Genomic DNA, 72,089 nt, shown 5'->3' with positions numbered 1-72,089 from the left:
CGACTGAAGCCTCCACACGAGCCACAAGACGCATTTTCAGAAGGGTCCAACTCTACTGGAATGTACAAAAATGTTTAATTCGGCTCCTTTCGAGTCTATTTGAGTCCATGGGTCTGCATGTGTCTGCGGGTCTCTGCGTGAGATTATGGGCGAATTCCTTTGTATATCCAGCGCTTAATGCAATGTTGTTTGGCTCGGCGTAAGGTACTACCACTAGATGACAAAAAAGCCAAAGTGAATTCTGGCTCAAACATTTATTGAGGCATTGGTGCTCATCTCCCTTTCACAGCACCGCAGAACCTGTGGTAAGAAGTTTCACATTTCTATGGCGGGGGCGAGTCTATCCCACAAAGTGGCACTTATTTGATCGACCCCGCAGGCAAGAATGATGGGCCCGAGTCATCCCGTCCAAGCAGACTTTGAAGTTGCAACCTTCCGAGCCAGCGGCTCCACCACTGAGCCAGCGGCTCCACCACTGAGCCACCCGGCCAGATAAGCGATGATGATGATGACGATAATGACAAGGACAGATCATATCACGAAAGCGACTGCCGACTGCGAATGACTCATAAATGGAACGATGATAAATAATATAATCAAACGCCAATGAATGTCGGCCACCGCCGGTGACGCCGCTGGCGATTTCAAGCAAGGGCTCTGCGCACGGGCGGAGCGTTCTCGCGACGGCCGATCGGTGCTGATGAGTGGCATGCAAGTGAAAGACGCGGGGAGGCAGCTGACGGCGATAGCAATCTCCAGGCGCGGATGTTGGGTGGAGATAATGCACGGAGAAGGAAAACGGCGGTGGAGGCGGCGGCGTGCGGTCGCTCGCCACATCAGGCAGCGAGGGCGAGGGGCACACGAGAGGTGCGAAGCCCAGGGGGCGTCGCTCCTCGGCACGGCCACAAACACTCGCCCGGCCAGCACCGGGATGTCGCACGGGAGGAAGGGGGGGGGAGGGCGAGGGACTGGTACCGTGGGGGGCAGTGGTGAATCCACGGGAAAGGGGGGGGCGATATTCTATTCGTGCGAAAGATAAAAACGCGAGACACGTGTTGCGTGTTTTTTGTCGGGCTCCTTTTCAAACGTTGAAATACCGTGACTACAGCCTCCCCCCCGCCACTGGCAGGTTTCTAGATCTGTCTCTGGTGCAGGTGGGGGGAAATAAAGGGGGACGAGAAGAGGTCGCTGGTCAGATTCCATCTCACGGCGCAGCAGTTGATAAAAAATATATAATTTATCAACCCCCCCTCCCAAATCGTCCAGTCAGAATAATGAGATCAGGCAGTGTATAGTGAACCGGTCCTGGGCATCCCCTAGATCGACTCGGCCTTAAATGGTGTGGTTTATAAACGTCAGCACTTGCGACAACAGTCTGATGAGGCTATAAGGGAGGGATCTTTGTCTTTGCTTTGTATTGTTGTGTGTGTGTGTCGCTGCGTTTGTATCGCTGTTTGTGTAGTGATGTGGGAAGTTTTCTCATATCACGGCTGCACACGCGGAACCCACATCCCCTACGCACACCCGAAACCCTTAGGAAAATTCACCTGGTTCCATCTGCACCGAGTTTCTACAAAGTCTGTTATATAAATGAACACTTAAAGTGCAATCAACGCTAATCAAGGAGAGACTCAACTCAGACTTTTCAGATTGAACATCGATTCCAAAATATAACTCTAAAGAATGCATGCGCGGCGTTGGTGAGCAGTGGCGTAGTGGTTAGCGCGTTGCGCTATGAACACTGCAACCTGTGTTCGATTCCCGGGGACGACTAACAACAACCTGGGTCTATCAGGAATGCGCAGTATGCCGTACTAAAGTTCAATGCGATATCACCAGATCTTGGTACAAATCAATTCCTGCCACCTGACTACAAACGCCAATTGCCGGAAAGGTGCCAATCCGAGTCAGCGCGGGCGCTTTGAACCCATCAATCTGGGTTCGATGCCCGGTCACGGCTGATATCAGTGGCGAAGAATAATCTCTCATTAAAACTTAGGCTTTCGCGACCAACATAATCCATATTAAAGTATTTTTTGGGTTAAATTGCGTAAATATGCAGTGACATCGCTGGATACCACCATGTCGTAGGTGTAGTACCGGGCCTAGAGGGGCATGGTGTGCGCTGGATAATAGCGCTGGATGGCACCAGGCTGTAAGTGCAGTGCCGGCCCTACAGGACAGGGTGTGTGGGTGGCGACCGAAGGGTAAGGTTGTGTGAGGCCATGGCACTCTGGTTGACCTGGGAGGACACGTTGACAGAGGGGCCCCAAGAGGGGGCTAGGGGGGTCACGTGATTGGGACCCAGATCCTTCCCGAGAGTTCTGGAAGGTGGACGTGGCCAAGGACGGAGCCGGCCACGCCACAGAGAATATAGGCCGAGTCCCGAGAGGGAGCAGGGTTGTTCATCCCCGGAAAGAAACCCTTCGTCTACAATCTCCGTTCAACAAGTATTCCAACACGTCAACCGGGGCAGATGTTATTGGTCCTGGGTCTGCAGTAACAGTTACGTAGTAACTAGTGTAGTGAACCAGGTGGTCTCCACCTTAGGTTGTTATTCTGTTAAGGGGAAGTTACTCCGTGTGTTGGAACTAAATAAAATGCGTTGCCTCCAATATCTACGTCTGTGACTCAGTTGAACCCATTACAACTGGCATCAAAAGTGGCCAAACGTTCTTTTGTCAAGAAGATAGGCCGAGTTAGGTTATGCTTAAGTGACACTGACTACATATCAGGACATTGTCGGACGATGAGGACGACGAAGTTGTTATTCCCCAGACAGCCCCGGGGATGGCGACCCTAGAAAAAGGGAGTGAGACGCCGCTGGCGGAGCAACGTGACGACCATCTTCGCGACAGCTCACCGCCGGCAGGGAGAGAGCACTGTACATTCCGCGCCCGCCTCGCTGAACACCTTAAGACCGTGGCCACAGTGGTCACTGAACTCGACCGGCCGTGGAGAGCCAGCGGTGGAGGAGAGAGCACCAGAGCTGCGCGGGTCGAGTCTTCCGTCGCTGTTTTCCACCACCGGGAAAGCTCCATGGCGCAGCCCACACACGCAGCCACCATTTTGTTCGTGGAGCGGGACGGAGAGCCCGCTAATTCTGAACGTCCGCCGAGTGTGCCTGTCGAGATTCCATCCCTTAGGTGATGTCTACCGTTTGTTAAAGAATTTTCAGCCACGGGAGGCGACTGGGTGGCCTTCAGGTGCCGTTTCCAAACAAACTGTGACTTGGCGGGATGGACAGAGGCAGAGGCGCTGAGAGCGCTACCCGCCGCGCAGGATGACAACGCCTTGGCGGCGGTTTGCACCATCCTGCCGTCAGAAAGGACCACGCATCATCAAGCCGTTGCCTAAATGGTGGCAATTTACGACCCACCATCAAATTTTCACCATAAGTTTGCTGCGCGGAGGAGGGGAGAGGTCGAGACGCCCCTCGCCTTCCGCAGCGCACTGTTCGCGCTAGCAAAGGCTGCCTTCCCAAAGATGGACCATGATGGAGTCAACTCGCTGGTCCATCGAAAGATTTCTGACGCTGGCGAAGGATCTCAAGATCGTCCTGCCAGCCATGGAGGAAGATGATTTATCTTCTCTGAAAGTTGCAAGGTGCATTCAGGCGCACCTGCTTTTGAAATGACATAAGAAGTTGGCAGCGTGTACCACGCCTCTTGAGACGCATGATACACCTGAAGACGCGGAGCCCGTCCTTCGGCCCAAGGCGGAGGCTGGCGGGGGGACAGCATGGTGCGACGGGATGAACAACATCGACGGCGGAAGATCTTTCCTCGTCCTGGGAGCGGGCCCATCGTGTGCTACAACTGCGGCCTGCTGGGACACGTCTCGTCGGGTTGCTACGTGCCGCGATGATGCCTCCCCGGACCACCGCCGTAATCCGCCCGACCGTCCTCAACTCCACTATATCCCAAGGCGAGTCGCGACACACCACACACTCGGCCCTTGAATCCACCTCAATCATCGCGTTCTGATGGTTTTCATTCCAATCGTATGTGGTGGAGCATGAGGGTGCGGATTTTGCTCGGGCTGGCTGGCCACTCCAACCGGGTCAGTGGTCGGAGTTGGCCCATAGAGTCTTTGCTTGCGGCCGCGGTTTCATCCGCTGTTATCGGAATGATAGAGGGGGTTGAAATTAAAATGCTCGTCGAGACCGGTGCGTCCGTGACTAGAATTTCCGAGTTGATTTTTAACATTCTGCCCCGTAAATGTCATACCCTATGTCCCGTCGGGGTTCCGTGCTTTGCCGCAAACGGCGGCTCATTGGGCATCATTGGACAGATAACGGCAGAGGTGTGTATTGGAGATATCAAATTGATGGGACCAGTTCTTGTATCAACGTCCCTTGCTGTTCCTTGCTTGCTCGAGACGGACTTCCTGGGGAAGATGCTCCTGAAAATTGCAATAGACAAAGGTTGTCTCGAGTTGTCATTGAGCCGCCGCATGGCCTTTTTTCTTTCTCCCACTCGATTGCACATGGCCAATGCTACTGTACAAGCGCTTGCGAGTGAGACCGTAAAGATTCCCCCCGGCGCGCAAATATTGGTTCCCTTATGATTGCGGAAGCCGCTTGACCAGGAGGCGACTGCGGGTGGAATCCTTCTAGGACCCTCAAACAAAGTTATTCATAGGTTGACGTTAATGGTGGCCCAGACTCGGGTGTCCAATGACCAGGAACCGTTCATTCAGGTCCTCAATGTAAAGTTGGACATGTCTTTCATACAGCAGGACACCGTGCTAGCCCACGCGTCGCCCACACTCGTTGGTAGGGTGGGGGTCGTGTCGAATACAGAGCCGCAACAGTTTTCCGATGAAAAGTGAATGGATGCGCTTTGTTCTGATGACTGGTCAATGCACCACCTGTGCCCCCTATTGCGCCAATTTCCTGTGCTTTAGCCACCCGGCGCTCCGCTCGTTGTTGTGAGCATCGCTCGTCTGCACTCCGTTGTTGCTGGAAGACGATTGCCTCAAACTGCCCAATAGCAACTTTCACGAGCCTCCCTTAAAGAGGCCGATCTTGACACCGCTGGTACCAGTCATCGGAAAGTCCACTCAGCTCCACATCCTCCTGTACATCACTCCATCTCTTCTCTAGCCCGTGCCATGCCCGTTTAGCCCCCTCTATTCGGCCGAACAAAAGCTCTTTAGGCATGCGGTGGTTGGGCCTGCGGGCTACATGACCCAGCCAAAGCAGCCTTGCCTGCCGGAGGAGTTCACTGATAAATCTTTGTCCAGGCCTGACTGTGGCCGAGAAGACCTGAAGCTTCATGTCGAGCGACAGACCAGGTAGCTTCCACAGTGTTACACAACCGTGTTACGCAACTGTACAACACACATACATGCAGAAGAGACCCAGTTGCCCATCATTGTACGGAGAAGCAACCTCGGCACACACAACAGTGGGCCAGACTCAGTAGACCCAAGTGCTCTTTGTTGGAACATGTAGGCGAAGGAGCAGGTCCTGTGTATGTGAGGGAGCAGCACAATCGAGAGAGCCTTGCAGGTGAGGAGGAGGAGGTGGAGAAGAAGAATCTTGAACTTGACTCGAAACCGGACCAGCAGCCAGTGGAGAAATGCCAGCACAGGGGCCACGCGTCCAAGCGAGAGATTTCTGGCAGGTGCATTCTGCACGCCCCGGAGGCAACTTAACAGCGTAAGGGAGGATCCCAGCAAACAGTAAACTACAAAAGTCAATATGAGAGAACACGAACGCATAGACCAGTTGCTCAGTGTCCGACAGTGAAAGGATGGGGCGCAGCCTAGCTACATATCTAAGATGAAAAAAACTAATCCTTAGTGACGTTGTTAATGTGCACTTCAAAGGTGACCGAGGCATCAATGACAATGCCAAGACTGAGAACAGCTGCAGTAGCAGCACCGATATTGTGGCCATCGATTGTCAGAACGACCGAACCGGTCTGGGAAAGTTGGTGTGGGGACCCAACAAACAACAACTTCGTCTCGTCAACATTCAACTGAAGACAATTGGATTGCATCCAAGGTTGTTTAGCTGGACATGTACCCGATTGCCTTATCGTGAGCATGGACATGCATCTGATCGCCTTATCGTGAGACCTCCTTGTAGATGAGATGGAATGTAAAGTAAAACAGTCGGGGTGACTGATGATCCAGCACTCACTGAGTCACTCCACTCACTCGCCTCCTTGTCACTTATCTATCGCAAGCATTTTTGCCAGTGTTCCCGTGAACTGCACTCATTGTAACCTCCGCCCGTGTTGAGGACTCGGTTCTATTAGACACTGACTGTTTTGTTTCACCCACTCACCACACCGCAGGTCACCTCACCTTTCCCTCTGCTTCTTCCCACGCACTGGTCCACTCTGGAATCCCCTGCTCCCATCATCATCCCGCAACAACCTTGCTGAACTCAACACACGCGTTAACTCCGATATATTACAACTGCGATAGTGCTGACATGATAGTACCATCTGTTGCTGGCCGCTTGACGTTTTGGGCTTTTTGACCTGTGCTCAGCCACTACTTTCAACGAAAGTTACGCAATCTCCACACCTCTCAGCCGTGGCTCGTCGCATTTTCTCCCTGTTTGTTTAATCACGTTCGCTAAACACACCCCAGTGGCCCCAACCATACACCATAACAATCTCATACAGCACTTTGTCAGAGGTCCTCCTCTCGATATACCCGCCACCGCCATAGAAGCTGGCTCAGCAGGGCTGTAAACGAGAGATGAGCAACCGATGCATCGATGCTGATCTGAGCCAAGCAGGAAGTGATCGCTTTGACTTTCGGCTCAGGCGTCCGTAGACCGCAGGCTTGGAATTCCGTGCCAAGATAGGGGGCAAGCAACTTGGAGGTTTAGAAGAGCCAGCCGGGCGGTGAAAGTGCTGGATGCTTAGAGGAGGGTCGAGTTATGTTCCTGGGAATGTCAGCAGCAGCAGCAGGGGCAAAATGTTCAAGAGCTACATGCCAATGTTGAGGTCTGCTGGCTAAGACTTCAGCTGATAGAGAGCTGGTGTCGTTTTGCTGTTCCTCCTCCGTTGAAGGAGCGCAGACCACAGTGGGTTACTGTAAGGTCCATAGTGTGGGGTGCATGGCCACAGTTGCACTCCTGTGGCTTCCGAATTTAATTTATTTCTGGATGTATCTCGAACGGGTCTCTACGTACAGTATCTCCATGAGTCTCTATGAGTCTACATGGGCTTTACGTGCGGTCCATAGTGCGGTGTGCATGGCTACAATCGCACGACTACTCTGGATTGTTTTTGATTAATTTCCCACGTACAAAGGAGCTGTGTCCATCGGCCCGCTGACGTTTTTACGCTGTAGATGGTTACATGACGACCGCTTGTGTTGCGATCGAGACGTCGTAGTTTTTTGTTTTTTATTTTTTGTTATTTTCTTTGAATCCATCTACGTGACTTTACTGAAAGACTCAACGAATACAGCAGTGTCTTCGAGGTGGAAAAAATGTCAAAGCCAGCAGGTGTGCAGTGGATGTTGGGGTCTGAAAGGAGGAGGAAGATGTGTCATTCTGGACGCCCGACTGGGTAGCGAGCGCCGCGTGGCCGTGATGACGCGGCGTTGACCTCGGGGGATGACGTGCGGCGCGCGACCTTTCTCGGCGTAAAGGGGATTCCCGTGTTCCGGGCGTATTGTGAACCGTCAAGGGTGATCGCTCCGTCGCGCAGGGATTGCGCTTTCCGCTTTGCTGTATTCCGTGTGTAAGCGGCGGCGCAGTGATTAATCGCTACCGCGCTACGAATAGGGGCGTGCCGAATTCGATTTGGTCACTCACGGCCAAAATCAGTGGCGAATGTTTGTGCCGGTCCTGGATAAAATCAGCCTAAAACGAGTACCCCTGTGTGGTGTGTAATCAACACCCCTAGCCATGGAGATACAAAGGCGACCGGGCGTGGTTCTGGCCACACCACTCCCTCATAGGTGCTCGCCCCAACAGCCGGTGATGGTTACACAGGAATATGTTTTATTTGTACTGCATATTACTCACAAGCCATCGAAATCCCTCACAATCCTGCAATGTAACGATACAACGCTCCATCTGCATGGTGGAAGTCCGCTGGCAAGTGTATTGGTATCACCGTGTGACCTTGGCGTGCACAGCGAGGTCACCAGCGAAGTATGCTGCTGGCAAGATGCCACTGGGGCGATCGGAAGGCGCGCGTTCGAGACTCCACTTGCAAACGTGAGCAAGTGGCATTGTCCCACAGCAAGAAGGTACCTGGGGTCCCAGATACCTTCGCTGTGTGTGGGGGGGGGGGTTGTATATTCTCACCCTGTTCTGCAGAATGTGACTGCGAGAGTGAGTTTGTGAGAGAGTGCGAGCACTGTGGCAGTGTGGTGGTTAGCGCACTGCACTACTAACTCCGTGACCAGAGTTAAATTCCCGCTCACGACCAACAACGGTGACGATTGTCTGAACCGGACCCGGGCTTCCCCTAGGTCGGCTCAGCCTAACATGAGTATTCGTTGCAATGTGTAAACCTCGCCACGAGCGAGACAAAGGCGGCTGGGCGTAGTGCTGTTCCTGAGTGGGTGGTGAATGAACGAGTGAGTGAGGAAGTGCGCAAATCGATGAGTGGGTGGTGAGTGAGTTGTTTTGACCCGCAGTGTGGTGGTGGTGTTGGTGGTTGAGATGAAACAGTCGGAGTCTGGCAGAGGCCGAGTCCTTGGCACGAGTGGAGGACTCAAGGAGTGAAGATCACGGGAACAGGAACCGTGGCAGCAGTAGTAGCAGCGATAGAAGAGCGATAAGGAAGCAATAATGATGATGCATTTAATAAAAAAAAGCCGAACTAAAAAATAAATAACTCAGCAAAACTAAGCGTCCCCTCTCTCTCCGTGGGAGGGTTCCGCTGACTTCCCCTAAAGGTAAAGTGGTCGCTATACCGCTGCTAGCGACACAAAATTTATGTTGGTGAAACACTTTTTCATCCACGTGGTGTGGGCCGCGCGACTTGGCGGTTGGTTTTCGCAACGTGCTTTGGCTTGGCGCAGGTTTTGTATTTATGCTGCTTCGCCTCAATGTGCGCATCCGGAGTGTGGCAAGCGGGAGCTGCTAATGATGATGACGACGAAGATGATGATTATGATGATGATGCGACATTGAGCGTAACAGTTTCAGGCTGCTGACGATGATGTGCTGATGATGTGCTGATGATGTGCCGACGATGATGAGGATTATAATTAAGCTGATGATGGAATGCATTGACTATAGATGGACGAATGTATAATGATGAAAATTGTCAGGTTGATTGGAAAATAAATCAATATCATGATGATAATGATGAATGTGCAATTAATTGGATGATGGTGACGATGAATTGGATCTATAATGGGTAAATTATTATGTTTTGAGATTCGGAATAGAGCTGAGATTAGGAGTAAGGTTACAGATTGAGTTGGGGTTCGGGTTAGGGTTAGAGTTGGGGTTAGCGTTATGTATATAGTTGGGGTTAGGAGTAGGGTTAGGGGTAAAGTTGGGGTTCGGAGTACGGTTAGGGGTAGAGTTGGGGTGAAGATTGGGATTAAGGCTATAGTTTTTGTTAGGAGTAGGGTTAGGGATAGAGTTGGGGTTTAGGAGTAGGGGTAGAGTTGGGGTTAGGAGTAGGGTTGGGGATAGAGTTGTGGTTAGGAGTGGGGTTAAGGATCGAGTTGGGGTTAGGGATAGAGTTGTGGTTAGGAGTGGGGTTAAGGATAGAGTTGGGGTTAGGAGTGGGGTTAAGGATCGAGTTGGGGTTAAGGATAAAGTTGGGGTTAGGAGTGGGGTTAAGGATAGAGTTGGGGTTAGGAGTGGGGTTAGGGATAGAGTTGGGGTTAGGAGTGGGGTTAGGGATAGAGTTGGAGTTTAGGAGTCGGGTTATTGATAGAGTTGGGGTTAGGGATAGAGTTGGGGTTAGAAGTTTGAGTTCGGGATAGAGTTGGTGCTGGATCTAGGAGGCGGTTGGGAGTAGAGCTGCTATAGGAGGGGTTGAGGTATCGATTCATCACCCTCGCGCGGCACTATAAGTCGGAGCGGCGTTGCCGCGACTCGAATTCTGGAAGCACCGCGGAAGCTCGCACTGCCACCACCAACCACAGCGTGCTGTCCGCGTGCTGTCCGCGGGCTGTCCGCGAGCTGTCCGCGGGGCACACAGTAGTTCCCTCACGCCGTCCATTGTGATATCAGGTAAAGGAGCGGAATCATGCTGTTGCTATGATTCCGCTCCTTTACCCGGGGAAAGATCACCGAGTCTCAAGACTCTTGCGCAAGGAGGGTCCTGCTACAGCTGCTGCTGTGTGATCCAAAATGAGTAATTTTGCAGGTAAACTGTAACTATTGCGATGTTTACATACAGTTCCCCGCACCTCCGATTAGCAAGGCTGGCTACATACGGTGCGAAAGAAGTTCAACATACATAAATGTTAATAATTAATACGTACACACATATACAGCTGGGATACATAATTATTTAAATATTTCTGTATGTTGTGACTTGCATTCCCCACAACGACGCTCACAATTATTTCGTGTTAGGTATTTACTGTGCAGTTTTCCGTAGAACTAGGACCCATGTCTAATAGAGAGTCTCCGTGGCCTGTAAACATGGGGCAGTTCACCAGCATTCGATCAAGCGATCCTGAACTCTGCTCATGAGAAGCCGAATTTCAGAACCGGTCCAGAGTTGGCTTATATTGAACTGATGCTGCTAAGATGCACTCCCGGCATGCCGCACGACTGATGAGATAAGTAGCTGTCATGTGGTATGTGGAGGGACAGATCATGAGGCAGGATGGGCTTCGTGTGGATTCGTCGGTCTGATTGGCGACGCTTCTACCAAAGTTGGTCCTCAAATCATGAGTGGAGAGACGCGAGGTTCCACTCGGTACTTCCGGAGTCCTCACCTGCGCATAAGCGACTGTTGTTATAGCGAACACAAATAATTATTGGACTCGGTGTGGAGGACACAATTAACCTAATAAAATCCGCCTTCTCTTTCCCATATCGGTCCCTTCGTGTAAAACAATAAATAAAAAACGAGTATTTGTTTAACACATCCCATCAGCCGCACGGCGTTCTGCCAGTACATCACTTCAGCAAAATTGGTTGAATGCAAGCACAACTCTGGACCGGTTTCCACATTTGGTGTTTCATCAGCAGAGTCAGACTCGTTTGACCGAATGCTGGCGAAGTGTCTGATGTGTATCGGCAAAGGTCCTCTGTGCTCGATGTGGGTCTTAAGTTCCACGCTAAACTGTGCGACACACGACACGGACTAATCACGAATTAAGTGGCTGTAGTTGACACGATGCTGCCACCCCGTGGTGAGCTATATATATTTATATATTTTATGAAGGCGCTGTGGATTTTTTAATTCAGTCCCATTGTAAAGGAATTTTCCGGCCACTAATTTCCTCCCGCGTGCTGTTGCGTGCTCCGTAAAGCAATGGGCAATCAACTCAGACAAGACCCTCCTGATTCAGGAGTCCTGGGCTTTGTTCGGCACTTCCCGTGTGATAAAATCCTAGCCCAACACCAGCCCTAGCCTTAATCCCAAACCAAACTGATTCGCATCGCTCACTCATAGCCCATATTGTAGGTAGTGTAACCCTATAATACCCCAACGTAGCTCTAAACACTGACGCGAACACAACGATTGCACTAACCCCAGCTCTGAAACCCAAATCAATCCTTATTTTGTTTATGATTCCGCCAGTTTACCGAGGGAAACCTCACAGTCTCAAGACACTTTTCAGGCAGGTCCTGCCGGGTTTTTCACAAGATGGGGCGATGTAGCGCAATGCGCTAACCATTGTGCCACCGCTCCCCAATACAGAACACACACCGAACATGAGTGTAAATGTTTTAAGTAGTTGCTGAGCACAAGGCAAAATGGCCAAAACTTTGTCGGTCAGCAATAAACAGCACTCTTAAAGTTGCAATAGCTATGAGTGAAAACACGTTCCTTGCATGCAGCGATGCGATTTATTCTAAGAGCTTGGGAAAAAGAGACGACGACGATGATGAAGGGAGGAGGGAATTCCAGAGCAGAGCAGGGCGAGAGAAAGTGTGTCAGTGTAAGTGTTAGTGTGAGAGTGGCAGTGTGTGTCAGTGTGAGAGTGTGTGTCAGTGTGAGAGTGGCAGTGTGTGTCAGTGTGAGAGCGTGTGTCAGTGTGGGGAGCAGTAGTGTAGCGGTTAGCACGCTGCGCTATGAACCCAACGACCCGGGTTCGATTCCTGTTCTGGGCCTCCGCTAGGTCGACTTAGCCTTAAATGAGTACCTGGTGCGGTGTGTAAACATTGCCACTGGGGAGACAAAGGCCGTCGGGCGTGGTGCTGACCACCCACCCCCTCGTCTACCGTTGCGGCCTTCATAGGTGCTCGCTAACAGCACTTGCCCCTACAGTTTGTTAAGGCGAAACAGGGGATATTTGTTTGTTGTCAGTGTGAGAGTGTCAGTGTGAGAGTGTCAGTTTGAATGACAGTGTGAGTGTCAGTATGATTGCACTGGTCTACAGCCAAAATGCTTCCGAAATAAATGTAGTCCAACTTTACTAATTCTGGGTCACTGACAATGAAAATTGTGTTTTCAATTGTTGATTGACTCTTAGTTTCCAATATATGCTACTGGGTCAGTATATACGACCCTTGACTTGGGAATGGGGGAGGAAAAGTTAATTATAAAGGGAAGGCATCTTAATTTAAACCAGAAATTATTAAAATACATATTTTACTGGATCTATGAATACATCTATGACTGGGTTTGGACAATACTTGCTTTTTGATCAAAACAATGAATGATGCAATCTGAACCTGGTATTGCATCATATATGATATTAATTGCATCATGTTATTGCTAGAGGTCATGCATGATGCAATTGTAGTGGCGTGGTTGGCCACGATCGCCACTATTCATAGCCGGCAGTACTAGCTCAGGCCAGTAGAGAGCAGAAGGGAGGTCGGACCTACTCAAGAGTGATGATGGGCAGTTGGCCCGAGGCAATCCCTGGGGGGAAACATCGGGACCAACGGTTGGGACCCTAGGCCCCCGGAAGGGGGCTGGGGGATGAGGTCAATCTCCAGGGCCTTCGAGAAGGTTCTGGAAGGGAGGCGTGGCCAGGAGCGGAGTGAGCCGGGACCCTGTCTATAAGCCAGGGTCCTGAACGGCTCAGCTCAGTATCGTCCGGCTGAAGACTGAAGACCAACCTGGAGCCCTGAAGAGAAGAGGCCTGTGGGTCAAGCCGAAGCCCTGGCTAGGGTGAGGCTGGAGCTGTACCAGTGAAGCTCCGAGCTTATAACCAGTGAAGACGTTAGAGAAGACTCAAGCCCCCCGACAGGGTATCCATAGGGATAGCCAAGAGGCGAGCTAGCCGGCTACGTAGCACATCGGGTGAAGGGGCCGTTACCCATTGAATTGCAGTTGCTAAGTTTGTAATAAATGTGCTGCCTCAGAGAAAGCTTCCTCCTGTTTATTACCCACTACACAATCATAACTAGGCTAACATCCCTCTGCTGAACAAATTGCTATTTATCAGCTCTAGAAATCATACAGTGTCATGCTCTCTTATTTGTCAATGTTTGATTTTGCAACGGGACACATTCCTCTTCAGTCAAAGTGAGCAGAGATGCCTCGTACTTATGTGAACAAAGCAGATTACTTATGCTTTTTGTGGTGAAGTGACTTTTGCATCACAAAAGCGCAGTATAACCACTATGGTTAAGAAAGCCCATCCCCTTTATTTTGGCTGCAAAATTGGATATCAGGACAAGATGGGGGCCCCACACATATGCTGCAACATTTGTACAACAAATCTTCACCAGTGGTTGAACAGGAAAAGAAAATCTATGCTTTTTGCAGTGCCAATGATTTGGAGAGAGCCAACAGATCATATAATCAATTGTTACTTCTGCATGGCGCCTCCAGTTGGGAAAGGTGTGTCAAAGAAGAAAAAGTGGACTGTGCATTATCCAAACACTCCAGCAGCTATACGCCCAGTACCCCACGGAGAAGGACTGCCGGTTCCTGAGGCACCAGAATTATTCTCACTCGAGTCAGACGAGGAAGAGGATGGAACTTCTAGTCCTGAACCATCAAGGTCACATGACCCATATTTTCTCCCATTCTCCTCCTCTTAACCACACCCCATAACACAAGGTGAACTGAAACACCTTGTCAGGGATTTGGAACTACTTAAGAGTAAGGCAGAGCTATTGGGCTCTAGACTGCAGCAGTATAATCTTCTGGCAGGTGATGTTAGGGTTTCCATATTCCGTGACCATCAAAAGGATCTTGTCCCATTCTTCTTCATGGAAGGTGATATTGTAGCCTGCAACAACATCGATGGTGTGATGGCAGCCCTCAACATCGTTCATGATACAGATGAGTGGAGACTGTTCATTGATTAATCGAAGATGAGTCTTAAGCTGTTTTGCTGCATAATGGAAATGTTTTGCCATCAATTCCAGTTGGCCATGCAGTCCATATGAAGAAAACCTATGACAACATGCAACAACTTTTGAGGTGCATAAACTATGACCAACATCATTGACAGGTTTGTGGCGATTTTAAGGTTGTTGCTCTCTTGTTTGGTCTGCAGACTGGATACACAAAGTACTGCTGCTTTCTCTGCGAATGAGATAGTCATGCGAGAGATTCCCCCTACATCAATACCGATTGGCCACTCCGACGGTCATTGGAGCCTGGGAAGAAACGTCTTCAGCATCCACCACTTGTTGAATCAAGAAATATTTTGTTCTCACCCTTACACATCAAGCTGGGTCTGATGAAGAACTTTGTCAAAGCCATGGACAAAACACAAGCAGCTTTCCGTGGAAAATGTCCAAGGTTAAGTGAAGCTAAGATCACTGGCGGAGCCAGTGGGGGGGGGGAGGGGGGCGCGTGCCCCCCAATTCGGCATTTTGCGACCCTTACTGCCACTGTGTAGCATATTATTATGTGCCAGGGACTCTATGAGATGATAGGACAATAGCCTGCGTCCATAATTGGCAATAAGTAACGGCAAAGTAGTTATAAGTTACTCACATAATCGTGCGCAGTTGCGTATACAGTACACGACTTCCCTGAATGCATTCACCTTCAGTGAGCGCGATGCCGATCACACAACGTGGTTCAAATTTGACCCTCAATCGATGGCTACGCCATCGCCGCACTCGCGTCGAAAAAAAAGCAAGGGACAAGTCCTCACTCACTAACAACTCCTCTATCATTTTTCATTGCTCCGCCATTGGCTAAGATAAAGGGAGGTGTCTTTGTTGGTCCTCAGATTCGTAAACTTCTTCGAGATGATGCATTTGACAGTGCACTGCGTGGCAAGGAAAATACGGCATGGAACACCTTCCAGGTAGTGGCAACACATTTTATCGGAGACAACAAGGCAGACAACTACAGGGAGTTGGTGGAAAACCTCCTCAAGGCAACATGTTACTAAAGATACATTTTTTGCACTCTCATCTAGATTTTGTCCCCCCAAACTGCGGAGCAGTGAGCGATGAGCATGGCGAGCGATATCACCAGGACATTGCAACAATGGAGAAACGCTATCAGGGCAAATGGAGCCCATCAATACTTGCTGACTATTGCTGGACAGTGACAAGAGATGCTCCATTTAATGCATAGAAGAGACATGCCAAGAAGCGCCGAGTAGACACTGAATAAGGACTAAGCTATGTACTTATATATACATAACTATGGCGCCCCCCAACAACATAGGCCACATACGCAGCCTGCAGCGCCCCCCAACAACCACAGCCTGCAGCGCACCCCAACAACCACAGCGTGCGGCGGCCCCAAACAACCACAGCGTCCGGCGCCCCACAACAACAGCGTATGGCGGCCCCCAACAACCACAGCTTGCGGCGCCCCACAACAACAACAGCGTGCGGCGGCCCCCAACAGACTGGTCAAGTAAATCCTTAGGATTGTGCGTGGGCCTTTATCCAGCAGTGGATTTAAGCACAAAAAAACTCCAGTACTAATGTAATGGACAGAGCACGGCTCTCCCTCAGACCAGCAGTGGAAAGAGTGCGTCTGGCTCCCTCAGGGCAGCAGTGGAGATAGCGCGGCTATTTCTCAGGGCAGCAGTGGACAGAGCACGGCTCTCCCTCAGGGCAGCAGTAGATGGAGCACGGCTCTGCCTCACTGTCACTCACCCGTCTCCCTCAGGGCAGCAGCTGACCGAGCACGGCTCTGCCTCAGGGCAGCAGTGGAGAGAGCGCGTCTGGCTCCCTCACGGCAGCAGTGGAGATAGTGTGGCTCTCCCTCAGGGCAGCATTGGACAGAGCACAGCTCTCCCTCAGGGCAGCAGTAGATAGAGCACGGCTCTGCCTCAGGGCAGCAGTAGACAGAGCACGGCTCTGCCTCAGGGCAGCAGTAGACAGAGCTTGGCTCTGCCTCAGGGCAGCAGTGGACAGAGCACAGCTCTGCCTCACTCTCACTCAGCCGTCTCCTACGTCTCACTCACCCGGCTGCTTGCTCGAGGTCACGTGACGCACTTCAACTAATCCGAGGCCGTACATGTTTGGGAGGGGTGCAGTTCTGGTTGGCTGCTTGGTCCCGGTCACGTGACGCACTTCAACCAATCCATGCCACGTTAATCACACAATGACAGAGTCACAGATCTGGGCTATTATATGGAGTTATAGTTTTTTGCCTTTTGTTTTGTAATAAATTGTATTTATATAACCCTTATTCTGTTTTTTGAAGCGTTACATTAACAGGACAGGTGACATGATATCATGTAAAGCAACCATAGCCACATGAAAAACCTAGGTTTCCAATTTATGAGTAAAACTCTAGTATCTACACAATATACATACACGTTAAATGTAACAAAAACCTAAATATTTTGAGAACAGTAGTCAATCAGTTGTTTTAATTGTCATACTGGAATTCAGCCCATTAAATCCATAATAAACAGCACATTTCATCTCTGAAGCAGACGACGTCTAAAAATGTCGACCAGTGTTGCCAGTGTGTGAGTGTGTGCGTGGATGTGTCTGTGTGTTCGTGTGTGTCTTTATTTTGTGCGTGTCAAGTCTCAACAAGGCGTCTCATAGACGCTGGAGGACAAACGACTCCCTCTCTCTCCTCCTCACCTCAGCGTTTATATTTCATACAAATGAACGTTCCAATAAACCAATTAGCCAGTTAACAGGTGTGGTTCTTAATTACGAAGAGACGTTAATTAGGGCCCATTCAGTCACCCTGTGATAACCAACTGGTTATATCCCAGACGTGGCCGCGAGATGGCGGGACCACCTTACAGCCTGATCTAACGTCGTTACAGGGCCGCATTTAAACCTTCCCTCAATGCTTTTCCACTCAGTCAACCCCCAGCTGTTCTGTGTGAGACGTGGGTCCCAGTTGCACATAAGACTCGACACAGAACGAGAGTCGTGGTGAAGATGATCAGCAAATTCGCCTCCTGCTGTCCCTCAACATAAAACAAAGACTGATCGCGTATTGTTTTACACATCCCGTCATCCACACGGCCTTCCTTCTGGGAGCGCATCTTACACGTCGCATTTATTCGACGTAAGCAGGACTCCGGACCGGCTTTGGCATTCGGTGTCTCATGGGCAGAGTCAGGGTCGCTTGAGCCAGAGCTGCCAGACGTCCATAGGCAAGGCCCTCTCTGGTTGATAGGGGTCCTCGTGAGGACGAGACAAACCGTCTGGCTCGTCCCTGATACAAGTGATTCCGTGGCCACAAGTGGTTTATCATTTGAGGTAAAAGTGGGAATTGTATTGCCACGTGAAAGTAATTGTCACAGTAAGTGTGCACTTTAACACGAAGACTTTCGGGGCCGATATCATCCATAATAGAGTTTTTGGGTTATATATAAATGTTTCGTTAAAATCCGCCACCACCCGACACAGCCAACGAGTAAGGGTTGTCACGTAAACAGAACGTGGCCAATTCGTCACTAGTACAGCACACCGGTGTGTTGGAGAGCCAAGCCACAACATTTGCAATCTGAGTACGACGTTTCGCCAATAATTACAATTAGCTCAATCAGGTGACAGCCAGATTTGTGGAGAAGTCTATCTGTTTCGTTTCTTATATAGAGGCATAGATGTGGTGACCACGCTTCTGCGCTCTTGTGCCACTGGGGGGGAGGGGGATTACTAAGGAAACGTACATTATGCATGTGCATTAAGCAATGGTTATTAAACTGACTGAGCGCACTGATAGTCTATAATATAGACTTATTCTGGATCTTTCAGTAATACAAATAAAATAAGAATAAAAATTAAATAACCAGGCTACAGTCTACATTATAGACTGACAGTACGCTCACCGACGAATTGGCACGTTCTGTTTACGTGACAACCCTTACTCGTTGGCTGTGTCGGGTGGTGGCGGGTTTTAACGACACATTTATATATTTACGCGATCTAACCCCAAAAACCTCTATTATGGAAGTGTGCACTTGCTGTACATGCCAAATTCACGCTAATTGCTGCCACAACCTGTGCTAATCGGGAGGTAATCTACGCCGCCTGTCGGCTGTCGCATGGCTGACCGCTAATTGCACAGCGTGCACTGAAGGCACAGCAGCAGCAAGCAGGACGCCTCGTGCTTACCGCAGCTCCATTCTCAAGCACGATGACAGCGGCGGCAACGTACAGGAGCTCAACGCCCATGTCGAGGTTTGCTGCTGGCTACGACGAGAAGAGAGCGCTTCAGGAGAGAGAGTCCGTGTCGTTTTACTGCGCAGCGCATTCCAAGATTGTCGCCGTGACCGTGCATCGTGAGGGCGCGGCGTGGCAAGTGCTGGGTGTGGATGCACCACACGCTGCCGAACTGGTGAAGCGTCAATCCCCGTTGTGTTCAGAGCAATCTGCTGCTGCTCAAATCGGCATCAGGGCATCAGAGCTCAACCTCCTCCTGTTGGCAGCCCTGCGGAGCCAGTGGTGGGAATTTTGTCTTCCTATCGTGGGGCCAGATAGGAACGACCTCTTGACTCGGCAGTTGGGAAAGGTTATTTTACTTGTAATTATACCTGTGGTGGAGTAGAGTGCGTGTACGGCCACCGCTTCCAAGACGTCTGGAAGAGTAGACCAAATGGATATTCTCGAGGGTCTCTTTGAAGTGGAGGCGCTTGCGCCAGCGGTGAAGAAGCAATCGCCTTGACACACAACCTCGACCTTGATATCACACACAACTTTGACCTTGATATCACACACAACCTTGATATTACACACAACCTCGACCTTGCTATTACACACAGCCTCGACCCTGACACTACACACAGCCTTGATATTACACACAACCTCGACTTTGATATCACACACAACTTTGACCTTGATATCACACACAACATTGATATTACACACAACCTCGACCTTGCTATTACACACAGCCTCGACCCTGATACTACACACAGCCTTGATATTACACACAACCTCGACCTTGATATCACACACAACTTTGACCTTGATATCACACAACCTTGACCTTGATATCACACACAGCCTTGACCTTGATATCACACACAACCTCGACCTTGTTATTACCCACAACCTCGACCTTGATACTACACACAAACTTGATAATACACACAGCCTAGACTCAGCACATCTGAGGGCTTGTAGAGGCCTTAATTGGCTGAGGACGACTGTATACCGAAGGTGCATATACGTACACGTATCGAAGATATGTCGTGCAGCATACGTAGCCTGTTGGAGCAAGTGCCGTCAGCGGGCATCTATTAAGGTTAAACCAGCACACGAGGGGGTGGATTGGCCAGTACCACGCCCGACCGCCTTTATCTCCCCATTAGTGATGCTTATTACACACCGCACAATACACTCGTTTAAGACTGAGTCTACCTAGTGGAGGCCCAGGACCTATTGCAATATGTATCGCTGATGTTGGCCGTGAGCGGGAATCGATCTCGGGTCCTCGTGCTCCTAGCGCAGTGCGCTAATCACTGTGCCACCACTCTTCAAATGCGGTACATACCGTCACGCGCGTAACACGCACGCATATGCATATACATACATCCAAACGTGCAGAAACACACACAACACATTCCTGGTGACAATAACACACTGCACTGGGTACGCACTCAATTGAGGCTGAGTCGACCTCGGGGCGGGGAAGTTTGGCTGGTTTAGGGCCGACCAGTTCAGATATCACGCGGCACCACTGATGTTATCCGTGACTTGGACTCAAACTCACGCCCCCAGCACGCACTCGCATAGCCTCGCCCAGGAGCAGATGCCACGTGTTTAACAGCAGCCAGGGGGTAAGTCGTTCTCATCATCAACTCACCTTTACAATTCGTGCAATTAACCACCCACCGGCTAATTAACACGCGCGCGCGACTCTTGCTTGATGTCTGGGTAAAGGTATTTTACGCCGCTGACGGGGAGCCCTGGGCGGGGGGGGGGTCTCGGTTACCCGTGGGGTGTCGAGCGGACTCGCCACGCGCCGCTGGGACTTTGGGGGCTTCCCAGCAGCCGCCTTAATCGACAGCCATGTGTTGAGATGTAAATGTGGTCGACGTTAAAGAAAACAAGAGCTTATTTTCATCTGAAAAATGTTAGGGCCAAATCGGTCAATCCACTGCTGGATGAAGGCCTCCCCCAAGCCTCCGCAACCATTACGTCCCTCTTCTCGCGATGTTGCGATGTCGCAGTCCGCCTGGGACTTGTACTCTCATTACGCGCAGGGTATTTGACCATACTTCACCACGCTGGTCGATGCTCTTTTCTCAAAATGGGGTTAGCAGTTGTAGGGGGGGGGCGTCTAGAACCGGCTCAGATGTCCCCAGTTCGCCACTGATGTTAGCCGTGGCATGGAAATCGAACGCAGGCTCGCTAGGTCCGTGGCGGAGTGCGATAACCACTGCGCCACCGCCCAAACGACAGTCCAAGCCGTACTGAGAAAGAACCCCAGGTGATCGTCGGTGAGGAGTGTGGGGTCGTGGCGATGGTGATGATGATGTAAATTACATCTTTAAATAATATTCCGTGGTGTAAACTGCATGCAGAGGAAAAGCTCTCAGCCTTATCCAGACCATCAGCTCACAAGAACTGCACGCGTGGCCGTTTTGTCATTTAGTCCACCAAACGCAAAGAGATGACACAATGTGACCGTCCCGTGCAGTTCTCTCGAACTGGTGGTCTGGACAAGGCTGACGGCTCCTGTACGTGCGATGATGCTGCACACCCGTGTGTGTGTTGGTGGGCGCACGTGGTGACATCTGAACTATCTCGCCTGCTATACAAGAGGTCGTGGGTTCGATCCCGACACTGATGCCTGCTGCTGTATATTTAGAGTTTGCGTGTCTCTCTCCCCATGGCCGCTGAGGTTTTTCTCCGGGTTCTCCGCATTTTCCCTCCACATTTAGAAACATGCGTTTGAGTATTTGGCTGCTACTATAAATTCTCACGTGACAAGCCACTTCGTTGAGTTATCATGTGTGGCCAGGTCGCTTATGAAAAGACCTGTACAGTTCAATGGGCCGTACCTGGTAAAATAAACAAAAAGTGTTTGTTTGTTTGTCTAGAATTTGCTTCAAGGCTGCACTCACGTTTATACTGTGATGAGTCTTCTCGTCATGTACAGATGTTGAACAAATACAAAATAGCCCAACACATTCGCCCATAACAGCGATACTGACGGGCGTGTCGAGTATTCGTTTCGTCTGCGCTTGTTTGTTGAACTTCTTCCGTACCGTACGTAACCAACCGTGCTAATCGGAGGTGCACCGGTGCCTACGCAGATGTAGCAGCATCACCACCAGATAGAATTCGTTCACATTTCGATGCACGTGTCGTTGTCGGACCAAGGACACACGACGATTGTGTCTGCTCGAGATGTCGCTCCGGGTTTGTCGTCGCGATCTCCCCGGGAGCGCTGCTCGGCGGAGTGCCTCGCAGCAGTGGGAACAGAGAGGCGGGCAGGGCGCAGCGCTCTAGCAAGGCTGTGCCTGACAATGAACATCGCCATTCCGATGATCCTCAAGGAGGAGGAAGCTGTTTTAATCAGTGCGCACTTTTGCCCGCCGTGGCACGCGGGTGGGAAGCGTGGATATTGTTAAAGAACGTGTAACGAAAGCCGAGAATTGCGCATAGAAGCGTGGGGAGAGAGGCCGAGCCTTTGAATTACGCCGAGAGGCACAGAGAAGCAGGCGGATGAGAAAACGCGCGCCGGTTGGAGTCATCGCATTGACCGTGAAGGGGAGTGAGTGGAGGAATCGACAGCAGGACGCGGCACGGAGAGGCAGCCGAGAGGGAGTCCACCGTGGAGACGGACCGATGACATCGGCTCGCGTGTAGGAGCAAGATGGATTGTGGAATCGCACGGCCGTGAGGGGAATGGGGATGCCTTCATCCAGCAGTTGATTGACCACGGCTCATGTTGATGATGATGTTTGCGTTAACCCAATGCCAACGCGAACAGAGCGAAGTAGGCATTGGAGAACCTGTTTATACACTTACCATGATAATCATTTATTAAGCACACGTTCATGTATATACGCTTAATAGTTAATATTCACTGACAAATAATCATCGCGTGCGCCAACAATTTATTGTAAGAACGTTGGAAAATCGTCCTCGCCCGAGAAATACTAAATGTTGATGTAGTCCATCGGCCGAGCGGCCTTCGATATCAATACGATCCAGTTCGCCGGTTTAAGCACAACAACTGTGGGCCGGTTTCGATCCTCTGGGTCTCATCAGCAGTTAGTCAGCCTTGTTGAACAGATGCTGCTCAATTCCCAGATGTTATTGGTAAGAGCGCTTCGTATAAACCATGGGGCCCCATTCGACCTCGCAGCAAATTATTAAAGCTTTCCAAACGGCACATCGCTGCCCGACCAGTTTCCGAGATTTCCGAGGAGATCCGATGAGATCAGGTGAATTAGATTTTGTTGTTGTCATCGGCTAAACCATTGAAACTTTCGCGAAATTCATCATCGGCGTCGCAGCAGCCCCGTTCCGCTATTTCCACCGCGCTGCACAACGTGCCATAATTGTGTTATCATTTGCCACATACGCCTCATTCTGTTCCTTCCTCACAGACCCCCCCACCCCCCACAGATCCTCACGCTCGATAGCCGGGCCGGGCCTGACGCGCGCGCAAACAGCCCTGACGATAACGCCAGCCGCACTCCTCTGTGTGTGTGTGCGCGGGCACGTCACTGCTACTCACCATCATTATTCCTGTTCCACAATATAATTCATAATGTAAGAGGCAGGGCTTGGCAGCTCAGCGCCGTGGTGTCAGAAGAACAATTCTTATGCAATGAAAGCTCGTGATTTGATCTGCGCTGAAAGCGAGAATAATTGTCGCGGTAAGAGCTCGTACGGTACATCACGTGAGAGTGATTTGTTTGGCCTGACAACATAACTTGGAATGACAACATAACTTCGGCGAGATTCTTACGAGGCCTCACCTAAAAATCAATGATGAATCATAGTTCAAAAGTGTTATTTGGGGACGTTTCCGTGATGTTTGAGACATTGATTGTTGTGGCGTAAGGCGCTTTGAGTTTGTCGATGTTTTTCAAGTGCCGCATCAATACACAAATTCTGATGACTATCAATAATACTCATCAATACCAAAACAAATATTCATGAACGTCACCATTCCTTCCCGTGCAGATCGCTTAATCCAATCAGCCCTCGCTCACTTCGCCAAGCGCTCACTCTGGGTAGAGGACGTCTGAAGGGGGTTGATTGATCGCGATGAGATGGAGCCAGAACATTTGTGAAGCTTCTACTGGGCTAGGTGGCTTGTGAAGGACGGGAGAGAGCACAGCAAGTAGGTTGCGAATGGTGTCCTCAAAAGCTTTTGAGTGGGCTAAGTTTTCCGGGTTCCCCTCCACATATAAACCGTCTTTGCTCAAACAGCTGGGGCAAACCCCTCTTTAAATTGAGGTCTTGAGACTCAATAATAGTGTTACTGTCAACCGCACGCACAAATCCCACTCAGGAAACAGATAAACAAATAAACAAACAAATATGCTGTAAATAAAATGTTTCCCAGCAGAATTGGCTTAAGCAGAAAACTCTGGGCAGGTTTTATTTTTTTCTGAGCATCATCAGCGGGCGTGCGGCAAGTCGAATACACGCCTCTGTGCTGGCTGATGTTACAGGGCAACTGAACTTGCCCAACGTTTCGCGCAGCACCCTCTTGAAAATAAGCCTTGAAACTGGCCACGGCACTCGTTGCTACTGCTCCTGCCACAGTAACGCGCACATGCCCTTGGCGCTCATCCCACAGAGCATCATGCCCTTTAACCCCCTGAGTGGCAGCTGCTCAACAGCGGTATGCAGGAGGCAAGGGGAAGATGCAGCGGAGGATGTGGTGGTTGAGTTGATTGGTGCTGATGGCAGTCGAGGTGATTGGTGCTGGTGGTGTTGTTGTTGTTGTGAGTGGTGTTGGTGGTTGAGATGTTGGTTGAGATCGTAATATTGGTGATTGAGGTGGTGCTGATGGTGTTGGCTCACCATCCCACCTCTGTGTGCTCACCACGCAGACGATGTCCACCGACACCGAGTCTCTATCCTACTACTATGGCTTCATCACTCGCAAGGAGGCCGAGCGCTTCCTCAAGCGGGGCCGCCGGGACGGCTGCTACCTCCTCAGGGCCAGCCGCAGCCACCTGGGCGGCTTCGTGCTGAGCGTGCGCTACCGGAGGGGCCAGTGCAAGCACTACCCCGTGGTGCGCACGGGAGGAGGCCGCTTCGCCATCGCGGGCGAGGCGGCCACCACGCTGGAGGAGGACGGCGTGGGCGCCGAGCACGCGAGCCCCTCCGATTTGTGCTCCTACCACTGCCTCGTGGCCGACCGCCTCTGCTGCGTGCTCACGGACGCCGTGCAGAGGCCGCCCGAATTCAAGCCCGGCTCCCCGCTTTTCGACGTCGTCAAGGAGAAGACGCTCCGCGCCTACGTGCGCGACAACTTAGGCCTGCAGGTGAGCGCTGTGGGGTGAGCGCTGTGGTGGGGCTGCTGTGGTGGGGCTGCTGTGGTGGGGGTGTTGTGGGGTGAGTGTTTTGGGGTGAGTGTTTTGTGGCGAGTGTTTTGAGGTGAGTGCTTTGGGGTGAGTGTTTTGGGGTGAGTGTTTTGGGGTGAGTGTTTTGGGGTGAATGCTGTGGTGAGTGTTTTGGGGTGAGTGTTTTGGGGTGAGTGTTTTGGGGTGAGTGTTTTGGGGTGAATGCTGTGGTGGGGGTGCTGTGGGGTGAGTGTTTTGGGGTGAGTGTTTTGGGGTGAATGCTGTGGTGAGTGTTTTGGGGTGAGTGTTTTGGGGTGAATGTTTTGGGGTGAGTGTTTTGGGGTGAGTGTTTTGGGGTGAATGCTGTGGTGAGTGTTTTGGGGTGAGTGTTTTGGGGTGAGTGTTTTGGAGTGAGTGTTTTGGGGTGAGTGTTTTGGGGTGAGTGTTTTGGGGTCAATGCTGTGGTGAGTGTTTTGGGGTGAGTGTTTTGGGGTGAGTGTTTTGGGGTGAGTGTTTTGGGGTGAATGCTGTGGTGAGTGTTTTGGGGTGAGTGTTTTGGGGTGAGTGTTTTGGGGTGAATGCTGTGGTGAGTGTTTTGGGGTGAGTGTTTTGGGGTGAGTGTTTTGGAGTGAGTGTTTTGGGGTGAGTGTTTTGGGGTGAGTGTTTTGGGGTCAATGCTGTGGTGAGTGTTTTTAGGTGAGTGTTTTGGGGTGAGTGTTTTGGGGTGAGTGTTTTGGGGTGAATGCTGTGGTGAGTGTTTTGGGGTGAGTGTTTTGGGGTGAGTGTTTTGGAGTGAGTGTTTTGGGGTGAGTGTTTTGGGGTGAGTGTTTTGGGGTCAATGCTGTGGTGAGTGTTTTGGGGTGAGTGTTTTGGGGTGAGTGTTTTGGAGTGAGTGTTTTGGGGTGAGTGTTTTGGGGTGAGTGTTTTGGGGTGAATGCTGTGGTGAGTGTTTTGGGGTGAGTGTTTTGGGGTGAGTGTTTTGGGATGAGTGTTTTGGGATGAGTGTTTTGGGGTGAATGCTGTGGTGAGTGTTTTGGGTGAGTGTTTTGGGGTGAGCGCTGTGGAATGGATGGATCAAGTCCGATGAAGATTATACTGATACACTAGACACGCGTCCTTGTCAATGTACACGCGAGTGCGATAATCGCACTGTCGAATAACACGGTTAACACGGTTAACACGGTGCGCAAGAAATTCAACATACATGTACATAATCATCCTAAATCTAACTTATTGTTTTATGAAACTTAATGTAACTGTGAAGGTTCTTTTAAAGTCTAATTTGTCCGCGCCGACTTTCAAAACAGGGAACTCATTTTATATAATGTTTATACTCTTTGGTTCTTTCGGTAAAGTCACGTAGGCAGAAAATAAAATAAATCACGACGTCCATCATCACGTGATGATGGACGCTTGTGTTGTGCCCGAAACGTCGTGATGCATTTTATTTTATAACTACGTGACTTTACCGACAGAACCAAAGAGTATGGATTCCTGCAGTCACGAAAGCTTCAAATCAATATAATTTTTGTTTGTGCAGAATTTTTTATTTCTCTTGCAAATGAAACTCTTTGTCCCTCGATACTCTCCTGGTTCAACAAAACACACTCGACACGTTTTGTTGTTGTTGCTGATATTGTTGATGTTGTTGATGTTGTTGTCAGGGCGAGGCGCTGGAGGAGTACCTGAGGACGCGGGGCCACGAGCTGGAGCCCATGGTGGTGTCGACGCTGCACGAGCAGATGGCGTGGTTCCACCGCAGGATCACGCGCAGGGAGGCCGAGGCCAGGCTGATGCGGGGCGGCCACGCCAGCAATGGCACCTTCCTGTAAGCCCCGACTCTAGCCCTACCCTATAACGTGAAGTGTGGAAGGTTGGCAGGAGGTCACGCTTGCAGTTGTCATTAGTTGAGTGACTGAGATGACTGCAGATGTAACACACGTGCCCCCATTGTGTCAAGTTGCACACAAAGGATACGCAAGCACAGACACACTCACACACAATCCCAACAGAAATGTATGTATACACATACACTCAACATTTACCTCCGTACAGCCTAAACAGACAGTACTGTTAGCGAGCACCTACGAAGGCCGGCACGGCACACGAGGGGTGGGTGGCCAATACCACGCCCGGCCGTCTTTGTCTCCCCAGTGGGGATGTTTACACACCGCACCAAGCACTCATCTGAGGTTGAATCTACCTAGGGGAGGCCCATAGCCAATTCAAATATTCTGTACTGTTTCGATTTAAAGCTTTCGTGACTGCAGGGATTCATCTTCTTGGTTGTTTCGGTAAAGTCACGTAGAAGGGAAATAATAAAATAATAAAAATAAAACATAATAAAATACAATTCTCACGACGTTTCGGCCACAACGCAAGCAGCCGTCCTCAGGTCAAGAACAGGTCTGTCGGAAAGACAGCGTCTGAATGAGCTTGCGTTGTGGCCGAAACGTCGTGAGAATTGTATTTTATTATGTTTCATTTTTTTATTTTATTATTTCCCTTCTACGTGACTTTACCGAAAGAACCAAGAAGGTTTTGTACTGTTATTTATTGTGCGCGGGAATCAAACTCGGGTGGTCGGGTTTGTGGCACAGCGCGCTAACCACTGCGCCACCGCCCCCCACACGTGGAGACACAAACATACTCACACACGCCCACGTACTCTCAAGATACTCAACCCAAGGGCATGACCAATCTCGCCAAAAATTACCCAATCTTCTAAAATTACCTCCGTGTATTCCTGCCCCCATCCACCCACCCACCCAGCCAGCCCCTCCCCTCCTTACACACACGTATGCAGAGTAGAGTCGTTAAGCAATGGGGTTTCTGTGTCACCAGTAACCGCTCACAATGATTATGCGGTATCATTACTGGTTCACCGCACATATACACGCCGCGTGTCTGGATGTTTGACTTAGCAACGAAGGCAGCTGCCACAGCGGTGTTGATGAGTTATTTCTAGATTTGAAGCTTTCGTGACTGCAAGGATTCATACTCTTAGGTTTTTTCGGTAAAGTCACGTAGGTAAAAAATAAAATTAAAATTAAAAAAGTAAAATAAAAATCACGACGTTTCGGAGGCAACACAAGCTTCCGTCTTCAGGTGGAACCGTCACAGCACGATTGCTGTATCAAGTAAGAGAAATTCTTACTTGATACGAGGTAGGCCTATCTCACCCACTCACTCACCCACTCACCTACTCACCCACTCACCCACTCGCGCACTCACCTACTCACCCACTCACTCACCTAGACACATACCTACTCACCCACTCACCTACTCACCCACTCACCTACTCACCCACTCACTCACCCACTCACCTACTCACCCACTCACCCACTCACGCACTCACCTACTCACCCACTCACTCACCTAGACACATACCTACTCACCCACTCACCTACTCACCCACTCACCTACTCACCCACTCACTTACCCACTCACCCACTCACCCACTCACTCACCCACTCACGCACTCACCACAGTGCAGGTCACCTCGCTTTTCTCACTGCCCCTTCCCTCGCCCCGCTCCACTCTGGAAGTCCTTCCTCTCATCGATAACCTCGCTCAATTCAAGAAGCGCGTGACACTATTTGTTCATTAGAACTGTGACAGTGCCGTGTGTTACTGGTCGCTTGAGGCTTTGGGCCTTTGGGCTTAGCAGATGTGTTACATTTTCAAAGCACACACATCCATGGCGAACTTAAACACATGTGCCCATTATGGTAATTAGTGCAATTATGGAGCAGAGCTGTGGTGAGGGAAGAACGGGGACACTGCGTCCGTCTCCACCTCTTGACGATGCACAGCACAAGGGAGCTCATCAGAGCATTGTTCCCTACACCACGAATAGAATCATCATCTCATCAGAGCAGAGTAAAGACCCACACAGGCAATGATCACCCACGCAGCCCGCAGGCTATTGTTGTGCCGTGAGTGAGCGCAAATGATGACCGGCGCATCGCGCGAATGGGGTGGGTTGTGAGCATCAACTACTGACCGCCTTTGAGTCGTCCACGCTGATGTTTTACACGCCGCGCCAGATCACAATTTAAGGCTGAGTCGACCGTGAGGAGGTCCACATGACTGTCATTGGCCGTGAGAGTTCCTCGCGGGGCGCGCTCACCCTGCTACACCACCGACATCATCTCAATCATCATCGTGTCAATCAGAGGAGAATAAAGATCCACACACACTCGGTGGGGGGGGGGGGGTGTGTTTAGCGAACCCCCCCCTCGCCATGCCCCGGGATACAAAAAAACATAAAGTGCGCAGGGAAGCAGAGGAGGGAGAATCACGCGAGCAGTTACGCTGGGAGAGAAATAAGAATGCGTGGATTCGAAAAGACACGGAGATTGGAGACATCCAACGGTGGGGCAGACCACGATGATGATAAGAGCATGGAGAGAAGCATTGAGTTATATTGATCTCCATCCAGCAGTGGATATATCGTGGTGACGAACGCGTGGAGAGATGATTGCTCGCATTACATTGCGAGGCGGAGAGAAGAGCACGTGCACTAGAGAACGCACCCAGGTTAGAGACGTCACCCACCCCGTGCACGTGGAGTGGGTGGGGGTTGGACAGCAGGACGCGCCGCGGCCACGAGGGACGGTGATGGCCGATGGTCGAGAGCGTGCTGAGCTAACCGTGCTGAGTGAACCGTGCTGAGTGAACCGTGCTGAGTGGACCGTGCTGAGCGGACCGTGCTGAGTGAACCATGCTGAGTGAACCGTGCTGAGTGAACTGTGCTGAGTGAACCGTGCTGAGTGGACCGTGCTGAGTGAACCATGCTGAGTGAACCGTGCTGAGTGAACCGTGCTGAGTGAACCGTGCTGAGTGAACCGTGCTGAGTGGACCGTGCTGAGCGGACCGTGCTGAGTGAACTGTGCTGAGTGAACCGTGCTAAGTGGACCGTGATGAGTGAACCGTGCTGAGTGAACCGTGCTGAGTGAACCGTGCTGAGTAGACAGTGCTGAGTGAACCGTGCTGAGTAGACCGTGCTGAGTAGACTGTGCTAAGTGAACCGTGCTGAGTGAACCGTGCTGAGTGAATCGTGCTGAGTGAACCGTGCTGAGTAGACTGTGCTGAGTGAACTGTGCTGAGTGAACCGTGCTGAGTGAACCGTGCTGAGTGAACCATGCTGAGTGAACCGTGCTGAGTGAACCATGCTGAGTGAACCGTGCTGAGTGAACTGTGCTGAGTGAACCGTGCTGAGTGGACCGTGATGAGTGAACCGTGCTGAGTAGACAGTGCTGAGTGAACCGTGTTGAGTGGACCGTGCTGAGTGAACCGTGCTGAGTAGACAGTGCTGAGTGAACCGTGCTGAGCGAACCGTGCTGAGTAGACCGTGCTGAGCGAACCGTGCTGAGTAAACCGTGCTGAGCGAATCGTGCTGAGTGGACCGTGCTGAGCGGACCGTGCTGAGCGGACCGTGCTGAGTGAACTGTGCTGAGTGAACCGTGCTGAGTGGACCGTGCTGAGTGAACCGTGCTGAGTGAACTGTGCTGAGTGAACCGTGCTGAGTGGACCGTGCTGAGTGAACCGTGCTGAGTAGACCGTGCTGATTGAACCGTGCTGAGCGAACCGTGCTGAATAGACCGTGCTGAGCGAACCGTGCTGAGTGAACCATGCTGAGTGAACCGTGCTGAGTGAACTGTGCTGAGTGAACCGTGCTGAGTGAACCGTGCTGAGCGAACCGTGCTGAATAGACCGTGCTGAGCGAACCGTGCTGAGTGGACCGTCATGAGTGAACCGTGCTGAGTGAACCGTGCTGAATGGACCGTGCTGAGTGAACCGTGCTGAGTGAACCGTGCTGAGCGTACCGTGCTGAGTGGACCGTGCTGACTGTGCTGAGTGAACCGTGCTGAGTGAACCGTGCTGAGTGAACCGTGCTGAGCAGACCGTGCTGAGTGAACCGTGCTGAGTGGACCGTGCTGAGTGGACCGTGCTGAGTGAACCGTGCTGAGTGAACCGTGCTGAGTAGACCGTGCTGAGTAGACTGTGCTGAGTGAACCGTGCTGAGTGAACCGTGCTGAGTGAACCGTGCTGAGCGAGCCGTGCTGAGTGAACCGTGATGAGCGGACCGTGCTGAATGGACCGTGCTGAATGGACCGTGCTGAGTGAACCGTGCTGAGCGAACCGTGCTGAGCGGACCGTGCTGAGTGAACCGTGCTGACCGTGCTGAGTGAACCGTGCTGAGTGAACCGTGCTGAGTGGACCGTGCTGAGTGGACCGTGCTGAGTGAACCGTGCTGAGTAGACCGTGCTGAGTAGACTGTGCTGAGTGAACCGTGCTGAGTGAACCGTGCTGAGTGAATCGTGCTGAGTGAACCGTGCTGAGCGAACCGTGCTGAATGGACCGTGCTGAGTGGACCGTGCTGAGTGAACCGTGCTGAGTGAACCGTGCTGAGTGAACCGTGCTGAGCGAACCGTGCTGAGTGAACCGTGCTGAGTGAACCGTGCTGAGCGGACCGTGCTGAATGGACCGTGCTGAATGGACCGTGCTGAGTGAACCGTGCTGAGCGAACCGTGCTGAGTGAACCGTGCTGAGCGGACCGTGCTGAATGGACCGTGCTGAATGGACCGTGCTGAGTGAACCGTGCTGAGCGAACCGTGCTGAGCGGACCGTGCTGAGTGAACCGTGCTGACCGTGCTGAGTGAACCGTGCTGAGTGAACCGTGCTGAGCGGACCGTGCTGAGTGAACCGTGCTGAGCGGACCATGCTGAGTGAACCGTGCTGAGTGAACCGTGCTGAGTGAACCGTGCTGAGCGGACCGTGCTGTGTGCTGCAGGGTGCGCGAGCGCGACGCGGGGACGTACGCGGTGAGCGTGGTTCACAAGGGCCGCGTCATCCACTACGAGGTGACGCGCGATGCGGGCGGCCGCCTCCTCCTCGGCAAGTCCCAGTACGACACGCTGTGCCAGGTACCTCCACACGCGGCGTCAACCGACATGCGCTATCCACTGCATCGATATTTCCTCGTGCGGAGGTGTTACAATAACGACGAGTGACCGGTGCGTCATTTGGATGTGTCGCTCCCTCTCTCCTGGCGTCACCGTTATCAGCCAATTGCTGAGTGTTTACATGTGGGAGGAAACCGGAGCACACGGACAAACCCACGCACGTGGAGGGTGGAAACCCCGTATCGCGTACAGACAAAACCAGTGCAGTCCGCAGGGCTGCTGTGCTGCCTTCTCGCGGCGAGCCAGCGCTACGGCACCTCCTCGATGCCCACGGCAAGGGAGCTTCACAGCCCATCTGCGTGGTGATCCACCAACCCTCAACTCCCCAGCGCTGGATGGCAGCCCACGGGCAATGCCACGATCCGCGTTTGTATTTGGGTTTTATGCTAAAATTATTGTGGGCACCACCCCACGTGCAGATTGCCAGCACATTTACACCGATATCAACGTCCATACGCGCACGCCGATTCCCCCGATCAGAATCTAACCAATACAGCTCCACATCTCCTCCTCTTCTCTCCTCCCTCCTCTCCTCCTCATCTCCTCGCTGCATCCGCTGGCCCGAGGCATTTCATGCCTGTGGGTTCGTGACAAGATATCTGGCGCAGAGCCGACCACGTGGCCTAACCCCAACCCCAATTATAGATCCGCATCATCAGCAGCAGCAGTTCTTCTTTTGCGAGGGCGACCTGGCTTCCATCAAACGCAGGGCGTTCTCGAATCCACGTGTTCCTCCTCTCGCCGTCTGCCAGTCGAACTCCTCACACGCATCGATCAATACGCTACTGGCGTTTGGTTGTCTCTGATGCGATCGATCGTTGTCGCTCCACGGCTGTATTTTATCGGATGTTATTGCTTTGGTCGTTGTGATGACCCGGGAGAGGGCCATCGCCTCTTGAGCCCTCGCCTCGTTAAACAAAGCGCACGTGACCCTCGCTTGACCCCCCCCCCCCCACGTCCCTCCACGCGTCTCTCTGTCCCCGCGGTGCCAGCTGGTGGAGTTCTACAGCAAGAATTGTGGCGGCATCGCACGGACCCTGCGCAAGGCGTGTGCCGCGCCAGACTTGGGTGAGTGAGCGGAGGCGCAGTGGCAACGCCTGAGCCTCACAGCGACAAGGTCCTGGGTTCGATTCACGACCCGAGTGTGTGTACGCGAGATAAAGTGTAGAGTGTTCGGGTGTTCTCCCCCTGTTGTATGTGGGTTCTCTGGTTACCTCACACAGCTAAACTTACACACGCAGTGTAACCTGTATTGACTAAGCCAACCATCGCAATGTTAAAATGTTTACCTGCAAACCACTCCATTGGGATGACACAGCAGTCTTGAGACTCAGCGAGGCTTTCCCGGGTGAACAAGTACACTGCTCATAATAATACATACGGGGGAGAGAGAGCGAGTGAGGGGAGAGAGTCACCATAAACCTGACCCTCAATCCTAAACCCTAGCCCTGTCGCGAAAGCCTAAACCCAACCCTAACATCTTATACATGATCAATTAAACCCTAACGCCACTCTTGCAGAAGGTCACTTACTCCAAATACTAAACCCGAAACCTAACCTCTATTCACTAACCCCAACCCCCAACACGAACACCCAGTTATACGCAGAGGCACCTAAACCGTCAGCCCACAGAACCAAGGACCCTCACGCTGACACTAGGTGGCCACATAGGCCATGATAACGCCTGCAACAGCGGCAACATGACGCGTGGCCAAGTAGCCCAAACACTGCAAGCCAATGTGGCATTTTATCGAGAGGCAGCCCAGGACCGGTTGAGATTGCGCTCGCCACTGATGGGAACCTTGGTTGGGAATCGAACTCGGGAGGGCGAACTCATAGCACGGCGCGCTAACCACTGTGGCACCGCTACAGCTGCACGATGCACACGCAAACAAAGACAAAGATCTCCCGTACAGATTTTCACTGACTGTAGGGGCAAGTGCTGTTAGCGAGAACCTATGAAGGCCGGCACGGCACACGAGGGGGTGGGTGGCCAACACCACGCCCGGCCGCCTTTGTATCCCGAATGTCAATGTATACACACCACATCAGGTACTCATTTGAAGGTTTTGAGGCTGAGTCGACCTAGGGGGAGGCCCAGGAGCAGTTCAGATAATCGTCGCTGGTGTTGGCCGTGAGCAGCAATCGAACTCGGGTCACCGGTTTCGTAGCGCAGCGCGCTGACCACTACATTACCGCTTCCCACACACACAAACACACACACGCTCGTAAATTTGAAGGGAGCACACTTCACAGTAAATGCTCAATCGTTGCAGCAATTTTTTTACGGAAATCGCTTAAAAAATGTACCGAATAAACCTGACAAAAAACAGGCACGTGAATTTATTGACCAGAGTGAAAAACATTGTAGCGCAGAATTCACCCCACTTCACAAAACATGCCTTTCAATCGTTTATCCACTGGATGGACTTGCGCCCTGCCACGGGAACGGTAGTTAGCTCAGCGCCGCTCGTTTTTAGCACACACACGTACGCACAAAATGCGTGCGTACGTACGCACTCACACACGTGTACGTATGCCCACTTGACGGGGGGGGGGGGGGGTCGGCGAGGTGCGGTGCGGGGCGACCACGGGGAGCGTTGTAGCGATTCTCAGCGGGATCCCAACGCGCTCGTCAACTCCCACGACCACGCGGAAACGGCGGCCACGGCGCTGGGGAGCGAGGCGTTGGGGGGTGGGGGCAACTCGATTCACGATTTCCACAGGAAAAGCTCAAAGTTCTGAGTGCAGGCGACGAAAATGCAGCGCCTCCGATTGGGGATGCGCAGCCCACGCGCACCGTGCCACAGCGGCGGCAGCGGTGCTGTCAAAAACCCTGGGGCCCTGAACACGATGAGAATATTTATTTATACTGGAGGAATCCGATGAGCTATAGAGCGAGTCAGAACGTTACAGTAACAAATAATACAACAATACAATAGGAGCACAAAGTGTAGGAAGAGTGAACAGATTACCTAAATATATAAATAAAACTAAACTACGTTTTATCTTACCAGAGTAAGGCCCAATGTGCTATTAGCTTGTTTTCAGACGCGACCTGTCCACTAATACACAAGTACAACACTGGCAACGTTTCTGGCCACGGCCCTTCTTTATGGCACGTCGATGGATAAGAGAGAGACGTTTTCAGGAGTGTTCTGGCAGGTTTCCACAGTCGAGGAGCGATGCTGCTGCTGCTGTATGACCCAAGCGAGCGATTTGTAGGGAGTGTTTCAGCATTGGGATGTTTTGGCCTCGACCAGTTGCACTGCATGTGTGTTATAAGCGACGGGAAGAAACCGACAAAAACCCGGAGGAGACTCGTGCAGAACAGGGGGAGATCGTGCAAACCCCGCTCGGCAGAGCTGCCGAGTCAGGGATCGAGCCCAGGCTCTCTTGTGGTTGCCATGCCGCTCTAGAGTCGTTGGGGTGTGCAGCATCGTCCACACCCTGCGCACCACGGGGCCCTGCAGGTATAGAGAGAGAGGGAGGAGTGGGTGACTAAACGTTGGGCCGCACTATGCACCCGTATATTGCATTGTGAGCAATATACGAATGTGTTGAGCGTTTTTCTCAAGTATATTTTCGTAAACTAACAGCAGCTTCCATCGGTTTGAAGACGAATACGACTCATCATACTATTCATCACTGTGTGTCTCTCAATGCACTGCTGGATGGAGGCCTTCCTCTCCACGCTGTGTTAGTCGTGGGAGTTGTTTGACCATACTTCACCCCGCTGGTCAGTGCGGGTGGGTAAAGTTTGACCGACTGCTCGGTTTTCGCTTGCGTTGGTCGTGGCTGGCAATTGAACTCGGGTCGCCGGGTTCGTAGTGCTACGCGCTAACCACTACACCCTAAGTGAGTTTTTTAAAATATATATTTTGGGGTTTTCCGATACAAAGAGAGTGCACATTGTGCCATAAGATGAAGACATTTTCATTTGGAACTTCTTGCAGTGAGCAGTGCACTCCATTGTAGCAGAGAATGGGCCTAAACAAGTAAAAATCAAGCAACAATTTATGCCATCGCACAAATAACATTCAATTCGTTGTATTGCGTAACCGGTAATCGCATGAATAATAAAACGGTAAACAAAAAAAAACCGGTTCCCGGTTTGCTATACATAGCTAGACACGGCGTTACACGCGGCCTGCGTTGCTGTTGTTAACCGGGAAACAGAGGCAGCTGCTGCTGCTGCTGCCACAACGGTGGCGTCACGGACAGCGGCGGCACGGGGCTCGCAAGGCGGAGGTCACCGGTTCGACTCCGTCTCGCGGCGTGCGGGAGTTGCTACAGCGGGGTCTTGCTTTATGACGGTGTCAATGTTTCCACGGAATCGGTTCCTGGCTGCTGACTTTTGGAAACCTCTCACCGATTTTGGAAAGGGTTACTGGTTTAGCGGCGACAGTTTAACTTCCTACGCTTGAACGTTAACTGTTTCATTCTCCGAGTGGGAATTTACTGAAATATAGTTACAAACCACATTTTACATCGTGGGGGTTTTTTGTTGTGCGCAGTCATTGGTGACCGGGCAGAGTCAACCACCTCGCCACGCACGACGACTTGGTTCCATCAACCCGGACTCAAACGCAGGATGGCAGTGTTTCTAACATGACCATTATGAACCCTTCTGAGAGAAGAGAGAGAGCGATGCACTCAGACCCAGGGCTCGAACCCAGGCCCTCAGTGCTGCTGGCGCAGTGTCTCTGACACGGCCATTACGAACCCCATTGCGAGAGGGAGAAAAACACCCGGACCTAGGGCTCGAACCCAGGCCCTAAGAGTGCGATGTGGGTTCAGTGTCTCTGACATGGCCATTAAGAACCCCACTGCGAGAGAGAGAAAAACACCCGGACCTAGGGCTCGAACCCAGGCCCTCACAGTGCGATGTGAGTTCAGTGTCTCTGACACGGCCATTAAGAACCCCCTGGTGGAGCGATTGTTGACGACGGATGGATTGTAACCACGTGACCCCCCCCCCGTGTCCCTCTCCCCGTGTTTGCGCTGCCACCCGGCTGCTGCTGCTGCTTCGGTGACAATGAACCCTCCTCCTCCTCCTCTCAAGGTCCAAGGCTGCCTGACAATGTAAGCCGAACAGCGCGCACACGCACACACACGCACAAGACAAAGCTCCCCCACGTAGCCTCCACAGACTGGGGGGTGCAAGTGCTGTTAGCGAGCATCTATCGAGGCATATAGACACACGCACTCATACACACGTGCTCATATGTGCAAACCCATATTCACATACACACATATACACACGCAACAATATATGCATAGATGCATACATACGACGAGCTAATCGTATTTACGCTGTATGTTGCATGTATGTATGTAGCCAACCACTTTAATCACGTACGTGCCTTATGTATTTACATGCAACCACACACACAAATGCACACAAAGAGGCACGTGCAATCACACAATATCCACACACATTCATATCACAAAACACACACAGTCTACACACGTTGGCCACAAACACACGCACACACACACGCCAAATCCTCAAAGTGACCAATGAGCAATGCACCTCGAGTGCTCAGTTTCGTGAGGGCTCCGAATCTAAGCAGAGGGTTTGAGTCTGGCTGGCACTTGACATGGGTGACCACCCAGAGAGCAGGGAGAGTGTCACTCGCGTGAGTGACCCGCGCCACCACGAGAACGCACGCACGCACGCGCAGCACAGAGCGAGAACACCCCACAGCAAGAGTATGATCACACACGCACACACAGTCACACATACACACTCGCAAACACTCGCACAGGCACACAGCCTCTCACACACCGATACCCCCCCACTCGCCACTAAGTGACGGTGATGTCACCACGGCGCCCGTCACAGGCCAGGTGCACTTTGAGACGATCTGAAGTGTCGAAGGCTCGCTGGCAGGAGCATCCTTCACGAGCCTCCTCCATAGAGGCCGCTCTACCGTTCATCAGCAAGTCCGATAAGCTCCACATCCTCCCGTACCGCATCAGTCCATCTCTTTAACCCGTTTAGCCCCCTCTATCCGGCCAAACAGAAGCTGCTTGGGCATGAGGATTATGTGACCCAGACAACGCAAACCTCTCACACACACATGCGCGCACACACACATACAGTACCCACAACCTCACCCGCATGCCACATGTTTAAACACACGCAGACACACCAATCCACTGTTACATCCACATCCTCACATTTACACAGATTCAGTTGTATTGTATCTGATGGTGATGACATGGACACAAATGACAGTGACCATCATCATACCACAATATACACACAGAGACAAAGGTCCTCCGTATAGCTTTTAATTTAGCAGAGAGTTGGGGCAAGTGCCGTTAGCGAGCACTTATTAAGGCCAGTATGGCACATAAAAGGGGTGGCTTTGTCAGTACCATGCCCGGCCGCCTTTGTATCCCTGGTGTTCATTTTGTACACACCAGGTACTCATTTGAGGCCGAGTCGACCAAGGGGAGGCCCAGGACCAGTTTAATATTCTCTATCATTGTTATTGGTCCTGAGAGGGAATCATAGCGAAGTGCACTACCCACCACACTACCGCTCCCCACACATCATGCAACGCACCATGCACGCAACGCACTCATTACACACAAACACGCACGCACACAACCTCCCCGACTCACACCCTCATTGATTGGTTGGCACCACCACCGCCACCGTCGCCACCGCCGCCGCGCTTGTGAGGTCTCTGGCCGCAGCACCGCCGCTCTTATCTCCCGCGCCACGCGTGCCCACGCGCGCCTGCACCCAGCCAGCCCGGCCACCTCGGGGCCCACGCCGAGGTCTCGCACCCCTCCCCCAATCCCCCACCGCTCAACGCCCCCCCCTGCCCCCCCACCCCTCCTCGCTCGCTCGCGACTTTCCGGGTAGCTGCTGGACCGAGTAGGTGGCACAATGACTCAGAGTGGCCGCAGTCCACAGGGACAGAGGCGGGGAGTGGGGGGGGGATTCTGGACGCGGTGTGCAGCCGGGTATGGAAATGTGTTTTTGAGTAAGTGGCAAGTGACGAGTAATCCTGGCCATAGCGAAAAGGGGGCATTCTGGATGTGGTGTGATAACAATGAAAACAACAATAATAGTTTGACGCGTGTGTTTATTATACACGTGGGAGGAACCGGAGCATCCGGAGAACACCCACAACCTTGAGGGGGAAACGCAGATGGCAAAGAGTCCGCTTGCTGTACCGCCTTCTTCTGGCGATCCCAGCAGCACACGGCTCCTCCTCGACACCAATGGGGAGGTCCACGACAATTGTCATCCGCCAGGTGTAGACTAAGTTCCGAGTCGCTGGTTCGGACTGTGGAGTAGGTGGCACCTCACTGGTAGGAGCCAGAGTCCAAAGCGAGACAAAGGTATTCTGGACGTGACGTGCTGGGTGCTTCAATAAAAATGTGAACACTTCTGGAATTTTCAACAATACCGCAAGAAACGTGCTGCCTCCCGGCTCTGGAGACCACCTGGACAAGATTCCAGGCATGCGTTGACAATGATGGCAAACGAGTAGGAGACTCTTTGACTTATTGAAGCTTATTAACATACATTTGTTATCACGTTACAATGTATTATACATTCTTTTTCCATTTGTAAATAATAGTCCCATATAAGTGTTAAACACATTTTGAAGCACCCTGGGATAATGCTTCACCTAAACATAACCACCGAGCCAACTAGCATTAGCTCTAACCCTCACCAACTCGCCAACCAGACACTAAGACCAGCTCTACCCTCACACTAACCAACTCTCCACTTGTACTAGGTCTACCGCTAACCCTCACCAACTTGCCACTCGTACTAGGTCTACCGCTAACCCTCACCAACTCACCACTTGTACTAGGTCTACCACTAACCCTCACCAACTCGCCACTAGTACTAGGTCTACCACTAACCCTCACCAACTCACCACTAGTACTAGATCTACCGCTAACACTCACCAACTGGCCACTAGTACTAGGTCTACCGCTAACCCTCACCAACTCGAAACTAGTACTAGGTCTACCGCTAACCCTCACCAACTCGCCACTAGTACTAGGTCTACTGCTAATCCTCACCAACTCGCCACTAGTACTAGGTCTACTGCTAACCCTCACCAACTCGCCACTAGTACTAGGTCTACTGCTAACCCTCACCAACTCGCCACTAGAATTGGTCTACCGTTAACAATCACCAACTCGCCACTAGTACTAGGTCTACTGCTAACCCTCACCAACTCGCCACTAGTACTAGATCTACCGCTAACCCTCACCAATTCGCCACTAGTACTAGATCTACCGCTAACACTAACCAACTCACCACTAGTACTAGATCGACCGCTAACCCTCACCAACTCACCACTAGTACAAGGTCTACCGCTAACCCTCACCAACTCGCCACTAGTACTAGGTTTACCGCTAACACTCACCAACTCGCCACTTGTACTAGGTCTACCGCTAACACTAACCAACTCGCCACTAGTACTAGGTCTACCGCTAACCCTCACCAACTCGCCACTAGTACTAGATCTACCGCTAACCCTCACCAACTCGCCACTAGTACTAGGTCTACCGCTAACCCTCACCAACTCGCCACTAGTACTAGATCTACCGCTAACCCTCACCAACTCGCCACTAGTACTAGATCTACCGCTAACACTCACCAACTCGCCACTAGTACTAGATCTACCGCTAACCCTCACCAACTGGCCACTAGTACGAGGTCTACTGCTAACCCTCACCAACTGGCCACTAGTACTAGGTCTACTGCTAACCCTCTCCAACTCGCCACTAGTACTAGGTCTACCGCTAACCCTCACCAACTCGCCACTAGTTCTAGGTCTACCGCTAACCCTCACCAACTCGCCACTAGAACTAGGTCTACCGCTAACCCTCACCAACTCGCCACTAGTACTAGATCTACCGCTAACACTCACCAACTCGGCACTAGTACTAGATCTACCGCTAACCCTCACCAACTCGCCCCTAGTACTAGGTTTACCGCTAACCCTCACCAACTCGCCACTAGTACTAGATCTACCGCTAACCCTCACCAACTCGCCACTAGTACTAGATCTACCGCTAACCCTCACCAACTCGCCACTAGTACTAGATCTACCGCTAACACTCACCAACTCGCCACTAGTACTAGATCTACCGCTAACCCTCACCAACTCGCCACTAGCACTAGGTCTACCGCTAACCCTCACCAACTCACCACTAGTACTTGGTCTACCGCTAACCCTCACCAACTCGCCACTAGCACTAGGTCTACCGCTAACCCTCACCAACTCACCACTAGTACTAGGTCTACCGCTAACACTCACCAACTCACCAGTAGCACTAGGTCTACCGCTAAACCTCACCAACTCACTACTAGTACTAGATCTACCGCTAACACTCACCAACTGGCCACTAGTACTAGGTCTACCGCTAATCCTCACCAACTCACCAATAGTACTAGATCTATCGCTAACCCTCACCAACTGGCCACTAGTACTAGGTCTACTGCTAACCCTCACCAACTGGCCACTAGTACTAGGTCTACTGCTAACCCTCACCAACTCGCCACTAGTACTAGGTCTACCACTAACCCTCACCAACTCGCCACTAGTTCTAGGTCTACCACTAACCCTCACCAACTCGCCACTAGTACAAGGTCTACCGCTAACCCTCACCAACTCGCCACTAGTACTAGATCTACAGCTAACACTCACCAACTCGCCACTAGTACTAGATCTACCGCTAACCCTCACTAACTCGCCACTAGTACTAGGTCTACCGCTAACCCTCACCAACTCGCCACTAGTACTAGATCTACCGCTAACACTCACCAACTCGCCACTAGTACTAGATCTACCGCTAACCCTCACCAACTCACCACTAGTACTAGGTCTACCGCTAACCCTCACCAGCTCACCACTTGCACTAGGTCTACCGCTAACACTCACCAACTCGCCACTAGTACTAGATCTACCGCTAACCCTCACCAACTCACCATTAGTAATAGGTCTACCGCTAAGCCTCACCAACTTGCCACTAGTACTAGGTCTACCGCTAACCCTCACCAATTCGCCACTAGCACTAGGTCTACCGCTAACCCTCACCAACTCACCACTAGTACTAGGTCTACCGCTAACCCTCACCAACTCGCCACTAGTACTAGGTCTACCGCTAACCCTCACCAACTCACCACTAGTACTAGGTCTACCGCTAACCCTCACCAACTCACCACTAGCACTAGGTCTACCGCTAACCCTCACCAACTCACCACTAGTACTAGATATACCGCTAACCCTCACCAACTCACCACTAGTACTAGATCTACCGCTAACACTCACCAACTGGCCACTAGTACTAGGTCTACCGCTAACCCTCACCAACTCACCACTAGTACTAGGTCTACCGCTAACCCTCACCAACTCACCACTAGTACTATATCTACTGCTAACACTCACCAACTGGCCACTAGAACTAGGTCTACCGCTAACCCTCACCAACTCGGCACTAGTACTAGATCTACCGCTAACCCTCACCAACTCGGCACTAGTACTAGGTCTACCGCTAACCCTCACCAACTCACCACTAGTAATAGATCTACCGCTAACCCTCACCAACTCGCCACTAGTACTAGGTCTACCGCTAACCCTCACCAACTCACCACTAGTACTAGGTCTACCGCTAACCCTTACCAACTCGCCACTAGTACTAGATCTACCGTTAACACTCACCAACTCGCCACTAGTACTTGATCTACCGCTAACCCTCACCAACTCGCCACTAGTACTAGGTCTACCGCTAACCCTCAGCAACTCGCCACTAGTACTAGATCTACCGCTAACCCTCACCAACTCGCCACTAGTACTAGGTCTACCGCTAACCCTCACCAACTTGCCACTAGTACTAGGTCTACCGCTAACCCTCACCAACTCACCACTAGCACTAGGTCTACTGCTAACCCTCACCAACTCACCACTAGTACTAGGTCTACCGCTAACCCTCACCAACTTGCCACTAGTACTAGGTATACCGCTAACCCTCACCAGCTCACCACTAGCACTAGGTCTACCGCTAACACTCACCAACTCGCCACTAGTACTAGGTCTACCGCTAACCCTCACCAACGCGCCACTAGTACTAGATCTACCGCTAACACTCAACAACTCGCTACTAGTACTAGATCTACCGCTAACCCTCACCAACTCGCCACTAGTACTAGGTCTACCGCTAACCCTCACCAACTTGCCACTAGTACTAGGTCTACCGCTAACCCTCACCAACTCACCACTAGCACTAGGTCTACCGCTAACCCTCACCAACTCACCACTAGTAATAGGTCTACCGCTAACCCTCACCAACTTGCCACTAGTACTAGGTCTACCGCTAACCATCACCAATTCGCCACTAGCACTAGGTCTACCGCTAACCCTCACCAACTCACCACTAGTACTAGATCTACCGCTAACCCTTACCAACTCACCACTAGTACTAGATCTACCGCTAACACTCACCAACTGGCCACTAGTACTAGGTCTACCGCTAACCCTCACCAACTCACCACTAGTACTAGGTCTACCGCTAACCCTCACCAACTCACCACTAGTACTAGATCTACCGCTAACACTCACCAACTGGCCACTAGAACTAGGTCTATCGCTAACCCTCACCAACTCGGCACTAGTACTAGATCTACCGCTAACCCTCACCAACTCGGCACTAGTACTAGGTCTACCGCTAACCCTCACCAACTCACCACTAGTAATAGATCTACCGCTAACCCTCACCAACTCGGCACTAGTACTAGGTCTACCGCTAACCCTCACCAACTCACCACTAGTACTAGGTCTACCGCTAACCCTCACCAACTCGCCACTAGTTCTAGATCTACCGCTAACACTCACCAACTCGCCACTAGTACTAGATCTACCGCTAACCCTCACCAACTCGCCACTAGTACTAGGTCTACCGCTAACCCTCACCAACTCGCCACTAGTACTGGATCTACCGCTAACACTCACCAACTCGCCACTAGTACTAGATCTACCGCTAACCCTCACCAACTCGCCACTAGTACTAGGTCTACCGCTAACCCTCACCAACTTGCCACTAGTACTAGGTCTACCGCTAACCCTCACCAACTCACCACTAGCACTAGGTCTACCGCTAACCCTCACCAACTCACCACTAGTACTAGGTCTACCGCTAACCCTCACCAACTTGCCACTAGTACTAGGTCTACCGCTAACCCTCACCAACTCGCCACAAGCACTAGGTCTACCGCTAACCCTCACCAACTCACCACTAGTACTAGGTCTACCGCTAACCCTCACCAACTCGCCACTAGCACTAGGTCTACCGCTAACCCTCACCAACTCACCACTAGTACTAGGTCTACCGCTAACCCTCACCAGCTCACCACTAGCACTACGTCTATCGCTAACCCTCACCAACTCGGCACTAGTACTAGATCTACCGCTAACCCTCACCAACTCGGCACTAGTACTAGGTCTACCGCTAACCCTCACCAACTCACCACTAGTAATAGATCTACCGCTAACCCTCACCAACTCGGCACTAGTACTAGGTCTACCGCTAACCCTCACCAACTCACCACTAGTACTAGGTCTACCGCTAACCCTCACCAACTCGCCACTAGTTCTAGATCTACCGCTAACACTCACCAACTCGCCACTAGTACTAGATCTACCGCTAACCCTCACCAACTCGCCACTAGTACTAGGTCTACCGCTAACCCTCACCAACTCGCCACTAGTACTGGATCTACCGCTAACACTCACCAACTCGCCACTAGTACTAGATCTACCGCTAACCCTCACCAACTCGCCACTAGTACTAGGTCTACCGCTAACCCTCACCAACTTGCCACTAGTACTAGGTCTACCGCTAACCCTCACCAACTCACCACTAGCACTAGGTCTACCGCTAACCCTCACCAACTCACCACTAGTACTAGGTCTACCGCTAACCCTCACCAACTTGCCACTAGTACTAGGTCTACCGCTAACCCTCACCAACTCGCCACAAGCACTAGGTCTACCGCTAACCCTCACCAACTCACCACTAGTACTAGGTCTACCGCTAACCCTCACCAACTCGCCACTAGCACTAGGTCTACCGCTAACCCTCACCAACTCACCACTAGTACTAGGTCTACCGCTAACCCTCACCAGCTCACCACTAGCACTACGTCTACCGCTAACACTCACCAACTCGCCACTATTACTAGATCTACCGCTAACACTCACCAACTCGCCACTAGTACTAGGTCTACTGCTAACCCTCACCAACTCGCCACTAGTACTAGATCTACCGCTAACACTCACCAACTCGCCACTAGTACTAGATCTACCGCTAACCCTCACCAACTCGCCACTAGTACTAGGTCTACCGCTAACCCTCACCAACTTGCCACTAGTACTAGGTCTACCGCTAACCCTCACCAACTCACCACTAGCAATAGGTCTACCGCTAACCCTCACCAACTCACCACTAGTAATAGGTCTACCGCTAACCCTCACCAACTTGCCACTAGTACTAGGTCTACCGCTAACCATCACCAATTCGCCACTAGCACTAGGTCTACCGCTAACCCTCACCAACTCACCACTAGTACTAGGTCTACCGCTAACCCTCACCAACTCACCACTAGCACTAGGTCTACCGCTAACCCTCACCAACTCACCACAAGTACTAGATCTACCGCTAACCCTCACCAACTCACCACTAGTACTAGATCTACCGCTAACACTCACCAACTGGCCACTAGTACTAGGTATACCGCTAACCCTCACCAACTCACCACTAGTACTAGGTCTACCGCTAACCCTCACCAACTCACCACTAGTACTAGATCTACCGCTAACACTCACCAACTGGCCACTAGAACTAGGTCTACCGCTAACCCTCACCAACTCGGCACTAGTACTAGATCTACCGCTAACCCTCACCAACTTGGCACTAGTACTAGGTCTACCGCTAATCCTCACCAACTCACCACTAGTAATAGATCTACCGCTAACCCTCACCAACTCGGCACTAGTACTAGGTCTACCGCTAACCCTCACCAACTCACCACTAGTACTAGGTCTACCGCTAACCCTCACCAACTCGCCACTAGTACTAGATCTACCGCTAACACTCACCAACTCGCCACTAGTACTAGATCTACCGCTAACCCTCACCAATTCGCCACTAGTACTAGGTCTACCGCTAACCCTCACCAACTCGCCACTAGTACTGGATCTACCACTAACACTCACCAACTCGCCACTAGTACTAGATCTACCGCTAACCCTCACCAACTCGCCACTAGTACTAGGTTTACCGCTAACCCTCACCAACTTGCCACTAGTACTAGGTCTACCGCTAACCCTCACCAACTCACCACTAGCACGAGGTCTACCGCTAACCCTCACCAACTCACCACTAGTACTAGGTCTACTGCTAACCCTCACCAACTTGCCACTAATACTATTTCTACCGCTAACCCTCACCAACTCGCCACAAGCACTAGGTCTACCGCTAACCCTCACCAACTCACCACTAGTACTAGGTCTACCGCTAACCCTCACCAACTCGCCACTAGCACTAGGTCTACCGCTAACCCTCACCACTAGTACTAGGTCTACCGCTAACCCTCACCAGCTCACCACTAGCACTAGGTCTACCGCTAACACTCACCAACTCGCCACTAGTTCTAGATCTACCGCTAACACTCACCAACTCGCCACTAGTACTAGGTCTACCGCTAACCCTCACCAACTCGCCACTAGTACTAGATCTACCGCTAACACTCACCAACTCGCCACTAGTACTAGATCTACCGCTAACCCTCACCAACTCGCCACTAGTACTAGGTCTACCGCTAACCCTTACCAACTTGCCACTAGTACTAGGTCTACCGCTAACCCTCACCAACTCACCACTAGCACTAGGTCTACCGCTAACCCTCACCAACTCACCACTAGTAATAGGTCTACCGCTAACCCTCACCAACTTGCCACTAGTACTAGGTCTACCGCTAACCCTCACCAATTCGCCACTAGCACTAGGTCTACCGCTAACCCTCACCAACTCACCACTAGTACTAGGTCTACCGCTAACCCTCACCAACTCGCCACTAGCACTAGGTCTACCGCTAACCCTCACCAACTCACCACTAGCACTAGGTCTACCGCTAACCCTCACCAACTCACCACTAGCACTAGGTCTACCGCTAACCCTCACCAACTCACCACTAGTACTAGATCTACCGCTAACACTCACCAACTGGCCACTAGTACTAGGTCTACCGCTAACCCTCACCAACTCACCACTAGTACTAGATCTACCGCTAACCCTCACCAACTCACCACTAGTACTAGATTTACCGCTAACACTCACCAACTGGCCACTAGTACTAGGTCTACCGCTAACCCTCACCAACTCACCACTAGTACTAGATCTACCACTAACCCTCACCAACTCACCACTAGTACTAGATCTACCGCTAACACTCACCAACTGGCCACTAGTACTAGGTCTACCGCTAACCCTCACCAACTCACCACTAGTACTAGGTCTACCGCTAACCCTCACCAACTCACCACTAGTACTAGATCTACCGCTAACACTCACCAACTGGCCACTAGAACTAGGTCTACCGCTAACCCTCACCAACTCGGCACCAGTACTAGATCTACCGCTAACCCTCACCAACTCGGCACTAGTACTAGGTCTACCGCTAACCCTCACCAACTCACCACTAGTAATAGATCTACCGCTAACCCTCACCAACTCGGCACTAGTACTAGGTCTACCGCTAACCCTCACCAACTCACCACTAGTACTAGGTCTACCGCTAACCCTCACCAACTCGCCACTAGTACTAGATCTACCGCTAACACTCACCAACTCGCCACTAGTACTAGATCTACCGCTAACCCTCACCAACTCGCCACTAGTACTAGGTCTACCGCTAACCCTCACCATCTCGCCACTAGTACTGGATCTACCGCTAACACTCACCAACTCGCCACTAGTACTAGGTCTACCGCTAACCCTCACCAACTCGCCACTAGTACGAGGTCTACCGCTAACCCTCACCAACTTGCCACTAGTACTAGGTCTACCGCTAACCCTCACCAACTCACCACTAGTACTAGGTCTACCGCTAACCCTCACCAACTTGTCACTAGTACTAGGTCTACCGCTAACCCTCACCAACTTGCCACTAGTACTAGGTCTACCGCTAACCCTCACCAACTCGCCACAAGCACTAGGTCTACCGCTAACCCTCACCAACTCACCACTAGTACTAGGTCTACCGCTAACCCTCACCAACTCGCCACTAGCACTAGGTCTACCGCTAACCCTCACCAACTCACCACTAGTACTAGGTCTACCGCTAACCCTCACCAGCTCACCACTAGCACTAGGTCTACCGCTAACACTCACCAACTCGCCACTAGTACTAGATCTACCGCTAACACTCACCAACTCGCCACTAGTACTAGGTCTACCGCTAACCCTCACCAACTCGCCACTAGTACTAGATCTACCGCTAATACTCACCAACTCGCCACTAGTACTAGATCTACCGCTAACCCTCACCAACTCGCCACTAGTACTAGGTCTACCGCTAACCCTCACCAACTTGCCACTAGTACTAGGTCTACCGCTAACCCTCACCAACTCACCACTAGCACTAGGTCTACCGCTAACCCTCACCAACTCACCACTAGTAATAGGTCTACCGCTAACCCTCACCAACATGCCACTAGTACTAGGTCTACCGCTAACCCTCACCAATTCGCCACTAGCACTAGGTCTACCGCTAACCCTCACCAACTCACCACTAGTACTAGGTCTACCGCTAACCCTCACCAACTCGCCACTAGCACTAGGTCTACCGCTAACCCTCACCAACTCACCACTAGCACTAGGTCTACGGCTAACCCTCACCAACTCACCACTAGCACTAGGTCTACCGCTAACCCTCACCAACTCACCACTAGTACTAGATCTACCGCTAACACTCACCAACTGGCCACTAGTACTAGGTCTACCGCTAACCCTCACCAACTCACCACTAGTACTAGATCTACCGCTAACCCTCACCAACTCACCACTAGTACTAGATCTACCGCTAACACTCACCAACTGGCCACTAGTACTAGGTCTACCGCTAACCCTCACCAACTCACCACTAGTACTAGGTCTACCGCTAACCCTCACCAACTCACCACTAGTACTAGATCTACCGCTAACACTCACCAACTGGCCACTAGTACTAGGTCTACCGCTAACCCTCACCAACTCGGCACTAGTACTAGATCTACCGCTAACCCTCACCAACTCGGCACTAGTACTAGGTCTACCGCTAACCCTCACCAACTTGCCACTAGTACTAGGTCTACCGCTAACCCTCACCAATTCGCCACTAGCACTAGGTCTACCACTAACCCTCACCAACTCACCACTAGTACTAGGTCTACCGCTAACCCTCACCAACTCGCCACTAGCACTAGGTCTACCGCTAATTCTCACCAACTCACCACTAGCACTAGGTCTACCGCTAACCCTCACCAACTCACCACTAGCACTAGGTCTACCGCTAACCCTCACCAACTCACCACTAGTACTAGATCTACCGCTAACACTCACCAACTGGCCACTAGTACTCGGTCTACCGCTAACCCTCACCAACTCACCACTAGTACTAGATCTACTGCTAACACTCACCAACTGGCCACTAGTACTAGGTCTACCGCTAACCCTCACCAACTCACCACTAGTACTAGGTCTACCGCTAACCCTCACCAACTCACCACTAGTACTAGATCTACCGCTAACACTCACCAACTGGCCACTAGTACTAGGTCTACCGCTAACCCTCACCAACTCGGCACTAGTACTAGATCTACCGCTAACCCTCACCAACTCGGCACTAGTACTAGGTCTACCGCTAACCCTCACCAACTCACCACTAGTACTAGGTCTACTGCTAACCCTCACCAACTCGCCACTAGCACTAGGTCTACCGCTAACCCTCACCAGCTCACCACTAGCACTAGGTCTACCGCTAACACTCACCGACTCGCCACTAGTACTAGATCTACCGCTAACTCTCACCAACTCGCCACTAGTACTAGGTCTACCGCTAACCCTCACCAACTCGCCACTAGTACTAGATCTACCGCTAACACTCATCAACTCGCCACTAGTACTAGATCTACCGCTAACCCTCACCAACTCGCCACTAGAACTAGGTCTACCGCTAACCCTCACCAACTTGCCACTAGTACTAGGTCTACCGCTAACCCTCACCAACTCACCACTAGCACTAGGTCTACCGCTAACCCTCACCAACTCACCACTAGTAATAGGTCTACCGCTAACCCTCACCAACTTGCCACTTGTACTAGGTCTACCGCTAGCCCTCACCAATTTGCCACTAGCACTAGGTCTACCGCTAACCCTCACCAACTCACCACTAGTACTAGGTCTACCGCTAACCCTCACCAACTCGCCACTAGCACTAGGTCTACCGCTAACCCTCACCAACTCACCACTAGTACTAGGTCTACCGCTAACCTTCACGAACTCACCACTAGCACTAGGTCTACCGCTAACCCTCGCCAACTCACCACTAGTACTAGATCTACCGCTAACACTCACCAACTGGCCACTAGTACTAGGTCTACCGCTAACCCTCACCAACTCACCACTAGTACTAGATCTACCGCTAACCCTCACCAACTCACCACTAGTACTAGATCTACCGCTAACACTCACCAACTGGCCACTAGTACTAGGTCTACCGCTAAACCTCACCAACTCGCCACTAGTACTAGGTCTACCGCTAACCCTCACCAACTCACCACTAGTACTAGATCTACCGCTAACACTCACCAACTGGCCACTAGTACTAGGTCTACCGCTAACCCTCACCAACTCGGCACTAGTACTAGATCTACCGCTAACCCTCACCAACTCGGCACTAGTACTACGTCTACCGCTAACCCTCACCAACTCACCACTAGTACTAGATCTACCGCTAACCCTCACCAACTCGGCACTAGTACTAGGTCTACCGCTAACCCTCACCAACTCGCCACTAGTACTAGGTCTACCGCTAACCCTCACCAACTCACCACTAGTACTAGGTCTACCGCTAACCCTCACCAACTCGCCACTAGTTCTAGATCTACCGCTAACACTCACCCGCTCGCCACTAGTACTAGATCTACCGCTAACCCTCACCAACTCGCCACTAGTACTAGGTCTACTGCTAACCCTCACCAACTCGCCACTAGTACTGGATCTACCGCTAACACTCACCAACTCGCCACTAGTACTAGATCTACCGCTAACCCTCACCAAGTGGCCACTAGTACTACGTCTACCGCTAACCCTCACCAACTCACCACTAGTACTAGGTCTACCGCTAACCTTCACCAACTCGCCACTAGTACTAGATCTACCGCTAACACTCACCAACTCGCCACTAGTACTAGATCTACTGCTAACCCTCACCAACTGGCCACTAGTACTAGGTCTACTGCTAACCCTCACCAACTGGCCACTAGTACTATGTCTACTGCTAACCCTCACCAACTCGCCACTAGTACTAGATCCACCGCTAACCCTCACCAACTCGGCACTAGTACTAGATCTACCGCTAACCCTCACCAACTCACCACTAGTACTAGGTCTACCGCTAACCTTCACGAACTCACCACTAGTACTAGGTCTACCGCTAACCTTCACGAACTCACCACTAGCACTAGGTCTACCGCTAACCCTCGCCAACTCACCACTAGTACTAGATCTACCGCTAACACTCACCAACTGGCCACTAGTACTAGGTCTACCGCTAACCCTCACCAACTCACCACTAGTACTAGATCTACCGCTAACCCTCACCAACTCACCACTAGTACTAGATCTACCGCTAACACTCACCAACTGGCCACTAGTACTAGGTCTACCGCTAAACCTCACCAACTCGCCACTAGTACTAGGTCTACCGCTAACCCTCACCAACTCACCACTAGTACTAGATCTACCGCTAACACTCACCAACTGGCCACTAGTACTAGGTCTACCGCTAACCCTCACCAACTCGGCACTAGTACTAGATCTACCGCTAACCCTCACCAACTCGGCACTAGTACTACGTCTACCGCTAACCCTCACCAACTCACCACTAGTACTAGGTCTACCGCTAACCCTCACCAACTCGCCACTAGTACTAGATCTACCGCTAACACTCACCCGCTCGCCACTAGTACTAGATCTACCGCTAACCCTCACCAACTCGCCACTAGTACTAGGTCTACCGCTAACGCTCACCAACTCGCCACTAGTACTGGATCTACCGCTAACACTCACCAACTCGCCACTAGTACTAGATCTACCGCTAACCCTCACCAACTGGCCACTAGTACTAGGTCTACCGCTAACCCTCACCAACTCACCACTATTACTAGGTCTACCGCTAACCCTCACCAACTCGCCACTAGTACTAGATCTACCGCTAACACTCACCAACTCGCCACTAGTACTAGATCTACCGCTAACCCTCACCAACTGGCCACTAGTACTAGGTCTACTGCTAACCCTCACCAACTGGCCACTAGTACTAGGTCTACTGCTAACCCTCACCAACTCGCCACTAGTACTAGATCCACCGCTAACCCTCACCAACTCCGCACTAGTACTAGGTCTACCGCTAACCCTCACCAACTCGCCACTAGTACTAGATCTACCGCTAACCCTCACCAACTCGCCACTAGTACTAGGTCTACCGCTAACCCTCACCAACTCGCCACTAGTCCTAGATCTACCGCTAACACTCACCAACTCGCCACTAGTACTAGATCTACCGCTAACCCTCACCAACTGGCCACTAGTACTAGGTCTACTGCTAACCCTCACCAACTGGCCACTAGTACTAGGTCTACTGCTAACCCTCACCAACTCGCCACTAGTACTAGATCCACCGCTAACCCTCACCAACTCGGCACTAGTACTAGGTCTACCGCTAACCCTCACCAACTCGCCACTAGTACTAGGTCTACCGCTAACCCTCACCAACTCACCACTAGCACTAGGTCTACCGCTAACCCTCACCAACTCGGCACTAGTACTAGGTCTACCGCTAACCCTCACCAACTCGGCACTAGTACTAGGTTTACCGCTAACCCTCACCAACTCGCCACTAGTACTAGGTCTGCCGCTAACCCTCACCAACTCGCCACTAGTACTAGGTCTACCGCTAACCCTCACCAACTCGCCACTAGTACTAGATCTACCGCTAACACTCACCAACTCACCACTAGCACTAGGTCTACCGCTAACCCTCACCAACTCACCACTAGTACTAGGTCTACCGCTAACCCTCACCAACTTGCCACTAGTACTAGGTCTACCTCTAACCCTCACCAACTCGCCACAAGCACTAGGTCTACCGCTAACCCTTACCAACTCACCACTAGTACTAGGTCTACCGCTAACCCTCACCAACTCGCCACTAGCACTAGGTCTACCGCTAACCCTCACCAACTCACCACTAGTACTAGGTCTACCGCTAACCCTCACCAGCTCACCACTAGCACTAGGTCTACCGCTAACACTCACCAACTCGCCACTAGTACTAGATCTACCGCTAACACTCACCAACTCGCCACTAGTACTAGGTCTACCGCTAACCCTCACCAACTCGCCACTAGTAGTAGATCTACCGCTAACACTCACCAACTCGCCACTAGTACTAGATCTACCGCTAACCCTCACCAACTCGCCACTAGTACTAGGTCTACCGCTAACCCTCACCAACTTGCCACTAGTACTAGGTCTACCGCTAACCCTCACCAACTCACCACTAGCACTAGGTCTACCGCTAACCCTCACCAACTCACCACTAGTAATAGGTCTACCGCTAACCCTCACCAACTTGCCACTAGTACTAGGTCTACCGCTAACCCTCACCAATTCGCCACTAGCACTAGGTCTACCGCTAACCCTCACCAACTCACCACTAGTACTAGGTCTACCGCTAACTCTCACCAACTCACCACTAGTACTAGATCTACCGCTAACCTTCACCAACTCACCACTAGTACTAGATCTACCGCTAACACTCACCAACTGGCCACTAGTACTAGGTCTACCGCTAACCCTCACCAACTCACCACTAGTACTAGGTCTACCGCTAACCCTCACCAACTCACCACTAGTACTAGATCTACCGCTAACACTCACCAACTGGCCACTAGTACTAGGTCTACCGCTAACCCTCACCAACTCGGCACTAGTACTAGATCTACCGCTAACCCTCACCAACTCGGCACTAGTACTAGGTCTACCGCTAACCCTCACCAACTCGGCACTAGTACTAGATCTACCGCTAACCCTCACCAACTCGCCACTAGTACTAGGTCTACCGCTAACCCTCACCAACTCACCACTAGTACTAGGTCTACCGCTAACCCTCACCAACTCGCCACTAGTACTAGATCTACCGCTAGCACTCACCCGCTCGCCACTAGTACTAGATCTACCGCTAACCCTCACCAACTCGCCACTAGTACTAGATCTACCGCTAACCCTCACCAACTCGCCACTAGTACTGGATCTACCGCTAACACTCACCAACTCGCCACTAGTACTAGATCTACCGCTAACCCTCACCAACTGGCCACTAGTACTAGGTCTACCGCTAACCCTCACCAACTCACCACTATTACTAGGTCTACCGCTAACCCTCACCAACTCGCCACTAGTACTAGATCTACCGCTAACACTCACCAACTCGCCACTAGTACTAGATCTACCGCTAACCCTCACCAACTGGCCACTAGTACTAGGTCTACTGCTAACCCTCACCAACTGGCCACTAGTACTAGGTCTACTGCTAACCCTCACCAACTCGCCACTAGTACTAGATCCACCGCTAACCCTCACCAACTCCGCACTAGTACTAGGTCTACCGCTAACCCTCACCAACTCGCCACTAGTACTAGATCTACCGCTAACCCTCACCAACTCGCCACTAGTACTAGGTCTACCGCTAACCCTCACCAACTCGCCACTAGTCCTAGATCTACCGCTAACACTCACCAACTCGCCACTAGTACTAGATCTACCGCTAACCCTCACCAACTGGCCACTAGTACTAGGTCTACTGCTAACCCTCACCAACTGGCCACTAGTACTAGGTCTACTGCTAACCCTCACCAACTCGCCACTAGTACTAGATCCACCGCTAACCCTCACCAACTCGGCACTAGTACTAGGTCTACCGCTAACCCTCACCAACTCGCCACTAGTACTAGGTCTACCGCTAACCCTCACCAACTCACCACTAGCACTAGGTCTACCGCTAACCCTCACCAACTCGGCACTAGTACTAGGTCTACAGCTAACCCTCACCAACTCGGCACTAGTACTAGGTTTACCGCTAACCCTCACCAACTCGCCACTAGTACTAGGTCTGCCGCTAACCCTCACCAACTCGCCACTAGTACTAGGTCTACCGCTAACCCTCACCAACTCGCCACTAGTACTAGATCTACCGCTAACACTCACCAACTCGCCACTAGTACTCAATCTACCACTAACCCTCACCAACTCACCACTAGCACTAGGTCTACCGCTAACCCTCATCAACTGGCCACTAGTACTAGGTCTACCGCTAACCCTCACCAACTCGCCACTAGTACTAGATCTACCGCCAACACTCACCAACTCGCAACTAGCACTAGGTCTACCGCTAACCCTCACCAACTGGCCACTAGTACTAGGTCTACCGCTAACCCTCACCAACTGGCCTGGGCCTCCTTGACTGGTTCGGATATCTGTAGCGTTCCTTGCACAGTGCGCCGACCACTACGCTGCTGCTTCACCCACCCACCCACACAGACATACAGACGCACCCAGACAGACGGGAACAACCATCTGTCATAATTTATTTCAATATTAAATATAGACCAACGGACAGATGTTTTGCCCCGATATTGAATGACCTCTTAATATGAACCCTTGTGTTCAGTAATTCCCGCGCGTGTAAGAGCAGGCAGGGTGAACACACAACAAGAGTCGTGAATTTAGAACAAAATAACTACGCAGGCAGTTCGCCTCTTCCTTCCCATATCTGCCCCTTCACATAAAACTAGAAACAAGTACAATTTACACATCCCATCAGCCACGTGGCTTTATATGAGTGCATCGTTTCAACAGCATTGGTTGAATACAAGAAAACTGTAGACCAGATTCGGGACTCAGTTACGGAACCAGTGCTGATGAACTGCCATGTGTTTATAGGCAAGGGCCCTCTCTCTGTTAGATGTGGGTCTTAGGTTGACGTAAAAATATTTAATACACACCACATATGAATCTTAAACTTTCACAGAGACCCAGAGACTCACACAGACACCCAGAGAGACTCACACAGAGACCGAGAGACTCACACAGAGACCCAGAGACCCTCACACAGAGACCCAGAGCCACTCACACAGAGACCCAGAGACTCACACAGAGACCCAGAGAGACTCACACAGAGACCCAGAGACTCACACAGAGACACAGATACTCACACAGAGATCCAGAGACTCACACAGAGACCCAGAGACTCACACAGAGACTGAGAGACTCACACAGAGGCCCAGAGAGACTCACACAGAGACCCAGAGAGACTCACACAGAGACCCAGAGACTCACACAGAGACCCAGAGACTCACACAGAGACCCAGAGACTCACACAGAGACTGAGAGACTCACACAGAGGCCCAGAGAGACTCACACAGAGACCAGAGAGGCTCACACAGAGACCCAGAGACTCACACAGAGACCCAGAGACTCACACACAGAGACTCTGAGACTCTCACACAGAGACTCTCACACAGAGACCCAGAGACTCACACAGAGACCCAGAGACTCACACAGAGACCCAGACAGACTCACACAGATACCCAGAGACTCACACAGAGGCCCAGAGACTCACACAGAGACCGATAGACTCACACAGAGACCCAGAGACTCACACAGAGACCCAGAGAGACTCACACAGAGACACTCACACAGAGACACAGAGAGACTCACACAGAGACCCAGAGACTCACATAGAGACCCAGAGACTCACACAGAGACCCAGAGACTCTCAAACAGAGACTCTGAGACTCTCATACAGAGACTCTCACATAGAGACCCAGAGAGACTCACACAGAGACCCAGAGACTCACACAGAGACACAGATACTCACACAGAGATCCAGAGACTCACACAGAGACCCAGAGACTCACACAAAGACCCAAAGAGACTCACACAGAGACTGAGAGACTCACACAGAGGCCCAGAGAGACTCACACAGAGACCCAGAGAGACTCACACAGAGACCCAGAGACTCACATAGAGACCCAGAGACTCACACAGAGACCCAGAGACTCACACAGAGACTGAGAGACTCACACAGAGGCCCAGAGAGACTCACACAGAGACCAGAGAGGCTCACACAGAGACCCAGAGACTCACACAGAGACCCAGAGACTCACACACAGAGACTCTGAGACTCTCACACAGAGACTCTCACACAGAGACCCAGAGAGACTCACACAGAGACCCAGAGACTCACACACAGAGACTCTGAGACTCTCACACAGAGACTCTCACACAGAGACCCAGAGACTCACACAGAGACCCAGAGACTCACACACAGAGACTCTGAGACTCTCACACAGAGACTCTCACACAGAGACCACAGAGAGACTCACACAGAGACCCAGAGACTCACACAGAGACCCAGACAGACTCACACAGATACCCAGAGACTCACACAGAGGCCCAGAGACTCACACAGAGACCGATAGACTCACACAGAGACCCAGAGACTCACACAGAGACCCAGAGAGACTCACACAGAGACACTCACACAGAGACACAGAGAGACTCACACAGAGACCCAGAGACTCACATAGAGACCCAGAGACTCACACAGAGACCCAGAGACTCTCAAACAGAGACTCTGAGACTCTCATACAGAGACTCTCACATAGAGACCCAGAGAGACTCACACAGAGACCCAGAGAGACTCACACAGAGACCCACACAGAGACCCACACAGAGACCCACACAGAGACCCACACAGAGACCCATAGAGACTCACACAGAGACCCAGAGACTCACACAGAGACCCAGAGACTCTCACACAGAGACTCTCACACAGAGACCCAGAGACTCACACAAAGACCCAGAGACTCTCACACAGACCGAGAGACTCACACAGAGACCGAGAGAGACTCACACAGAGACCCAGAAACTCACACAGAGACCCAGAGAGACTCACACAGAGACCGAGAGACTCACACAGAGACCCAGATACTCACACAGAGACCCAGAGAGACTCACACAGAGACCGAGAGACTCACACAGAGACCGAGAGACTCACACAGAGACCCAGAGACTCTCACACAGAGACCCAGAGACTCTCACACAGAGACCCAGAGACTCACACAGAGACCCAGAGACTCTCACACAGACCGAGAGACTCACACAGAGACCGAGAGAGACTCACACAGAGGACCCAGATACTCACACAGAGACCCAGAGAGACTCACACAGAGACCGAGAGACTCACACAGAGACCGAGAGACTCACACAGAGACCCAGAGACTCTCACACAGAGACCCAGAGACTCACACAGAGACCCAGAGACTCACACAGAGACCCAGATACTCACACAGAGACCCAGAGAGACTCACACAGAGACCGAGAGACTCACACAGAGACCGAGAGACTCACACAGAGACCCAGAGACTCTCACACAGAGACCAGAGACTCACACAGAGACCCAGAGACTCACACAGAGACCCAGAGACTCACACAGAGACCCAGAGACTCACACAGAGACCCAGAGACTTCAGAGAGATTACACCACAGAAACCCAAAGAGACTCACACAGATACGGAGACTCACACAGAGACCGAAAGACTCACACAGACACCCAGAGAGACGCACAAAGAGACCCATAGAGACGAGACTCACACAGAGACCCAGAAACTCGCACAGAGACCCATAGAGACTCACACACAGATACACACACAGACACACACGCACGCACACAGAGACACGCACACAGAGACACACGCACACACACACGCACACAGAGACACACACACGCACACAGACACACACACAGACACACACACACGCACACAGAGACACGCACACGCACTCGCATCGAACCAATGCTGGTGAATCGCCAGATGTTCATGGGCAAGGACCCTCTCGTTAGATATGGGTCAGGTACTGATGTGGATTTTGCAGAAGAAGCGATGGATAGATGTTGGCTTCTAGTCAATGGATGTTAAAGATCCCGTGACATCAATTGCAGGGCCATGTGTGACGGCATCACGGACCTAAAACATGTATATGGCCCCTTCTGCATTGCAGCGAGATAGAGCCATGATGAGCGTTAGTTCGAGCAAGGATCAGTTGTGAGCACACAGCGCTACGAAACTCAGCCACCCGAGTTGCATTCCCATGCACGGCTAGTATCAGTGGCGCGTGGCGTCCGAAGCGATTCGTCACCAATCCCTGGTGTTGCATTGTGGGCCAACGACACTCCGGGCTGACGCCGTGTGGGGAGGCCTTGATCCGACAGTGAATTTGGCAAGTGGCCTTGATTAATTTATGATTGTTCTTATTGCTATTCCTGCAGTTATTGCAGACAGCGACGTCCTTATATATGCAAAAAAACAAACCACACAACGCACGGAGCCAATTTACATATTTTGTCGAAGGTCAGTGTCAAATTTTCATTTCCCGTGATGCAAACGAAACGCAATTTGAAAAAACATTTTATAAATAAACAAACGCGCCCTTCATCAACGCCGCTAAATGTCACGTACGACACGACGCCGCTGACGCCTCGCCGGGCTCGAGCGCCGATCGATGGGGTGGTGGGGGGTGGTAGGGGGTGGTGGGGGGTGGTGGGGGGTGGTGGGGGGTGGTGGGGGGTGGTGGGGGGTGGTGGGGGGTGGTAGGGAGTGGTGGGGGGTGGTAGGGGATGGTGGGGGGGGCTCAGGACTCTTGGACCCCCACGACAGACGGGGTGGGAGGAGGGGAAGATGAAAGGGGAGAGGCAGGAGAGGAGAGTGCGTGGAGGAGAGTGGAGTGAGATGAGAGGGGAGAGGCAGGAGAGTGCGTGGAGGGGAGTGGAGTGAGATGAGAGGGGAGAGGTAGGAGAGTGCGTGGAGGGGAGTGGAGTGAGATGAGAGGGGAGAGGCAGGAGAGTACGTGGAGGGGAGTGGAGTGAGATGAGAGGGGAGAGGCAGGAGAGTGCGTGGAGGGTAGTGGAGTGAGATGAGAGGGGAGAGGCAGGAGAGTGCGTGGAGGGGAGTGGAGTGAGATGAGAGGGGAGAGGCAGGAGAGTGCGTGGAGGGGAGTGGAGTGAGATGAGAGGGGAGAGGCAGGAGAGTGCGTGGAGGGGAGTGGAGTGAGATGAGAGGGGAGAGGCAGGAGCGTGCGTGGAGGGGAGTGGAGTGAGATGAGAGGGACCCGCATTCAAATTCCAGTCTCAAAATACCCCCACAGCGTCGCACACGGCTACATTAGCGGGAGAAATGAATTCAAATCACCCAATTAATTTGACATCTTCCGCGCTGTTCTGTGTGGCGCCCTTTGACCGCGGTGCCATAGCACAGAGGCCTCGCGAATGGGGGCCCAGTATGGGGATTATGCAAATGCGGCGTTTTTTTCTGCCCGGGGAACCGGTCCAATTAACGGCACTCTAATTGGGTATTTAACGTACAGACCTGGCGCATTTTCTCCCCCCAGCCCCCGGCCCCCATCAACGCCCGCGCCACACGTGGCTTCTTCGCTCGACCGCTCGCCACGGAGCTCGCGTTGAGCACCGCGACTCGGATGGGCGCTTTGTGTTGTGCATTTTATAACTGCGTTTGAATCACCTTCACCATCACCGCCATCATCATCGTCACCACCAACATCTGCATCATGTAATTTACAACTCTGCGTGTAGTTGATGATTCAACCCATCACCACCACCAATGCCGAAGCCTGTAGACACTAGAGATGTAATAGCACGCAGAGGTGTGGGTGAGTCGGTTGAGTGGGTGAGTGCGTGGGTGAGTGAGTGGTTGTGACCTGTGGTGGTGGTGGTGTTTGAACACAATGTGGATGGAACAATCAGAGTCGCGTAACCCGAGTCCAGAACGCTGGTGGAGGAATCAATGACTGAAATTCATGAGAACAGTAACCATGGCAGTAGCCATATTAGAGTGAGAAGGAGGCATCCGGCCGCCGATGAATCAGCGAGTTCAAGATCAACAATCACCACAACTGCCGCTTCACTCTGAATTCTAACCACTGCAACAGTATGGTGGGAACAGGGTGACAGCAGCAGCACAGGGCTCTGCCTTTGTTCACGTGTAAGAGAGAGCGAAATTAACACGTTGGTTAGAGAACATACGCAGCTTCGTGACATCATCCAAACATGGAAGGGGAAGTGAATAGGGCTTGGGCAGCAGCACGCGTCTCGGCTGGTGAGGACGATGATGGCCGATGGTCGAGACTAAAAACGGAGTGGAAGTTGAGAGGGGTCAATCCACCGCGAAGACGGAGCGGTGAAATCAGCTCGTGGTGATGCGCAGAGCGGTTGCTGGGCAGATTGTTTGAAAGGTGGCAGCGGCTTGTGGAGGGAGGCCTTCATCCAGCAGTGGATTGATCCTGGCTGCTGCTGATGATGGTGATGGTATTGTTTGTGCCGCGTGTCGTTCCCACGCAGCACCGCCACTCGGCGCCTCCATCCCCACAGCCGCGCCGATGGATGACGCATCTGCGCTACTCGCTTCCGCTGTTCCGGCGAGCACCGGCTCCGGTGAGTCTGCCCGTCGCCTCACCCACTCACCCAGCTACCCAGCCAGCCACCCAGCCACCCACTCAGCTACCCATCCACCCACCTAGCCAGCCACCCAGCCATCTACCCAACCACCCAGCCATTTACCTAGCCAGCCACCCACCCAGCCAGCCACCCAGCCAGCCACCCAGCTACCCATCCACCCACCTAGCCAGCCACCCAGCCATCTACCCAGCCACCCAGCCATCTACCGAGCCAGCCACCCAGCCAGCCACCCACCCAGCCAGCCACCCAGCCACCCAGCCATCTACCCAGCCAGCCACTCAGCTACCCATACACCCACCTAGCCAGCCACCCAGCCATCTACCCAGCCACCCAGCCAGCCACCCAGCCAGCCACTCAGCTACCCACCCAGCCATCTACCCAGCCACCCAGCCAACTACTCAGCCACCCAGCCATCTACCCACCCAGCCAGCCACCCAGCCACCCAGCCAGCCACCCAGCTACCCATCCACCCACCTAGCCAGCCACCCAGCCATCTACCCAGCCACCCAGCCATCTACCGAGCCAGCCACCCAGCCAACCACCCAGCCAGCCACCCAGCCACCCAGCCATCTACCCAGCCAGCCACTCAGCTACCCATACACCCACCTAGCCAGCCACCCAGCCATCTACCCAGCCACCCAGCCAGCCACCCAGCCACCCAGCCAGCCACTCAGCTACCCACCCAGCCATCTACCCAGCCACCCAGCCAACTACTCAGCCACCCAGCCATCTACCCACCCAGCTACCCAGCCCGCCACCCAGCCAGCCACTCGGCTACCCAGCCAGCCACCTAGCCAGCCACCCAGCCATCTACCCAGCCACCCAGCCATCTACCCAGCCATCTACCCAGCCAGCTACCCAGCCAGCCACCCAGCCAGCCACCCAGCCAGCCACCCAGCCACCCAGCCAGCCACTCAGCTACCCATCCACCCATCTACCCAGCCACCCACCCATATACCCACCCAGCCACCCAGCCATCTACCCACCCAGCCACCCAGCCATCTACACAGCCACCCAGCCATCTACCCAGCCACCCAGCCAGATATCTCCCCACCCAGCTAGCCACTCACCCAGCAAGAAACGCAGCCATCCCACTCAGCCAGTCAGCGCGTGGCACGGCAGGGTGGCGCAGTGGGAACAGGAGAAGGCCTTCAGCAAAACATTGAGAAGCAACTGAAAATATCACAATGGGGCCACACACAGGAGTAACATTGCCTTGTTCAGCACTTTGGAATAACAACGACAACAACAACGCAATTGACCTTGGAAAGCTTCACGCTCCTCAAGACTTTTTGTCAAGAGGGTCCTGCAGCGTTGGGATGATTGTCCATTTCCATTCATGGCGAGTGTGTGACTGACTGCCTTTCTGTCCGCAAAAGATGTCCGTTGTGTCACTGCAGGTGAGATGTAAATGCCATGTGAATCTACAACGAATTGTATTGACCCACAGAGACCCAAAGACTCACAGAGACCTATAGACCCACACACGTGTGCGTACACACACGTGTCTCACTCTCACCTCCGCTTCGTCTCTCCGCAGGCAAGAGGTGGAGAATATGACTTCCAAGGTAACGACATTTAATTCCTCACCTCATTCATTCCTGACTCTTTCACCTATTCACACATCCTGGACACACGAGATTTGTCTTACGAAGGAATCTCTGGGTAAAATATTTTAATTGATCAAATGTTTACTGGTTCATACATGTTTCATTTATAATTCCTGATTAATTCATTCTACATTAACAAATATGAATCGATCATTCATTATTCAATACATCCTCATTAATTCTCCATGTATTCCTCATTAATTCATTACTCATTCAAAATCTGAAAATGTAAGACTCAACTGCCGTGGTTTTAGCCGATGGCTACTTTGGCCGTCACCCCCTCCCGTGCCTCCCCCATCACCCCCTATGCCCCCCCCCGCCACACCCCCGCATCGCCCTCGGCGCCACTCCACGAGAATTCCGAAGGGATTCTCCCATCGCGTGGCCACCGCCAGCACCACCACCGTGGTCGTATGAAGCCAACCGGCACTCCGGGAGACCTACCAGCGGATTCCTTACCACCATGCCAGGATGGCCACAGCGCGATTGGAATGCATGATTTTGACGGAACGTAACAAAAACTAACAGTAAGGAAATGGTTTGACGGCAACGTGCCGTGCTCACGGTTGTCGCGACGTGGTCACCGGGCAGACAACTGGCGGAACCTGTACGAGATCAACCGGCGCGCGCTGCCGCACGAAACGCCGGTGTACAACAGCCTGTACGAGGACCCCGAGGAGGTGCGAGGGCGCGGCATGTTCCTGCAGCGCGAGCGCCTCACCCTCGACTGCGGCAACCAGCTGGGCTCCGGCAACTTCGGCGCCGTCCTGCGCGGCATCTACAAGTTCCAGAAGTAGGGCCCTCGCGCACCCGCGCGGGCGTCAGTGTGGGCGTGCGAGTGGGCTTGCGAGCGCGTGCCTGTAGCCCTGGTGAGCGTGTGCGCGCGTGGAGTGGTGGCACGGCGGTTAGCGCACTGTGCTACGGACCCGGCCACCTGAGTTTGATTTTACCCTTATGGCCTCCCCCCAGGTTGACTGCAATGGTGCAGTGTGTAAATATCAGCACTGGGGAGACAAAGGCGGCCGGGCGTGGTGCTGGCCACAACCCCCCCCCCCCTTCGTATGCCGTGCGGGACTAAATAGGCGCTCGCTAACAGCACTTGCCCAAACAGTCTGTTAAGTCTATAATGGGGAAATCTTGATCTGTGTGTTTGTGCGGTGCGCGGGTCCCCGTGTCTCACACCTGCTCACCCTCTCGCGTGCCCTCCCCACGTCTCGCCACTTCTCCGGCGAGCAGGAAGGAGGTGCAGGTGGCCGTGAAGGTCCTCAAGCCCGTGGAGAACCAGGAGATGCTGAAGATCGAGCTGATGAAGGAGGCGGAGCTGATGCACCAGCTGGACCACCCGTACATCGTGAGGATGTTCGGGGTGTGCGAGGGAGAGGCGCTCATGCTCGTCATGGAGGTCGCCTACCTGGGCCCCCTCAACAAGTACCTCAAGGAGCATAAGTGCGTGGTGGGGCGCGGCGTGACGCGGCGTGACGCGGCGCGACTCGACAGCGTAGTCCGGGGGGTCCCGACGCGACGGCGCGACGACCCCGGCGGGGCGTCGCCGTTGGGCGGTTTCCCACGTTCGGGCCTCGGCGGCCACGGCTGCGTTCCGTGGGAGACGTTCAAACGATGAAAATCGGTGCACCACCCCTGGCACAGCAGGGTTCACAGAGGGCGAGTCGTGGCCAGATGGGGCCAGCCCCAGCCAGTGCCAGCCCCAGCCAGTGCCAGCACGCTGCGCCATCACCCACGTCGGTGGCCCCACTGCTGACGCCGTACGAACCACGTGGGCCACGCGTTCGGGATGCCAACTGTGCGCTGACCACAGGAGCCGTCTACGCCAGATGGCACGCCGGGGCACCTCGTGGTGCAACGCGAAGTGACTCGTCATTCGTCCTTCCTCCCCCTCCTCCCTGCCTCCCACCTTCATCCTCCATCTCATTGTTCTCCATGTCTTCCTCTTTTCTTCTCCTGCCTACTCCGTCCTCCCCCATCTCCCTCCATGTTCTTGTTCTACTCCTCCCTCCTCCTCAACCCTGTCCCGTCGCTCGGCAGAGAGACGATGTCATCGACTCACCTGGCGGAGCTGATGCACCAGGTGTCAGACGGCATGAAGTACCTGGAGGAGCGCAGCTTCGTGCACCGCGACCTGGCGGCGCGTAACGTGCTGCTGGTGAGCGAGCGCTACGCCAAGATCAGCGACTTCGGCCTCTCCAAGGCCCTGGCGGCCGGAGAGAGCTACTACAAGGTGAGCCGCGGCCAGCGCTGACCCCTCGTCGCTGGGTTATGTTGGGCTGTCGCCGTCGCTGGTGGCCCACCGTCTACTGCCCCTCCAGATGGCTCAACGGTGGAGCGAGTGGCTCGCAATAGGAAGGTCGAGAGGTCAAAGCCCAGTTGGGGGATTGAACTCAGTCCATCATCGTCAGCTCTCCAGGGTCGATAAAACAATGATTCTGCTTGTAAGCCCAGGAAGGCATCATTGAGTCTCAACCCTTGCGCCGGAGGGTCCTGCCAAGTTTTTTTAAGTAGGAGGCGACGGTTGCTGCTGCTGCTGCTGCTACTGCTGCTGCTACGTGTCATCCTAATTAAATTGACTTGCGGTGTCGTTTTTCCAATTTGCCACATTTTGGACCGTCACACTTGTCAGCGAAGGCCCAATCTTCTCACAGCATCTCGGGAACTCTGACGTCCACTGCGAGGGACGTAGGCCAATGCACGCGCCGCAGCCCTATTAACCGGGGGGGCGGCCAGCCCCGATTCCAACCGCAAACTCCCCGCAAGGAGCGGCGTGAGCGGCCGCGATCGCCGGTGACCTCCATCCAGCAGCGGATAGATGGCGGCGGGTGACGCGGGGCGCTCCGTGCGGTTGCAGGCAAAGGTGTCGGGCAAGTGGCCGCTCAAGTGGTATGCGCCCGAGTGCATCCAGCACTTCGAGTTCTCCAGCAAGGGCGACGTGTGGAGCTTCGGGGTCACCATGTGGGAGACCTTCACCTACGGGGACCGGCCCTACAAGGTGGGGGGCGCGTGTGTGTACGTGCACGCGTACATGGGGAGCGGTCGCGCGGTGGTCAGCGGCGCTGCGCTATGAACCCGGCGATCCGAGTTCGATTCCCGCTCGCGGCCACCAACGCCTGCGACGATTGTCTGAACTGGACCTGGGGCCTCTCCTAGGTCGACTCAGCCTCAAATGAGTACCTTGTGTGTTGTGTAAACATCGCCACTAGGGAGACAAAGGTGGCCGGGCGTGGTGCTGGTCACTGCCCCCGCGCCCCTCCCCCCCCCCCCCACCTGTCACAACCACACAACCGTTGTGGCGGTGGTGTGGTTGTGACGAATGTTGTGGCGGTGGTGTGGTTGTGACGAATGTTGTGGCGGTGGTGTGGTTGTGATGAGTGTTGTGGCGGTGGTGTGGTTGTGACGAATGTTGTGGCGGTGGTGTGGTTGTGACGAATGTTGTGGCGGTGGTGTGGTTGTGACGAATGTTGTGGCGGTGGTGTGGTTGTGACGAATGTTGTGACGGTGGTGTGGTTGTGACGAATGTTGTGGCGGTGGTGTGGTTGTGACGAGTGTTGTGGCGGTGGTGTAGTTGTGACGAATGTTGTGGCGGTGGTGTGGTTGTGACGAAAGTTGTGGCGGTGGTGTGGGTTCTGACGAGTGTTGTGGCGGTGGTGTGGTTGTGACGAGTGTTGTGGCGGTGGTGTGGTTGTGACGAGTGTTGTGGCGGTGGTGTGGTTGTGACGAAAGTTGTGGCGGTGGTGTGGTTGTGACGAACGTTGTGGCGGTGGAGTGGTTGTGACGAATGTGTTCTGGCCTCTTGCTTGCAGGGCTTCAAGGCAGCCGATCTGGTGGTCTTCCTGAAGGCCGAGAAGAGGCTGGACAAGCCCCCGGGATGCCCTGATGCCATCTACGAGCTCATGCTCAAGACGTGGAACATCGAGTAAGCCGCATTCACTCCCGACGCCTGAGCCACCGTCGTGGAGGAGTAGGCCCATTACCCTCAAGCGGAGAGCGCACCTCCTTCACGACCGTCTCGCCACAGAGAGAATGCAGTCCGCTCATGTCTTACACAGCCCATTGGCCCCGCGGCCTTCCGGGAGTGCAACATTTCAGCAGCGTTGATGCAGCACAAGCAAGTGGTGGTGGATGAGACGAGTGTGATCGAACCGAGTCTTCAATACGGGCGGAGTAATCAATGAGTGAACCACCACCCACCAGCACAAAGATTAAGATCCCCCGTCCAACCTTAACAGACTGTTGAGGCAAGTGCTGTTGTCGGGGTAGCACCTATGAAGGCCGGAATGGTACATGACGGGGTGGGTGGCCAGCACCACGCCCTGGTGCCAGTCACCCTGGTGACGATGTTGACTACGCATCGGGTGCGGGGATAGAGCGTTGCCGCCTCACGCGAGTCGTGCGATTTCCTCTAGGTGGTCCGGTTTCCTCCCACGTATATGATAAACGCACTCATCACGAGTCGGCTGAAAATATCTTGCAACTAAAAAAAACAAATGCAGGTCCCTCTTGGAAAAGAGTCCTATGACTCAATGTGGCTTGTTTGGCTGAATAAGTAAAGTACGAATATTATTATTATACACTTGATTCGCAAACTATGGTGGACCGTGATGTCGGCGCAAGGTCGCACGGCGCAGAGAGTGGTGATGGCCGTGGTGGGGTTTGGTCTCGTGGGGTTGGTAACGCTGAGAACTGAGACGCAACGAGTCTGTCCCCGTCTGTGTCACTCGCAGCGCCAACGCTGCCGCCAGATGGAGAGAGGTTGGGTCATGACGACAGCCTCAGAGACGCGCGCGCGTGCGTGTGCGTGTATAAATGCGAGTTTCTGTGCGAGTTTCTGTGCGTATGCGTACGTGTTTGTGTGTGTACGGGCGTGTGTGAGTAAGGCCTTGTGCGCGTTTCAAAATCTGCGCGTGCGCGCGTGTTACATTGCGACTTCTTATCTCGCACTCCGGCACTTTAACCGCACAACCATTCAGCTCCCATTTCCCTCCCCCACTACCCCCCCACTACCCACCCTCCCCCCCCACTACCCCCCCCCCACTACCCACCCACCCAACCGCGCTCCTCCTCACGATGCCCGGGTCCCAGTGCGCTGGCACCAATCGGTGCCCGGGTCCTCTCCGCTCACCGCCTGTGCCCACTCCAGCGCTCTAGAAGTCGCGCTCTCGTTATCGTGGCGCTGCTGCGTCGGCAGTGGTGCACACGAAGCACAAACAGCAACAACAACAACAGCAACAAACAGCAGCAGCAACAACGCGGGGCAATTACCCTTGTGCAATTGTGCCATAAAAAAACGGCCATTTCCGGAAACATTTCTGACTGCTGAGCGGCGGCGGCTGTGGCGGCTACGCTGCTGCTGAACGCGGCTGCCTGGAGTAGTGACACAGCGTTGTGTGGGGGCAGCAGCGAGGGTTGGTGGATCACACACAGATGGGCTGTGAAACTCCCTCTATCCATGGGCATCGATTAAGAGCCGTACCTTAGCTCGCCAGGATAAGGCGGTACAGCAAGTGGGCTAATCGCCATCTGTTGCCATCTGAACGTGGGGGTTAGAGCGTTGCCCCCTTGCACACGGCGTGGGTTTTCTCCGGGTGCTCCGGTGTCTTCCCACACGTGAATAATAATAATAAACGCACTCACCCACCCACCCACTCACTCGCCGTGGGTTAGGGTTAGGCAACATATCTCACAGCACATTGAGCAGCAATTGGATTCTGGACGCTCCACTTGAAACCGCGCCCGGCGTCTTCAGGACAAGACCCAGGAAGTGAGCCTGGATTCATGGATTTTCATTGACTTCGGGTGGTAGTGGCGGTGGAGGGTTTTACAACACAAACTTAGCCAGATCGTCGTGCGGCCTGGGCCAGCAATCGGGAATCTTGACGCTGGCTGTGAACCCTTAGCACGAGTGTGACATTCTCCCCGCAGTGAGTACAACGAACCAGAGGTGATCCCTGAATTGAATCGCGGCCATGATTGACCCACAAGGAGGAGGCGAGTTGATCATTGCCTGAAATAAACAATCGACCGCTTACATGTCGTGAACATTGCAAAAACAACGATTTTTGTTTGAGACATCTCCTTTACCAGTGGCAAAATATAGTAGTAGGTTTTTACCCTTTCAACTGGTACAAAAACTGACACCTTTATACAAGGCATCATGTTTGCAATAACCACAACACAAGCAGTCAAAATGCAAACAAAAAGAAACAACTCAATACTCTGATAGTGCACTGTCTTTGAGTTGTACGCCTTTTGGCGTCATCTGGTCCAACACCAATGGAGACTGGGCTCTAAGAAAAGCTGTCTCGAGTATGGACCAATCAACTTCAAGGGCAGTGCATATTATTATCATCATCAGAGTTGTTTATTTTTGTTTGAATTTTGACTGCTTGTGTTGTGGTTATTGCAAACATGATGCCTTGTATAAAGGTGTCAGTTTTTGTACCAGTTGAAAGGGTAAAAACCTACTACTAACGATTGTGTTTTTATCGGAGAAAGAACATACCGGAAACTCCCCAAAGGCTGCTCCGGCCACACTGCACGCATCACGATGCTGTTGCACGATGCTGTTGCAACTCTTTCAGGCACATTGTGTCGCCGATAAGACGTCGTGCCAGCTCAACACACAGTACGTGATTGGTTGATTGAGCGATGACCCCATCTCATTGAAGCCGCGGTGGGCAGGAGGTGTCGGGGTCAGAGGGGACGATGATAGCCGACGGTCGAGGATGATAACGGAGCGGAGACCGAGGAAGGGATCGCGTTTCTAGAAGACGTGCGCCGTGGAGGAGATGGAACGGTGGAATCGGCTCCTCGACCGTACAGCAGGAGCTGGGCGGATCGTTACGTTGCATGGCTGGGAGAGGTGGTGGCGGCTTGGCGAGGACGTGGTACATCAGTGGATTGATGATGGCTGACGATGACGATGATGTTGGAGTTGATGCGACCTATTTTGTACCAATCATGTACAGCCAACGTGACGTCGTTTCAATCGATCGGATCGATCAGATTGTCGGGCGATGGATCGGCTGGTAACGTGGACATGCCATCGATTGCACACGTCTTTACAACTCGTGTCAAATTATCGGGACACTTGATAATTGATGCTCTCTTCACTTCTCCCTCTCCCCCCCCCTCTCCCTCGCTCCCTCCCTGCCTCCCTTTCTCTCTCTGCGTGCCCGTCCACCAGCACCAACCTGAGGCCGTCGTTCTCGGATATTGAGGACGCGCTGGGCAGGTACCTCGCCGGGAAGTGAACCCACGGGGTCATGGAGGAGACTCGTGGAGGAGTCTCACGGAGGACCACGAGTCCCGGAGAGACCCCGTGCGAGATCCCCACCGACGCAACTCCGCAGCCACGCACCTCGCACCTTCTCTCTCTCTCCTCCTCCTCCTCCTCCCGTATGTGACGAGCCGGGGCCGGCGCGGCTCGGGACGGTCCGGGACGCGTTTCCACTGCGTAAACCGAGCCGTGCCGTTTGCGTCGCACGCGACGACAGGCGAGTCGGGACGCGCGTCGGCAGCGCGGCCAATGACGTCGCACGTGGCCAACGAATCGCGAGCCGTCCCCGTGGCCCCGCTCGGCCCCCCGAGCCGGCGTAGCACGGTTTGGTTTCCGGCTCTACAAATAGGCAATGGGAAACCACCCGTGCCGCGAGTGCTCCCGGGCTGGCTCGGCTCTGATGTGCCGGTTTTAAAAGAGTGAGTCGCGGTCCGGTCGGCCAAAATCGAGGCTCGCTCGGCCGTCAGAAGAGTTGGGTCACGACGGCTTTGAGCCTGTCGCGCTCTGGGCTCTGTGCGGCAGCTTGTGACGTGGCCGTGGAGAGTCCGTCACGTGCCAAACTGAACGTTCGTGAATGTCAGGGCTGGAAAGTCATCGCAGTAAGGACACAACTCGAATGAGACGGAATCGTGTTGTTCACGTAGTCATTGGTGACCGGCTGATATAACCAACTCACTGCACTTCAGAACCCGGTTTAATCGCAGTTTGTTAATTGGATGGCATCATCAGCTATGGTCTCTCCACTGCTGGATAAATGCTTGTCTACAACATACAGCCTCCTCCACACACCACCCCGACATGCGCACATACACACACACACGCAAAAATAACCCCCCCCCCCCCCGTAGAGCCTTCAGAGGCTGTTGGGGCAAGTGCTGTTAGCGAGCACTTATGAAGGCCGGCACAGTACACGAGGGGGTGGGTGGCAGCACCACGCCCGACCACCTTTGTCTTCCCAGTGGCGATGTTTACACCCCGCACCAGGTACTCGTTTGAGACTGAGCCGACCTAGGGGAGGCCCAGAACCGGTTCAGGTAATCGTCACTGGCGTTGGCCGTGAGCGGGAATCGAACTCGGGTCACCGGGTTCGTAGTGCAGCGTGCAAACCGCTCCACTACCGCTCCCCACAGACACACTCCAGACACACACTCACACCCTCCCCTGACCCTCCACTCTTGTCCCTCTTTACTCGAACACATTCACCGGCAGCTGGGACGCCGCTGTGTCACCCGCGAGGATTCGGCTCCACACACCGAATCAATCACCAGCACCGCTCATCCCACAGGATGTCCGATTCTGGTCCGTGTCACACAGATCCTCCTCCTGTGGTGTGGTGGACGTTGTTGTTGTCG

The 72,089-nt window shown here is 52.7% G+C and overlaps 1 protein-coding gene across 1 annotated transcript; it reads left to right on the top strand.

Annotated features, from left to right (window-relative positions):
* Window positions 1-24,513: 24,513 nt before the first annotated feature.
* Window positions 24,514-70,834, top strand: LOC144948811 (tyrosine-protein kinase SYK-like). Its single transcript, XM_078878465.1, has 13 exons — window positions 24,514-24,948; window positions 26,631-26,794; window positions 31,766-31,898; window positions 32,930-33,005; window positions 37,003-37,022; window positions 61,723-61,815; window positions 63,380-63,407; window positions 64,041-64,242; window positions 64,686-64,895; window positions 65,493-65,685; window positions 66,310-66,450; window positions 67,262-67,374; window positions 70,645-70,834. The coding sequence occupies exons 1-13, from the start codon at window positions 24,514-24,516 to the stop codon at window positions 70,709-70,711; spliced, it is 1,875 nt and encodes a 624-aa protein (XP_078734591.1). The 3' UTR covers window positions 70,712-70,834.
* The last annotated feature ends 1,255 nt before the right edge of the window (window positions 70,835-72,089 follow it).

This window comes from Lampetra fluviatilis, chromosome 3 (genome assembly GCF_964198595.1).
Source record: "Lampetra fluviatilis chromosome 3, kcLamFluv1.1, whole genome shotgun sequence".
Taxonomy (NCBI): domain Eukaryota; kingdom Metazoa; phylum Chordata; class Hyperoartia; order Petromyzontiformes; family Petromyzontidae; genus Lampetra; species Lampetra fluviatilis.
Note: the sequence above shows the minus strand (reverse complement) of the source record. Positions and strands in the feature narration are given on the sequence as shown.

Excerpts from the sequence above, each read along its gene's own strand:
- LOC144948811 (XM_078878465.1), top strand. The coding sequence starts at position 24,514 with ATGTCCACCGACACCGAGTCTCTATCCTACTACTATGGCTTCATCACT. Across the intron at positions 33,006-37,002 it reads GTGTGCCGCGCCAGACTTGG|GTCCAAGGCTGCCTGACAAT; the intron begins GTGAGTGAGCGG and ends CCTCCTCTCAAG. Across the intron at positions 64,896-65,492 it reads AAGTACCTCAAGGAGCATAA|AGAGACGATGTCATCGACTC; the intron begins GTGCGTGGTGGG and ends GTCGCTCGGCAG.